Source organism: Alosa sapidissima, chromosome 12 (genome assembly GCF_018492685.1).
Source record: "Alosa sapidissima isolate fAloSap1 chromosome 12, fAloSap1.pri, whole genome shotgun sequence".
NCBI lineage: Eukaryota > Metazoa > Chordata > Actinopteri > Clupeiformes > Clupeidae > Alosa > Alosa sapidissima.
Window position 1 is genome coordinate 7,069,925 of NC_055968.1, and position 70,660 is coordinate 7,140,584.

General features: G+C 41.5%; 5 protein-coding genes and 1 long non-coding RNA gene across 11 annotated transcripts; 2 read left to right on the forward strand and 4 right to left on the reverse strand.

Moving 5' to 3' along the window:
• Positions 1–2,422: 2,422 nt before the first annotated feature.
• On the reverse strand, positions 2,423–13,465 carry LOC121724909 (flavin-containing monooxygenase 5-like). Of its 3 annotated transcripts, XM_042111839.1 has the most exons (10): positions 13,128–13,465; positions 12,474–12,550; positions 12,239–12,382; positions 11,932–12,120; positions 11,657–11,822; positions 10,499–10,641; positions 8,776–8,972; positions 7,856–8,211; positions 7,564–7,636; positions 2,423–6,166 (listed from the first exon to the last, which is right to left on the reverse strand). In XM_042111839.1, the coding sequence occupies exons 1-10, from the start codon at positions 13,177–13,179 to the stop codon at positions 5,752–5,754; spliced, it is 1,812 nt and encodes a 603-aa protein (XP_041967773.1). In that variant the 5' UTR covers positions 13,180–13,465; the 3' UTR covers positions 2,423–5,751. The 3 variants fall into 3 exon arrangements, with proteins under 3 accessions (XP_041967773.1, XP_041967774.1, XP_041967775.1); XM_042111840.1 differs by lacking the exon at positions 12,474–12,550; XM_042111841.1 differs by lacking the exon at positions 13,128–13,465 and having other exon boundaries at positions 12,474–12,564.
• Positions 13,466–16,465: 3,000 nt separating this feature from the next.
• On the reverse strand, positions 16,466–23,116 carry LOC121724916 (flavin-containing monooxygenase 5-like). Its single transcript, XM_042111855.1, is given in 9 exon segments — positions 16,466–17,407; positions 17,513–17,585; positions 18,015–18,234; positions 18,323–18,458; positions 18,644–18,765; positions 18,768–18,842; positions 19,713–19,828; positions 21,110–21,317; positions 21,939–23,116. Coding segments are annotated over 8 exon segments (1,194 nt in total). The 5' UTR covers positions 21,192–21,317; positions 21,939–23,116; the 3' UTR covers positions 16,466–17,037.
• Positions 23,117–23,261: 145 nt separating this feature from the next.
• Positions 23,262–26,623, forward strand: LOC121677877. The gene is made up of 4 exons (XM_042056960.1): positions 23,262–24,498; positions 25,695–25,825; positions 26,290–26,397; positions 26,540–26,623. Exons 1-4 carry the CDS (start codon positions 23,820–23,822, stop codon positions 26,621–26,623), a joined length of 1,002 nt encoding a protein of 333 aa, XP_041912894.1. The 5' UTR covers positions 23,262–23,819.
• An 850-nt stretch (positions 26,624–27,473) lies between these two features.
• On the reverse strand, positions 27,474–41,740 carry LOC121724910 (dimethylaniline monooxygenase [N-oxide-forming] 2-like). Of its 3 annotated transcripts, none has more exons than XM_042111842.1 (10): positions 41,529–41,740; positions 41,010–41,133; positions 40,360–40,500; positions 39,823–40,011; positions 39,493–39,658; positions 39,031–39,173; positions 32,802–33,001; positions 32,214–32,569; positions 28,643–28,715; positions 27,474–28,378 (listed from the first exon to the last, which is right to left on the reverse strand). In XM_042111842.1, exons 3-10 carry the CDS (start codon positions 40,489–40,491, stop codon positions 27,949–27,951), a joined length of 1,689 nt encoding a protein of 562 aa, XP_041967776.1. In that variant the 5' UTR covers positions 40,492–40,500; positions 41,010–41,133; positions 41,529–41,740; the 3' UTR covers positions 27,474–27,948. The 3 variants fall into 3 exon arrangements, 2 of the variants coding, with proteins under 2 accessions (XP_041967776.1, XP_041967777.1); XM_042111843.1 differs by having other exon boundaries at positions 41,010–41,191; XR_006035329.1 differs by having other exon boundaries at positions 28,240–28,378; positions 32,214–32,369.
• LOC121724929 lies at positions 33,507–35,639 on the forward strand. The gene is made up of 3 exons (XR_006035331.1): positions 33,507–33,599; positions 34,751–34,810; positions 35,367–35,639. It is a non-coding gene; the product is annotated as an uncharacterized LOC121724929 (long non-coding RNA).
• Positions 41,741–44,381: 2,641 nt separating the features above from the next.
• Positions 44,382–54,331, reverse strand: LOC121724912 (flavin-containing monooxygenase 5-like). Of its 2 annotated transcripts, none has more exons than XM_042111845.1 (10): positions 54,193–54,331; positions 51,798–51,934; positions 48,056–48,244; positions 47,702–47,867; positions 47,242–47,384; positions 46,734–46,933; positions 46,203–46,338; positions 45,685–45,904; positions 45,073–45,145; positions 44,382–44,960 (listed from the first exon to the last, which is right to left on the reverse strand). In XM_042111845.1, exons 2-10 carry the CDS (start codon positions 51,927–51,929, stop codon positions 44,555–44,557), a joined length of 1,665 nt encoding a protein of 554 aa, XP_041967779.1. In that variant the 5' UTR covers positions 51,930–51,934; positions 54,193–54,331; the 3' UTR covers positions 44,382–44,554. The 2 variants fall into 2 exon arrangements, with proteins under 2 accessions (XP_041967779.1, XP_041967778.1); XM_042111844.1 differs by lacking the exon at positions 54,193–54,331 and adding an exon at positions 53,605–53,625.
• Positions 54,332–70,660: the final 16,329 nt, after the last annotated feature.

The window sequence follows — 70,660 nt, forward strand, 5'->3', positions numbered from 1 at the left end:
GGATATGCGCTAACAATACTTTGGATTTTCGCACCGGCAGCAATGAATCAACATAATCAGTCGAAAGGAGAGGACAGCACATCATGGGGAAGTGTTGTTTTAATTGTCATTATGGATTTGATCTGGTGTTTTACAACCGCATAATGGGTGTGATGTAGGTCTTAATTTTCATGTAAGTGGTCTTAAAAAAGTCTTATTTGGGGTGGTCAAACCTGGGGAAACCCTGTAATGGAAAGAAGATACCGAAGGCTTTTTTGCCATATTGAGTCAGCTTTACTTTCTTGTCCATAACTTGTCTAGGTTATGACACATTTTATTGTTCTTTGTCCTTTGGACAGTGCCTGGTGAGCTCGAACAACAAGGCTTTGAATCAGTTTACACCAGATTTGCCCTTCAATGAGACTGTGTGACATGTTCCAGCAATACTCATCACTTAAACCTCACTGATCACAGGAGAAATGTTCCTGTTGAAACCCACTATCAGAACTAAACAAGGCAACGCTGCATTTAGTTGTTATGCGTTCTGACTATGGAGCCAGCTCCCAGATGACAAAAAAAATTGCCCAAATTACTTTTTTGACATCAGGACTCTAAACTATTTTCAGATGCCCATTTTTTTTACACTGAATAGGCTTAGTCCAACCAAAACAAGGTTTTGCCTAGTGGTAAGCTGGATAGGGGTTAATCCTAGCCTGACAATACAGTTTACTCACTAGATGAGGTGAGGGAATTCAACAAACTTGTTTAAGCTTGACAAATATATCAATACAATCTGTTTTTCAATTGGGCAACATATAGCAAATGTGAGTGGTAGCTATCACATCCCCCATTCTGTCTTTAAGTGATTAATAAGGTGTGTCTGATCTTTGTGCTGTATCAAAATTCCCACAGTTATGAAAGCAGACGGTCAAACAAATGTCTTACTTTGTATTTTTGAGTGGCTCACAAACTAACAATGTTCTATTTTCTGCTCTTCTCTCCCTCCTCCCTTTGGTTGGTTCCACCACCAGGATAAAAGACGCAGATTGACCAGCCCACGCTTTCATCCACCATTGTACACAGTATGGCACGCTTTGGCACAAGTTTAGTTTGTTTATGTTATTGTTTATTAGTTCATTTCTCCATGTTGTATGATTTATAGATAGACTTAAATTGTCATTGTGCAGTTGGTCCGTACAATGCAATTTGCTTGTGCAGCTTTTAAAAATAATACTCACATACACACTCACACACACACAAAAAAAAAATAAGAATACACAATTTTTAAAAAGAACATATCAAGGCATTAACATGCTTCCATTGCTTGAAGTCCATTTTAAAGTGCAACTGTGCAAGCTCCCATTGCTTAAAGTCCATTTTTAAAGTACAACTGTTTTGCTTTGTTTTATAAAATAAAAGTTTGAAATGCTATGGAGTGCCCTATTTTTTGAGCCTCAAACTGATATCTCAATTGTAACTCCTACTTCTCAACAGTTTCTCATTGCAATGTCTCCTCATTTGCTCTATTATTTCTCCTAAGGAGAAACAAGTTGTAAATGAGACTACACTCAAACATATAAGAGATCTCCCGTATTTCTCCTGCTTCTCAAACTAATATCTCTTATGTGACTCCATCTGCTCTATTATTTCTCCTAAGGAGAAACAAGTTGTAAGTGAGACTACACTCAAACATATAAGAGATCTCCTGTACTTCTCCTGCTTCTCAAACTAATATCTCTTATGTGACTCCATCTGCTCTATTATTTCTCCTAAGGAGAAACAAGTTGTAAGTGAGACTACACTCAAACATATAAGAGATCTCCTGTACTTCTCCTGCTTCTCAAACTAATATCTCTTATGTGACTCCTACTTGTCTTATTGCTATGTGTCTCATATTTTGCTTGTTTTATTTCTCCTAAGGCAAAATTAGGAGAAATAATTGTGACAAAAGTAATACTTAAATTATCCTTAAAAGAGAATCACCATTTTGCCTCCTTAGCAACAGAAGGGATACAAATGAGAAGCAAAAGTTTCCTCTGGGAAATTATATGTTAGGACATCATGATATTAGGTTATATCTTCCAAGCTCTTTATCTTTATCCTTATCAAAGTTCGTATAGACTACTTACTCAATATAAGGGCTTGATGAACTGGTCTTGAGGTCAAAGTTCAAGGTCACAGTCACATGAGGTCATACTCAAAATATTGGCGTGATATCTTCCAACTAGACTGAAGGATCTTCATGAAACCAATACAGTTGATAAAGCCTACATGCACTGGTTAAGTACTAAAGGTTATGGGATCAAAGGTAAAGTTCAAATTCTTTCGAAGTTATATGAGGCTATAGCAGGCAGTCAAACAAATGACAATTTACATATTACGTTGTGTCATTAGTGATTACACAACGTTTGCATTACAAAGTTTTCTCAAGTCAATAAAATTATTAAAGCAAATTTTATTTTCTGTATAACAAGATCATTATCAGTCTCAAAAGGTGTAGTCTTTTTCTCCAAGGGGAGTAAACAGGGGAAATGAAAACAATTGTATTACTCCATGAGCCAGAGGCCCATTTTGAGCCGATTGGTGCCAACTGAATTGTTATTTTCTGATAGCTATACTGTATGTGTCTAAAACACAAACATGCATCATGAACATCTGGGACTCACAGCTGAAGCTTAGTTGAGCACTACTACAGGTAGCCATACACCTGATTGACCTATACCCAATGATGCATGGGCAGCAAAATCATGAGGAAGGTGGGAAATGTCAAAGCCCATGTTAGTTTACATCATATAGTTTAGGTGGCTTAATAAGTTTTCCCTTCAAGGTACAGCCCAACATATATCACTTGATTTATTAATACCCACTGTGTTATGCATGGGCTGCAAAGTAAAGAGGAGGGTGGGACATGTCCAAACCCATGTTAGATCTCATCTTGAGGGTATATGCTTTCTGAAAATATATCGTTTAGGTGGGTGAATCAGTTTTCCCGAAACGGCACAACCCAAAAGGTATTAGCCATACACCCGATTTACCTATACCCAATATATTATGCAGGCAAGGAAGCATTCTCGGACCGTCCTTATTTTTTACATACATTAATAATATGGCAGACTCCTGTTCATGTGAATTATTTCTGTATGCTGATGACTTGCCACTTTTAATGTCGCATAAACACCAATCTACTCTAGAGAGCACCCTGAGTTCTGAGCTATCCTCTGTAAACAACTGGCTGACTGACAATATGCTGTTCTTACATCTTTGTAAGACAGAGGCCATCTTGTTCAGCTCAAAATACAGACTAAGTAGATGCTCTAAATTTAGGGTCATTCTGAATAATGTCTGTTTTTAGATAGGTTAACAATGATCATTTTAGCTAACTCCTTAATTTGAAATTATTTTGAATTTGCATGTACTTCCTGGTTTGAAGGCCTAACAAACCGACTAAAAGGGAGGCTGCAAACAGCACAGAATAAACGAATAAGGGTCATTCTGAATTTGGGCCGTAGGTCTGATCACAATTTGCTGAGCTCAACTGGCTCCCTGTTGAGTCTCGTGTTGTTATGTCAAGGCTGACCTTGATCCATAAAATATTGGTTGGTAGTGTCCCAATTTTTTGCACTGGTGGCAGAATATCAGATCTGTGTCCTTATAAATTTAAGACATTGTTAGGGAAAGGAACCTTTGCCTATATAGGTGCAGTTCAGTGGAACAAGTTAGACAGGCAAATTAAAGTCATTTCCAGCATTTCCAACTCTTTTAAAAAGAGAATCAAGGCCTGGTTACTAGCGAGGGTAGCATTTTTATTTATTTAAGAAAAATGTGTTTATGTTATGTCATTGATTATCACACACTCTGTGAGTGTCTTGTCCTGGTGTTATGCGTTTAGGACCACAATGTAAATAAGTCCTGGACTTTATTGTGTTTTTATCCTCAATTGTATCTGATGTCATTGCATATGTAAGGCATTCTTTAAACACCATGTTCTTTTCTCTACACCTAACTAACTTATTCATTTATCATGTAAAAAGACCTTAGTGTTTTGTACTGACCCTAGGCAGATGGGTCAGGCTATTGAGTCGTGGATCTGCTGGAGGTTTCTTCCTACATGTATCTGGAGTTTTTTCTCGCCCCTGTTACTCATGGGCCTTCTCTGATTGTTTAACACTCTGTAAAGCGCCATGAGACATGTGCAATGTTTTGGCACTCTATAAGTGATATTAAATTGAAATTGAAAAATTCCAAGTCATAGCCGAAGCCCTGTCTGAACATACTCCCACACAAAAAGATCAGTCAAGTCCATTTGCCTCAATGTACTTGTCCAAAAATTGAAAAACTATCTTTCCCTTCGGCTCTACTTTCAAAAAGGTGTCCATTTTACCAGAACTAACCAGCTAGCTAAATAGCAGAAGCACTCGTGGATGTCATGGACCAGTTCTCAAACTTTTTCTGTCAATCCCCACTTTGTATGTGAGGAATATTTAAGCCCCACCTGACCCAATCACCCTGGCAAAATGGGAATGTTAAAATATTATCGCATTTCCACATTACATGTCCTGTTTTGGTCCGCTGGATCTGATGTTGTTTTAATTCACTAGTACGGTGCCCATTCAAACATGCTACTCCTCTAGAAAACCTGTATAGTAGCCTAATTAATTACATTACATGCCCGCAGGTGCCTGCTGTAAAAATAGGATGATAGGGAAAACATAATTTCAGCTAAGCATTCAACAATGAATACTGAATATTATATTATAATAAATTTAGCCTATAATACATTGCAATGAGCAGAATTTAGGCATGGCTGCATGTGACATTTTTTACAGATCAAAATGACATAAGCCGAACAGTTTTTTTATGTTAAGGCTATATGCTTATTGTTAAGCCTCTTGAATAACTTAATGATATAGAAGACAACATTTTGTAGAAAGATGCATCATGAGATTTGCAACAATGTGACTCAAAAACAGTCTTTGGTAGCATAAGTGACATGTCCCTCTGTCTGCCACTAGTTGTCTGTAGCTGTATGGCATTCTAAAACGTCCTTAAATTCGGGACCATCAGACTATCTCTCGTTTCAATTTGGGACCTTGCAGTCGGAATTGTTGTGTGAGAGGGGGAGTGGCTACAGTAGTGCGGAGAAAGCCAATTTGTGCTTCTTGTAATGATATATTTAACAATATCTTTTGAATTTCTTATCCAAACAACGTCAAACTTGGCACTGCACTTACTCGTGCCCGTAGGAAGACACCTGTCAAGTTTGAAATCAATCGGATGAACGGTTCGACAGATATGAGGTTAACACACACACACAAACACACACAGACAGACAGACGTTCCTGCAATTTATAGATAGATATGTAGATATGATAGATATGTTTGTTTTGAATCTATGATCTTCCTTGTTAAAAAGAAAGGCATTATTAAAGACAAAAAAATCCTCATGCTCATCGTGCCCCATCTGTCATGTCTCTATTCTCCACTAGTGGGGCCCACCACACACTTTGAGAACCACTGGCATAGGAAAATATTTTCCTTAATAACAGAATAACATAACCAATTAAAACAATAATTTACCACATTATAAAACGATATATTCTGAAATATGTTTGGACCTTTTATAAGCTTTATGCATCTTATTAGTATAATCCAGACATAAAAAAAGACTTAAGTACACTTACACTTATCACAAGCATTAAGACAAATGCAAGAAAAACATCACAGACCAATCAATTAGTCATACTGCATGATACATCCAACACTGACATCTTACTAAGCAGGTAGATATGTCTTCAGCTTGTCCAGTATCATCATGGGATACTGAAGATACTCCTGGTAGTTGTCTCTCTTATAGATTACCGCCACCACCAATGTGGCAGCTGACAGAAAGAACAGGTGGGTGCTAAAGGTACGCTTGGTCTCCCTGGCAGGAATGGGTCGCGTCTTCATGGGCTGAGCCACTCGCTCCCACTGAGTGTAGATTGCCTGGCGGGCCCCCTCCCATTGACCTGGTCCAAACAGCCGGTACTGATATGGTGTGCAGGGTCCAAACACAGTTCTAAGCCACAAGCCAGGGTCTCGTAGGAGCAAAGACAGGAACCTGGGCTGCACTCCCACCTGTTCAGCCAGCTCGTCCATGTAGGGGACGTAGTCCACCTGGATGGTGTGCCTACTGGACGTTACGTACCTGGAGGAGAAATGAGATCATTAAAAGAACATACACCTATATGAAAGGAAAGAGTTAATCCCAAATGAACACAGCAGTTTGCTTATTCGGTAACACTTTACTTGACAGTATCGACATAAGAGTGACATGACACTGTCATGAACACATGACACTGTCATGACACATAAAACCTAACCCTAACCTCTACCCCTAATCCTAACCATAACTCTAAACCTAACCCTAACTTGTTATGACAAAAACCGAATGTCACTTAATAACAGAAGCGTTATGTCATAAACGTTTATGACTTGCTTATGACACGTTCATGACAGTGTCATGTCATTCTTATGTCGACACTGTCAAGTAAAGTGTAACCGCTTATTCTTATTATTTTTTTAAAGGAGCGATTTGTAGGATTGTTACCGAATGTTCTGTAGGCCAAAATCAAAACACTGGTGAATGTTCTTAAGACTACCAGACGCGAGCCTCTTCTGGGTTGCCAGATGTAATGCAGACTTAGTTGACTTGCAGCTGCTTTAACGTTTCTCCAACCATGACCCAGCTACACATTACGGAAACAGTGAAAACAAAAAATACCTCTCTAACCAACGTAACATTAGCTGAAGTTAGCAATGCAGATTTTAGTTTAGCCTAGGCTAAAGTTTAGCCTAGGCTAAAGGCTACCTGTCGTGGAGAAATATGGCCAGTTCTGCGTCAGACTTGATATTCTTCGTTTGACAAAGACGTCGCCATCTCAGGAAGCTTCTCCGATGTCCACTTAATTTGTTTCTTGTTTTAATTTTGGAAATTTGACTGCCTCTCGTAGGCTACTCGTTTATGACTACAACTGACAGCTTTTGACAGTTGGCCTTTGCTAATTTGGCAACCCAAATAGGACGTGCCAGCCCATTATTAATACGCTATTCTAGAACTAATCGTTCAAAACATAAACGAAAATTCCAAGAGATTCCGCCCCGTAACTCTTTTTTTCCCCACGGGTTTTACGGGGTTTTATGGGTTATAGTAATGTCAAATAAGCCATTACTTCAATTCATCATGTTTCCTTACTCTCTGACGACATATGGTGATGATTTTTGGAATGGTTACAATTTATTTTCCATTATTTCCTACATACTGGTCCTTTAAGTTTAGAACTGTACCCTTCTGTAAGCTTTTTTTTTTTTTTATGAATCGTCACAATATGTTCTGATCAATTGTCAGCTGAATTTGATACTGTTGGTTCTGTAAGTTGCCATACTCATTTTTAACTTCAGTATTCAATTATGGTCATTTTACCTCTTTCATTTCCTTTTGACTTTCATTGACTTCTGCTCATGTCTCCTAATTTCAAAAGAGCTTTCAAGCCTATAATAAGTACATTTGAGGAAAGACTTTGAGGATATTTGAGGAGAGGATACCTGTTGGCCATTGCCTCTTCTTTGCACTTGATATCCTTCATCATGACACTCATCGAAGGAAGCTTATTCAACCCTTTGATACAGAAAACATGATCAACCCCAGACTCAGATTCATTATGATTTACAAAGGTAGGGGTCAAGAACTTGTAGTAACATTTGTTTTCGCAATCGTTGGACTGTTTCTAGCATACGGTGTGCAGCACGGAGAAATAACTATTGACTTGCCAGTTCTGTTACTGAATTGGAAAACAACACATTCTCATTCTCATGAAGGAAATGTTGTCATCAGTACCTTTAAAGACCCTTGTGGCCCATCGAGCCTGCATCTCTGAGATGGGCATGATGGCACCGAGAGGCTGAATCAATCCAATTACGGCCAGAGTTGGGTGCTCTAATCCTGGTGGGTAGATGTGCTTGTACAGGGTGGTCTGGTTCTCAGAGACAGAGAGCACATGAGCGGGAAGGAAGGGGAATGAGAAACTGTAGCCGGTGGCAAACACCACCAGGTCGATGTCGTGCTCCACGGAGCCATCCTCGAACACCACGCTAGAGCTTCGGAACTCCTTTATGTTGGGCTTCACCTGCACCGTGCCAGAGAGGATGCGGTTGGGTAGGTCGTCATTGACAGTGGGGTGCTGATTGAAGAACCTTTGGAAACACAAAATGGCAACAGCGTTATCAGTGAGTAATCAGTGAACATTAGTGTTCTTGCTGAATTCATTGGCTTCCTATGGCAGCCAGAGTTAAATTCAAATCCCTCACTTTGGCCTGCAGGACACTGTCTGGATCTGCTCCTTGCTATTCCATGATCCAGCTCTACACCATACCCATACACCCTAATGTTCTATGTTCTTGTGATAGTGTTGGAACTTTCAAGAAATGTTTAAAGACTCATCTATTCACTTTGCACAATGCACACTACACAATAATGAATTGCCTTATAGTTATGATTTGTGTGTGTATGTTTTTTGTTAATATGAAAACTCATTATTTTCCTTGTTGATATTTGATAGTTATTATTGTTGATGTTTGATAGTTATTATTGTTAATACTGTTGTTATTATTAGTATTATTATTATGTTTTTAGTAGGTATATGATGTAGTGTTTATATACTGTAAGTCACTTTGGAAGCATGAAAAGTGTCTGTGAAATACCATAAACATAAATATGCATGTAAGTGGCGTGTGGAGACTTGAGAGAAACTGTAATACCTGTGTTTGGGCTGCAGCCCATACATAGCATGGTCAAACCGATAGTTGAGCCGATTTTCCACAATACCACAGATGAAGTCACGTGGCAGTATCTTCTGGATCAGCAATGACACTCTGTTTAAGACCAGGTCCACAGGAAGGCCGTTGTCAGCCACTCGATTCATAACCCAGGCACCACGACGAGTACTCAGGAACAACTGTACAGTGTGTGTGTGTGTTAGTGTGTGAGAAAGAGAGAGAGAGAGACTATTGCATTTTCTCTTGTAGTGGTTTCTCACCACATACAGTACGTACATTTATATGGTAAGACCAAACTGATCTGTGCATATCTTAATGGAGGTGCAAAACTATGAAAGCGATGTTCAGTGTTCACTAGGGTTGTGCGGACGATATCATCGTCAACCATCACAATGGAAAGCAACCATCGTGATGCCACGCCCCCACATGCCAGTCACTAATTCCTGCTGTAACAGGCTAAAACATAAAAAAAACCTTTCCCTGAAAATGAAATTGAGCCTACTTTAAAGGCTGTCAACCAAACAGTTATCACGTATTAGTCTACCGTCTTGTAAAATAAAAGACTTTAGTCTACCCTCTTATTCAAATAATTCCTGACTGTGACGTGAATGTGTAGCCTAATTGTCCTTTAGTAGCCTACATGTCTCGCAGGCCTATAGCCTACATTGGACGTAATATGTAGCCTAATGTTTTAGCAGAAAATATAGATTTATTATTGTTAGGCTACGACTAGGACATTCTAGCGCTCAAATATTTTTGCGAGGCTACAGCGAGCGCCAAATGCGTCCTTCTTCTCTGTGTTAAAATAAACCATTTCTTTCGTTAATTATAGAATCAGAAGGTAGCCTATCCGTCTTTCACTTTAAGGCTTGTATTTCATGCATTTAGCAGAAGTCCCAGACAGCAGCGGAGTGGTAATCGGGATTTGTTATTTGTAAAAGAGTTTTTACTTCACCCTCCTATAGCCTGGACTGCGCGATTGCATCCCTTTACTTTCACTTCCCGCCGCCCTCATAGTCAGCATAGACGGTATACCGTGGGATACCGTAACGTGGGATGCTGCATACTAATATTTTATGAGTGACCACGATTGTAGTCTTAAGTAGCTTTTTTGCTGGGTCCAGCGAAGGCTGGCAATGTGTAATATTCCGCTGGTTGGTGCACACGCAAGTGTTCAGATTGATTGTCTATTCGTCTTTCACAACAATTTTCTTGGATTAGATCTTCCACACAACTTCGGTAGCCTGGTCAGTATGTCTCTCTTAGCTGTCCACTTTCACCAGGCCGTTTGGCCTATATAATATACATTTTTTTTATGTAGAACATTATAAATGTATTTCTGTACAGACATACCTATAGGCTGTTTACTACACTACCCCCCCCCCCCCCCCCCACGATATCATCGTCCACCACGATGTTTTACTGTACACATCGTCAAATGCCAATTTAGGCGACATCGCCCAACCCTAGTGTTCACAGAACGATGTGTTCTGGTTCTAGGAAAATGTTTTGTTGTGATAGTGAAATAATGCTTCTGACTGAGAGTATTTACCATATAACTATTATTCAGCATTCAAAACTGTTCCAATTTAAACAAAACCCTGAAAACAAAAACAATTGTATTTTATGGGGATCAAAGCACCATAAAGCTTTGTATTGATGGACACCAGTCTTGGATATACTGTAATTTGCAGTGCATTGATACCTGCTTGGTCATTCTGCTGAGCTCCACGGTGATGTCCCCTCCAGAATTCCCGATGCCAACCACTACCACCCTTTTCCCGCGCCACTCCTCTGGTGCCTTGTAGTCCCGGCTGTGGAAGTACTTCCCCTTAAACGTGTCAATGCCTGGTAGAATATTCAAATCATAGTGAGTAAAGCAGACACATACATAGTGAGTAAAGCAGACAGGTAGAGGATGTCATCTGAAATAAAAAAAAATACTTGATTTCTGCTCCATTTCAACCTTCTTCTAGATATCCCTAGCAACATCCTGGATACCATCCTCACAAAATCCTGGATGTTGTTAGGATGCTATTAGAATCATAAGTTGGTGAAATTTCACCATGTGATGGGTTTTCCCAGATCCCATCACATATTTAGGCTAGGTCAGTGTTTGGTGCTGTCATCAACAATTTTGAACCACAAGTTATGAATGATAAAAATGACTTATCAGAAATACAGATAAATGCAAGAATATGGCAAAAAAGTCCTTTCAATAGACATTCCATGGCCTCACCTTACTGCACCCTTATCTTGACTATAAATAGCCACCGCAAACATCCGCACAGAGACTATGGGTGAACTAATAACTTGTGGAAGGCAAACACATCCCTGCATGCAGACTCATGCAGGGTTAATGATTGCCCTGCCTGAAAATAAACACATCTTTCTGCATTGACTTCCACTGCAGTACTTTGCTTTCTTGTCTCCTAAAGGTACATTTCATTTTTACACAGGTAGAGTTTTGGGCACAGCATTTTCATGTAATAGCAAACAGTTATATTTGTTTATACTGGACACACCATCCAAACATCTCGTATGCACGTTATGCAACAGTGGATATCACAACATTCAACAGTCAGTTCTGGTCTGGACGCGACTGGATGGGACATTTTTTGTGATTAATCAGGTGTGAAATACGCAGAGGGAAAAAATTGAGTCAAGGGGGTAATAAAGACCTTGGGAATAACTTTGAGCACAGTGTTGCTATGGTTTTGTCTATGACTGTAGCAGGGCCTTTTTAATGTGCTAAATGTGAGGATACTGCACACTAGTTGAGAGGATACTCACTCTCCCTCCCTGTGTGTGTGTGTGTGTGTCTTTAATTGTATATATTCATGTTTATGAGATCCCTGGTTACCTGGGAAATCAGACAGTGGCATGCGAGGGTGACAGTGATGTCCGACGCAAACCATAATTGCATCAAAGATGTGGCTTTCTCTCTTCCCATCCCTCGTCTCTGTTTCTACCTCCCATTGGCCGGAGCGGGAGAAATCAGGCCTCTGCTTGACTTGCAGCACCCGTGTCTGTGGCAAAGAAATTCACCATTCTTAGGTAAGAAGGACTTCTTAATGACTCCTGCATTCTGGACAGAGTTCCTGGGAAAAGTTAAATACATTTGTGCGAGTAGCCAACCTGGAATTGGATGTATTGCCGGAGCTGGAAGTGGTCTGTGTACATGTTGAAGTAGTCCATGATGAGAGAGTTGTGCATGTAATTTGGGAAGTGAGCTGGGATTGGGAAGTCACTGTAGGTCATCATCTCCTTGGAGGTGTTGATGATGACAGAGTGGTAGATACTGGCTCGGTCTGGCTCTGGGTTCTCCTGTGTGTGTGTTTGGGGGGGTGGGGGGGGGGGGGGGGGGGTAAACTGCAATAAGGGGTATTGTACTATGATGGTGTATAAAGGTCAGAAAATGGGAAATGAAATGCAAATAGCCTACCTTAAACCTCCACAATCCCCCAATGTCATCACTGCTTTCAAAGCACACTGGCTCCAATCCCTCATCCAAGCAGCTCTTTATGCATGTCAAGCCAGAGGCTCCAGCTCCGATCACTGCTACACGTTTGGCCATAGTGGATGATCTCTAAAGAAAAAAAAATACAATATTTATGTATGTTTGTGAAATCAGCTCGGAAAACAAATGCAGGAAACGCATACATAAGTTAACTGCTTACTATGGTTGAGCAAGAAGTCTCGGACGAGTGTTTTGAGAGTGAGATTCGCCTCTTGTGTAAGTTACAAGGGAGGCTGCCTTGGTTGGGGAATATGATAGTGACGTCGGTAGTTTACCTCGGGGCACAAGAGTTCCGCACGAGTCTCCGAGCATAAAATCCGAGCATAAGAGGCTGCCATGCCATAGCCTATCATCATGTAGTTCGATAACAATCAATTTACTTTTTTACCTTTTGGCCTTCATCTCTATTCTTACTGGACAACGCCACGTAAAGCTTTTTTGCCACGAACAATTTTTGCAATAGCAATACTAATGGGGATTAGGAAGTCCTTTTAAAGTTTCAAAATGTCCAGCGAAACGTCAAGCGAGTCTTGGTGAAGTCGTTTACTTATGGTACATGACATAACGTGTCCTCAAACGTGACGTTTTCATTTACAGGGATGTGGACATATTTAAAACAAGACAACATTGTTTACATTGTCTGCAGCAAAATGAATCACAAGTCCACTAAAACGAATTTTCACTGACCGCACCCACCCCAGTTGTTATTTACAAATTTCGTTACCAGAGTAGGCTAAAAGAGTTGTTGAGGCGCTGTTATGGTTTGAGCGCCTTTACATGCAATCCTTTAGGCTATATAAGTGCCTTAACTCACCTAGCAAGCAAGATCGGGGGGTTTTCAAAGTTCGGAGGCAAGTCAAATGCATTCGATTCAGCGACTATAGTGAGCTATATCATTGTGGGCGGAGTGGTTCTTACATGGACTTTGAGTTGCTTGATCTAAGCAAATTTGGGTTGAAGGTGGCAGTAAATAGAGCGAAAGCATATTTGGTATCATCAAGAATTCCAGGTGTCTATAATGCCAATCTTTGACTTGCCGGAAAAAAGAGGGCCTTCTTTTGTATCACAATGCAATGGATATTGGGCAAAAATGATATGTTAGGACATCATGATATTAGGTAATATCTCCAAAGCTGTTTATCATTATCCTTATCAAACTTGGTATAGGCCTACATAGGCCTACTTACTCATTAGCCTATAGGCTTGATGAACGAAGTTCAAAGTACATTTTGGTACAAGATATAGCCTATACAGCAGCAAGAATAACATAATTTGCCCCCCCCCCCCCCCATAAGTTATAAAGGAACGACGTTTAAAAAGAAAATCACAATATATCAAATGCATTACACGAATAATTAGTGAGGAAAAACAAAATTTCTAGAGTAGGCTAATTTCCTGCTGTTCCGCTGCACGCCATTTCACTAAATGTTTTAGGCCTACACTCAAATAAGGCCCGAAGTGCAGTGCCATGCCGCCATCTGGTGGCCATGAAATATTTAATATAGTCCATTATATTTTTATTAGAAAATAATCCTTTCTGGATTTATTATCAAAGTGAAATGGTTGCTGGCATAAGTCAGCAGCGTTAGTTTGAGCTGAACTGAGCTCATTATTGAAGTATTGTTATGTGTTGAATGGAAGTTAATGGGAGCTGTAAATTGGTAAACAGTGGTGATGAGAGAATATTTCTCTGGATAGCGTGACTGCGGTTAATCCTTGCCGGAAAAATAATAGAGGGCTTTCTTTTGTACCACAATACATGGATACTGGGCCAAAATTATATGTTATGACATCATGATATTCATATCTCCCAAGCTCTTTATCTTTATCAAACTTGTACTTACTCATTATAAGGGCTTGATGAACTGATTCGGTATTCAAGGTCTTGAGGTCAAAGTTCAAGGTCACGGTCACATGAGGTCATACTCGAAATATTGGCGTGATATCTCCCAACCAGATTAAAGGATCTTCATAAAACTAATACAAAGCATGCACTGATTAGGTACTAAAGGTCATGGGGTGAAAGGTAAAGTTCAAATTCTTTTGAAGTTATATGAGGTTATATGAAGCTATTGCAGGCAGAGTCAAACAAATGACAATTTACATAAGTAGCCTAGGCTATGTTGTCACTACTACATTATGTTGACTACACAACGTTTGCATTACAAAGTTTTCTCAAGTCAATAAAATAATTAAAGCACATTTTATTTTCTGTATAGCAAGATTATTATCAGCCTCAAAAGGTGTAGTCTTTTTCTCCAAGGGGAGTAAACAGGGGAAATGAAAACAATTGTATTACTCCATGAGCCAGAGGCCCATTTTGAGCCGATTGGTGCCAACTGAATTGTTATTTTCTGATAGCTATACTGTATGTGTCTAAAACACAAACATGCATCATGAACATCTGGGACTCACAGCTGAAGCTTAGTTGAGCACTACTACAGGTAGCCATACACCTGACTGACCTATACCCAATGATGCATGGGCAGCAAAATCATGAGGAAGGTGGGAAATGTCAAAGCCCATGTTAGATCTCATCTTGAGGGTATATGCTTTCTGAAAGTATATCGTTTAGGTGGTTGAATCAGTTTTCCCTAAATGGCACAGCCCAAAAGGTATTAGCCATATACCCGATTTACCTATACCCAATATATTATGCATGGGCTTCAAAATCGTGAGGAGGGTGGGAAATGTCAAAACTTATCCACACTGTCTGTCGAGTTCCATGAGGTGGCAAATAGAATACAAACAGTACCAACCAGATGAGATGCTGGTATGTTGCTTAAGTCAGGTGCTCTTTGGTGTCAAGGGGAAAAGTCAATCGAAAAAAGGGGAGGACAAATGTCTCCAATCCAAGGCACTCTTTAAGTTGTTCATTTTGTTGTCATGGCTTAACTGAACAGTTGGCAACACTGTTACTGGTCATGTCAAGGCAAGCTTTTTTGTGTATGTGTACTAGACTACTTCTACCAAATGTTGTTTCCGAGATATTCAAGTTAAATGGGAGCAACTGTTTTTGATTAAATGCTTTGCGACCTTTTTCCAATTAAGCATTCCCAAAGCTGGTGCATCACTCACCTTGACAAAGCTTACAATGGACTGCAAATGCTGGAGCTAGGGCTGACATACATTTAACAACCACTCTGAATTCAAGCATCTCATCCTACTGGTTGTATTATTCCTTCAGTTTTCAAATGGCCAACATGGAGAGAAATAATGTTTTATATCTTGTGAACCCTTTCGTAAAGTCTCTTTGAAATTTCCTGTTTTCTTCAAACTCAGCCTGCAGTCTCCCAGTACTCTAAGACACAGAACACTTTCAGGAATGTTTACAAGGATAAGGATTAGAACAAAACATTTTTTGCTCATTGTAGTCAAATGTAGATGTAATTTGAAGGTGTCACATATCACAACTTGTCATAATCATCTGGAAAGTGACCTTTAAAATAAAGTGATCAGTGGTCAATGTTGGCAAAATCCATCTGACGCATACCAAAATACTCGGCGCTTGTATGTAGATTAAGCCTAATCCAAGACTAAAGGCTTTGTTCAATGGATATCTCCATGAAGTTCTATGAGCTCTAGAGCTAGGCTTAATATAGAGCACCCAGCCCTTGATGTTTCTCCACAGCATAACTTGCTCTGAACCAGTTGTATTGCAGTTTGTTCTGAAGTAATGTTCTATTGTTATCTCTCTGAGGAAGAGTCCGCACCTGACTAAACTGAGGGAAAGCATTGATCTCTCAGGGGCACAGTATTATTGTGTTCCATAATAGTGCAATCTGAACGGAATAATCGAATAATCTGAAAGTAGCCTACAAAGTTCGTTCAGTAAAATAAAAATATATACCAGGTATGTACAAGACATGATCATGTATCTAATCTGAAAATATTTAATGTCATACGGTTTTGACCTGTATGGTATTACATTCAGGACTGAAAATATGACTTGCAGTCACCTGTTGAGATAGCCTAGACGCACCCTAGCGGCAGCAAATGTAATTTGCAGCCAGGGTAGTCTAGCATCTCTCCGTTGGCTTGCGAGCTGGAAAAATGAAACTTCAATCAGGCCAATCACATTGTGTATAGAGTCGCCGACGGTTCCGCGCAAGACAACCGTTTATCCCGCCCCTTGGATTGAGCAGTGCCAATGGTAAGTTCCCAGACCCTACATCTTGAGGTGGGTCTGGCTCGTCAGGCTACTGTTAAGGAGTATGGGTCACAAATATGAGATTAGAATGTTCGCAAACCGAGAATTCCGCACTATGATGCCACAATTACCATCAGAAATAATAAAAAAGAAACTCTGAAACTGATTGTTTGTGTAAAATTCTAGAATAGTAGGAACCAGGAAATTCACTACTCAACAGGTTAACATTCGGTAAACATCGCCAAATTGACGGGATCAAAGTAGCATATATATATACACGGGTGCAGTGAACCTTGCATCGAGTTTTTTTTACACCTTTTACAGTACTCATCACACATAATCACTCCAATATCATACCTCACACAACAAAAGTTAGTTTTGTTATACGTTTTCATTATTCTTACATATCCGCAAACTAATATGTCATTATTATCTGCACCATAAAATCTATGTAGCTAAAATCTTGATTAAAACTCACATGTTAAAATCATGTTTGGCCCTGTTAAGAAATCAAAGAGGGGAAAATTCAGTATTTGAAGTAGCAGTTATAAGAGAGCTTCCTGAAACTGCTCTGTTACTTATGTAACTGTAAACAATTTCTCATGTACATTACAGTAACCAGTAGGCTCACACTTGCAAATGTGAGATACACAGGGGAGCGTTGCTTCGTCTCAGGCTGGATCTCTGGTAGTTTCCGTGTGCCAAAGGGACGGATCACCCTCTCCCACTGCGTGTAGATTGCTTGGCGGGCCCCCGCCCACTGGCCCGGCCCACACAGGCGGTACTGGTATGGAGTGCAGGGCCCAAACAGAATCCTCAGACCTAGACCAGGGTCTCGGAGAAAAAGTGAAAAGAACTGTGGCTTTTCTCCCACTTCATGTGCAACATCATCCAGGTAGGGGATGTAGTCTACTTGTAAAGGATTGCGTTCAGAACAGGCAAACCTGCCATGCAAGCAACAGGTAAAAAAGTCAGACTTTCAGTCAGACTGTAACATAATAATACAGTGTTATTTAAATAAAAATAAAGAGAATGAACTGTTCCACTACCTCTGATGCATTCTCTTGGTGGTTCCTTGAATGTCTTCAAGCATTATGCTTTCTGAGGGCAGCTTGGTGAGGCCTGAGGGGAAAACAACCAAAACGGTGAAGAGACAACTGGAAATAAGTGGGAAAGAGAGATGGGGAGTGGGTTCAGGAAATGACCTCAGGTTGGACTTGAACCTGGACTTGGTCCCAGAGGGCACCTAGAACAAGATGTGGTATTGGCGCTGCCTCTTGCTCCACAGCTCCCCCTGACATTCATAATGTGTATTTCTATAACTGTACCTGCTCCGTTCAGGGGTTCCCAAACTCCCCACAAAATACCACTAGATTCTGGCCAAGGCTCCCCTTTTGCAATATGTCTTATTAAACCCATTGTCAATACTACAACAACTTTTATTTTATTTATTTATTTATTGCTTTAATTTTTTTCTTCCAACTTGCTGCGGCCCCCTCCTCGCGGCCCCCACTTTGAAAACAACTGATGTAGTTGACTCTCTCCCTGTACCTTTGAAGACTCGGGAGGCCCAGCGAGCCTGCATCTCAGCCAGGGGGATAATCGCTCCGAGTCCATGGATGAAGCCTACCACAGCCAGTGATGGTTTCTCCAGGCTCGGGGGAAAGATGTGTTTGTACAAAGACAGGCGGTAGCCATCTTTAACCCTCAGGTCTTCAGGTAAGAAAGGGAAGTCATAGTTATAGCCTGTAGCAAACACCACCACATCCACCTGGTACAAATGTAAAAGGATATCAATGTTTCAAGGTATTCTAACCATTTTGTGGACATGAAAAGTGGTTTCAATAATAATGCCTCACCTCATCAACCACTGTTCCATCCTCAAAAATCACACTAGAGCCAATGAACTCCTTCACATTTGGCTTTATCATCACACGGCCAGAGATGATACGTCCAGGCAGATCATCATTCACCACTGGGATCTGAGTAAAGAATCTGAAAGGAAACAGACAAAGACAAAACATGGTGAATAAAAACGTCATGTCAAGGTAGTCATGTGTACATGTCTATAAATAATAAAACAGCCGGTAAAGCTCAATTTGCAGTGTTGTTTTATAAACATGAAAGTCTGCAAAATCAAAAACAAAATGATATAAAAATCAGCCTTTTGCACTTCATACCCATGAGGGGGCTGTAGCCCATAAAGATGGTGGTCAAAGTGCTTATTGAGCTGCTTCTCCACTGCCCTTGTGGTCCAAGTTGGCATTAGTCTGTGCAAGAGCACAGCCAGACGGTCACTACACTCACCACATCAGCGGGCATCCCACCCTCTCCGATGCGCCCCACCATCCACGCGCCATGTCTGGTGCTCAGGTACACCTGAGGGGTTCACGCAGAGCAGTTTGTAGGAGTTACATTTACTGACGCTTTTATCAAAAGCCACTTACAACAATGAAGGTATAATATATTGAAGAGGTTCATTAGGCTTACTGCATTACTAATTCTTACTGTTTCTCTGTACAAGCCAATAAGGTAAAATTGTGTACCTGACAAGTTTCGGCTACCTTGCCTCTGTAGCCTTCATCAGAGGTGTCACGTGATGTTGGTGTGACGTCGTCTGAGCTGTGTTATATGGAGCCGTGTCCCCTGGGGTGCTCCCTCTGCTGTCTGGTGGTTTTTCATACAGCCGGGGGCCCGTGCAACAAGAATGAAAGCAACACAAGAAAATCTGAAATCTGCCATTTCAGACCACTGTAAGAGGGAAACCCATCTTATGAACTGGGACGCAGCCAAGGTCATCAGAACGGAAAGCAACAAATTCCATCGATGGATCAAAGAGGCGGTTGAAATCAGGAAGCGGGCCCCAAAGACTGTGAACCGGGATGAAGGAGCCTACCAGCTATCCCACACCTGGGACACAGTCCTGCAGGGCCGCCCCCGGCTGTATGAAAAACCACCAGACAGCAGAGGGCGCCCCCCCCCCCCCCTCCATATAACACAGCTCAGACGACGTCACACCAACATCACGTGACACCTCTGATGAAGGCTACAGAGGCAAGGTAGCCGAAACTTGTCAGGTACACAATTTTACCTTATTGGCTTGTACAGAGAAACAGTAAGAAAATGAAGGTATAATCAAGGTACAATGTGACTACAACATTGTTAGAGCAGCAATAAGTACTACTTGCAAAGAATAAAGCTTTGCTCCTTTTATTCTTTATCTAATAACTTATAACTGATTCCACTAACTTGCTTTGCCACTCTGCTGGCATCTACAGCGATCACCATGACAGTCTTCCCCTGCATTCCATCTGCACTGCAGTATTCCCAGCTATGGAAATGTCTCCCCTGAAATGTCGATATTCCTAGAATGACAAAAGCAGAACTCTTTTTTTTAATTATTTTTTCAGCTCTTCTTAGTATTGAACTAAACCAAAATATGTACATTTGAAAGCACAAGTTGTAATTGAGTTTTGTTGTGGGAAAGTTTTTGGAATACCAATTAAAAAATGTCACATGCAAACCTCCATATGCATTTCAACCCACAGATCAGTATCAGCCTGGGTAAAGAGGAATATTACTCCTAAGTATGACAAGTGACCCACTGAAGGTGAATCAAATCAGGTGTCTTAAAATGACAGGCAGGGGCCCTCAAAAAAATAAATTTAGTCACCCATAAATACTAGGGTGGTCCGGAGGCATATGTTTAGTTTATATCACGTTTTGTCCTGAGTTGAATGTGTCCCTCTGATCAAACCACTGGCCCATGCAGTAAAATTGGTCCAGAACCGCTACTGAATCCTGTTATCGGTCAGTAACGGAGTACAGTACTTGAGTACAGTTTTGAGGGATCTTAACTTTACTCGAGTATCATTTTTGGGGAGTACTCATGACTTTAATCAAGTACATTTGAGAGGCAAATATTATACTCTTTACTCCACTACATTTCTATCCATAACCGTGAGTACCAGTTACTTCTTCTAAAAAAAAGGAAAAAAGAAAAATCTCGAAAACCCTCAATTTGTTGTTTCCCTCTCAAACGTGATTGGATTGTGCAGGCGCCACTGATTGGGACAGCCTATCAGCAATCACCTTCAGTTTTCCGCCAAAGTCAACTCCATGGTTAGATTTAGATAAGAGACGAAACCATGGACAAATCAATGGATGAAGACACAGCAGGTCCATCCCGGGAATGTGCCAACCTGTGGCCCCACCTCGCTATTATTTCAATTTTCTATTTCTATTTCTATTTTCTTCTATTTTAATTTTCTGAACAAGTTAATGATAGTTTTAGCTTCAAATGTTTCCATTACAAAATAGTATTTTGTATTTGAAATACGTATTTTAAATACATGTATTAGAAATACTGCCCATCCCTGGCATGGTAAAAACATGGTAAAAATATGAAAATGACTTGATTTTACTTTCAATTCCTTTTACATTCTCCAAGGTATTAACATTAAATTGTTTTTATAACTCCATGTAGGTTGTTTCTGTACATAAATGTAAGCACTGTGGCAGTATTAATGCAATATGTACTCTTGTACTCTTGATACTCAAGTACTTTAGTACTTTTATTTAAGTAGACATCTGACTGTTGTACTTTTACTTGTACTTGAGTAAAATTTAGCAAAGGGTATCTGTACTTTTACTCAAGTAATGAAGCTGTGTACTCTGTCCGCCTCTGCCTGTTATGTACTTTGAACCTCCAAAGTCCTCCAATGTCATCACTGCTCTCGAAACACACAGCCTCCAGCCCCTCGTCCAGGCAACACTTGATGCAAGCCAGGCCGGAACAACCTGCTCCAATCACAACTACACGCTTGGCGTGCCAGCCGTCGTTGGAGAGGAATCCTGTCATACAAACAAAGCACTTTTAAGTCCTTTAATAGGCTTTTTGCACGTACGGCTTGTTTGTTTCCAGTGGAGCCAGGTGTGTTTGAACCTGCTGCTATTGTTAATGTAATTAGTATCTACAAATGGTGACACTCTGCTGATATACTCTTTACAGCAATACTCAAAGCATAAATGTGTTGCTGCTGATCAATGGGCTCAAAATAATCAGTATGTTACAATAAAGAAGGATTTATGTGAGTTAAAGTTTTTATTATTGGGCAAACAAGATATTCAGTGTCGGAGTGAAGATGTTAGGAGCAGGATATAACAGAAGATGTTGTTACAACACAGTTAACGCTCCACTGGAAACGAAGCGGCCACAATGAGAGCCTTTCGTGCGAAGAGCCCACTGATCAACAGCAGCTTGTTGACCATTCACTGGATGGTTCATTAATCAAGTGAATTCGGCTGCCACAAGTAAATGATTGCTATTTCTTGCTTTAAAAACAAACAATTCTTTACCTCTGCAACAACAGTGTTACCTGGCTAAAATATTTATGCAAGTACAAAACTCTTTCAGCAAAATGTGAATATGGCAATACAATGGTTAGAAATTAGACAGTATCACAACAAACTTACCCCTCTTCCTCCTTGGACAGAATGTGGTGAAATAAGCCCAAGGTTTAAGACTAGTGATCCTTCACATTGCCTGTCGCCTGATGCCACCAGAACCATCAAACCCCTAGAAATTGCCCTATAAAACCCCAGGCAACCAGAAAGCGACAAATGCCCCAAGCTCATGCCAATCACATTGAGAAACCCTGTGACAGGTGATCATGGGAATCACCTGTGGCTCATTCTTGATGGCCTTCTTAAAGTGTTGTGGAGACCGCCGCCAACATGAGTGTGGCACATGCCGCTTTCGCCGGTGAGCGAGGTTGTATTGAGAATAATTGGGTCTAAGTAATTAAATGTTGAAAGCGGACATATCCTGATTTAAGCCTGTGTTGCTGAAGTTTAAGTTTGCTGTGAAATAAACCCTGTTGAAACCTTACTCCTGTGGTCTCCTGCAATTGTGCTCAACCAGAATTATAACAGCAGGACTGAGCCACAAGAGAGAACAGCGGAGACTACGGATGTGAAAACCATTGTAAGCAGAATGGGAGTAGCTTTTAGTGAACAACAAAGACGTATCGTCAAGCTTTGGCAATCCTTGGACAAGCTCAATGCCTCCTTCCAGACTTTCTCCCAGTCGGTGTCCAGGATTACTACAGCACCCCCACCGGCGACACCAGCCCTTGTAGCTCCAGTCCCTTGCTCTGACCGCCATCTCCAGTCACCTCAGTGGTTTGATAGAAGCCCACAGCCCCATGACTTTCCTACAGAAGAGTTCCACCATATTGGAATACCTTATAACAACCCTGCTGTCAGGCAAAGCCTTGGAGTAGGCTATGGCGGTCTGGGAGAAGGATCTGCCAATCTGCCACCAGGCCGATTTCATGACCCAGCTCCAAACTATCTTTGGGCATTCTAACAACCAACGTGAGTCAGCAAAGCATCTCCTTCACCTTAAGCAGGACAGATGATCTGTGGCAGAGTATGCAATTCAGTTTCGCACTTTAAGCCATCCTTAGGGGGATCACTGCAATGAAGTCAGTCACACTGGAGTGGGAAGGGGTCCGGCAGTAGTGCGGCAGATTAGTGAAACAATCGTTCACTTTGTGATACAAGCATAAAACTTCGTAAAACAAAGAAGGTGGATGTTGCTGTTGGCAAACGGCGTGACACGAGTTAAGCTTTTTTAAGTTGCCAAAAGTTTGAATTAGCCAACTAGCTCCGCTGGTGGGAAAACGCATGGGACTCATGAGTTGTAGCGCTATCCTATTGTGTGCAGAGGGAATTTGAAAGACAACCGATTATCCTGCCCCTCGGACTGAGCACTGTGAGTGGTGAGTCCCCAGATCCTACATTTTAATGTGGGTCTGGCTCGTCAGGCTAGGATTCCAGGGGAAGAGAAGAATCTCATGGATGTCAATTTGGCAAAGCAACTCAGGGGTGAGCCCATCTCCTTTCTCGGTTCAGGCCTTAGATGGTCGGCCTCTAGGTTCAGGGGATGCCGTGTCGTCCATTATCCCTTACATAAACAATGGCTGATGATGATGATGAAATCAGTGTCATCATTACACAACAGAGAACAAAACATAGTTTTTAATATGAGGAAGTTCAGCCTTATTTTTTGCTCTGTGCCATCTCTTTATACTTTATAAAGGTATTGAATAAAAAGACAAAAAAACATATCACAGCATGAATTGTATTGTATCAATTCCTCCAAAGATGTAAATGGAAGCGTCAGCGTTAAATTCTGTCAGGAAGACTCAATGCTACGTCACTCATTCATTCATTACTCCTAACCAATCAGCGGCGTACAACCGTCTTTAAAACTTCTTCACTCACGTACCTGTTTGCTGTCTCCAGGTATCGGCTTTCGATAGTCAGTCGTATTCCGCTTCACAGCTCACTATGTCCTCCTACAACTTGCTCGACTTTCAAGTATCTGACTCCGACGATGATGACCCTGTTCCACCCGCCAATGTGCGCCGGAGCTCTCGCGTCCTCGCACGGGACTCCCCATGGTTAAACCATCCGTCTGAGCAGATTCTGGAGCTACTGGAGAAACAAGGGATCCTCGTCAAAAGCGGGACTCCGAGAGAAGACCTGCTCTCTATGGCCCTGAGTATTCTGGGTACTCCCTCCATATCCGACCAGGAGGATATCGCTTCCCCGGAGGCCCCAGCTCAGCCGAAAAAGGCAAGCCGAAAGCGCCCGGCTAAGCCTCCTCCATCTCAGCCAGGAAAAAGGGTGTACAAAGCTCCGACGCGCTCCCAGCCTTCGGCCTCCCAAATCCAAACTTCGCCGGTGTCCGATCAATCCATCGTGGAAGCTATCCTGTCTCTCACATCGACAGTGAAAGGCCTCGAAGCAAGAATGGAAGCCTTCGAGAGACCATCAACTTCCACACCGGCAGCCTCTCTCAACATCTCAGCGTTTTCCCACGCGCCGCTCCCCTCCACTTCCTCCTTCTTGCCAGCGGCGTTTCGCCCTCCCGCTCACTCCGCGGGCGCACCGCTTACAAAAGCCTCCGCCCTAGCAGGTCTACATACCTTCAACCTCGCTTCAGCACTCCCAGCTCAAGATCCGGGTAGGAGGTTTGTTTCTCGCGTAGCCAGCGTTAATGAGTGTATCCCCCTTTACCCCTTTTCCCTCTACTATGCTTCTGTCGACAATGCTGCCCACTTAATCAAGATAGCAGGCCAAGGTGCATGGCTTTCGAAGGCCGATATCACAGACGCTTTCAAAGTCATGCCCATTCATCCCTCTGAATGGCCCCTTTTCGGGGTTAAGTGGGAGTCAAAATTTTCCTTCGCGGTTAGGCTGACATTTGGCTGTAGGAGTAGTCCACACATTTTCAACTGCTTGTCAGAAGCATTGTGTTGGATCCTGCTTAACGTTTACAAATTACCATTCGTTCTCCATCTCCTCGATGATTTTTTGCTCATCGACTTCCCGTCCGCCAAGACTTCCGTGCTAGACACGCTTAGACAAACTTTCAGCACCATAGGCGTCCCGCTCTCTGAGGAGAAAACCGTGGGTCCTCTTACGTCACTCGAATTTCTAGGCATTATGCTGGACTCCGTCAAAATGCAAGCTTCTCTTCCAGAAGAGAAACTCCTCAGAATAAGGGCCATTACCGCTTCATTTGTGTCTTCTAGTGCGGTTTCTAAACGTGAACTTCTTTCGCTACAAGGCCATCTAAATTTCGCCATGAGGATAATCCCTCAGGGCCGCTCATTTATTTCTCGTCTCCTAAATCTGGCTCATTCCGTCGAGAAGCTGTCTGATCTAGTCCAGGTCGACGAAGGTAGCAGGTCCGACCTCAGGTTCTGGTCCCAGCTCCTTAACAATTGGAACGGCATTTCGTTTTTCTACAACGAAGTCCCTGAATCTTCCGCTTCCCTCGATTTGTTTACGGACGCGGCTCCTTCAGTGGGCTTTGGGGGGGTCTTCCAAGGGCAATGGTTCGCAGAGAAATGGCCAGCCGAGTTCTCTGCCTTTGCCCTTGGATCTGCCTCTTCTGCTCTTCATGAGCTCTACCCCGTCGTGGTTGCGAGTGTTTTATGGGGTGGCTCTTGGTCTCGCAAACGCATAACTCTTCATTGCGATAACGCGGCAGTCGTCGGCATGATAAATAAAGGAAGGTCTTCATCTGCCATTATCATGCCACTACTTAGACGTCTAACATGGCAATCTGTGATGCATAATTTCATCATTAACGCAGAACATATTCCTGGTTATTGCAATGTACTTGCTGATGCGCTGTCTCGTTCTCGTTTTCAGGAGTTCAGGCGGCGATGCCCAACAGCCAACCCGGAGCCGACACCATGCCCAGCGTTCACAGACCTAATTCTGGACTGAACGTCGATTTGGATTCTCTCCTAGCGTCAGCTAGAGTTTACATGGAAAAAGGGGTAGCCCCAAATACACTAAAAGCTTATAAATTGGCATGGTCTTGGGTCACTATTTTCTGCGGCTCACTCCAATTACCCTTGTTTCCTGTTCTTATTACTACTATTTGCGCTTTCATCGTTTACAGTTCCGAATCACGTCACTTAAAATTCCTACAATTAGAAGAATGTTAGCAGGGATACAATTCTATGCCAAATGTCATGACCCTAACTTTTCTAGCTTATTTTCTGTACCTTCCGTTCGCTGGCTTCTCAAAGGTCTCGCTAAATCCACTCTCTCAGTCCCTGATAAACGCCTGCCTTTAACCCCTCACTTATTACGTCTTTTGGTGTCTAAATTACGGGAAGGCTCTCTTTTCACTCCCTATATCAATTCACTCCTCGAAGCCGCGTTCCTCATGGCTTTCTATGGGTTCATGCGCCCCGGGGAATTTTGCTCTGACAGCCAGGTTTTTAACCCTTCTCAGGATCTGGCTTTCTCAGCCATCCTCTTCTCCTCCCACTTCTATAACGTATTTCTGAAACATTCTAAAACGGACACCTCAGGTTCTGGTGTCAGTTTAAGAGTTTCTAAAGTAAATTACTCTTTCTGTCCCTATACTTCCATGTCCTACTATCTTAAACTTCGCCCTCACACTTCTCCCAATTCACCACTCTTTCTTCTACCTTCTGGGTCATCTATGTCTAAGCAATGGTTCAGGATCCACTTGTCTACAGTGGTCGGTAGCTGCGGGCTCTCAACCTCCCAATATACCGGCCACTCCTTTCGCATCGGCGCTGCAACGTCAGCAGCCGCTCTAGGATTACCTGCATCCTCTATCAAGTTGCTCGGAAGATGGTCTTCGTCGGCTTACGAGTCCTATATAAGACCTCAGGATCAAGCCCTTCTAGATGCGCAAATAGCTCTCGCAAGTGTCAAATAAGGTAAGCTTCCTTGCAAAGGTCTGGTGGTGGTTATTCGGCTCGGCTAAAGCATTATATTAATTACGATGGACCCGAGCCACTCTTCTTCAGTCACTACGCACAGCCGGCACTTTAGGCACAGAATAAAGCGTTAATACATTCTAGTCACTACGCACCGCCGCCCTTGGTCTAGCTTCTGCAAGCAAAACTTTGGGTAATCACGTCACAACAGTTAATTTCTTTTATCCTTCCATCACCCCACTTCACTCATATACATACGCAACTCGACAGTCGACTCGAATCGCATCATCAAATCGCAATCATCAATCATTATCGAACCGAACGATCATTAAGCACTTTCCACGGGGATTTGCACCACATTGCATTCATCTTACCGTGCAAGAACCGAGCTTCCGAAAGCTCTGAGCTCGTGCAGCTCCCCGACTCGCTGCAATCGCTGCAGACCATGCTGGTTATGTCTACCCGCAAGAGAGTACACTTTTTCTATCATCTGTTCTCAGTTTCATTTCCTTTCATGAATCACTTTACTATTAACGAAGGATTTGTCTCATATTAATGTTCTCTTTGATTATGCTTTATTCCAGGAAGTGTCCCAGCCTCACGTCTACCCTCGGGTAGGCCTTTCCCATCTCTCTCTTTGGGGGTAGGCTCCTCCCCTGCCATATTCACCCGGCAGGATCCGCGAGGGTCTCCACGCTTCAGGTCCTGGACTGAGGACGGGGCCTACGCCAAAGACTCTTAATAATTCCATTTATTATCTCTAAGTTATCTATTCCTTTAAGGATATAACATTGTTAACTTCAATTAAATATTGTAAACCTCATGTCATGCTTCCCGAGTCTTTCTGATAGAATTGTCATTGACATGTGAGACCCATAGTAAGCAACTAGACAAGACACATTCAAACATTACACTACTTCTCAATTTTCACTGAAATAGACGTAGAGTAAGCAGCTGGACTTTCCACACCATCCTTTATAAGAACACCATTTGATCATTTGTGAAGTTTGTGAACTTGGGCAACATCATAAAATGTAGGTCTTCATTCTTTGTGTCAGACAATAACTGATATTTAATGTGATGATTGCATATTATTGTTACTCTTTCAAGAATAATTCAGGAGATAACAAAAGTGAAAGTGTGGAATTGAATGAACGTTATGAACAGTGTGAACAGAGTCTTGTCTCTAATAAATCTTTGCTCTAAACTACGGGTGCTATCCCATCCTTCCACAGATCATCAAGCACCCCACCAAAGGCTTCTGACAGGTTATCAAAGAGGTCTGGGAGTTTGATCTGAAATGCCAGGATGGCAAGCACCACCGTGAGTCCACTAGAGAGGGCCAACCACCAGCCCGGCATTGAAGAAGGGTTTAGTCTGGGCACCGGCCTTGTCCTCATGGGTTGGGTCACCCGGTCCCACTGGGTACAGATGGCCTGCCGGGCCCCTTTCCACTGACCCGGCCCAAACAGCCGGAACTGGTATGGTGTGCATGGACCCAGCAGAACTTTCAGAGAAAGACTGGGATCCCGGAAGAGCAGGGAGAGGAAGTTGGGTCTCGCGCCTACTTCCTGTGCTAGATCATCCAGGTAAGGAATGTACTGCACCTGGACAGTAGCATGGCTGGGATAACTATAGAAGAGAGTTAAACAAGAATCAAAATATTATTATGAGTATTATTTCAGGGGCGGTGGTTAAGGAGCTGGACTAGCATGCAGTAGCCAGAAGAGTTTTGGGCTTTAGCAAGGCACTTAACCCCAAGTTGCTCCAAGGACAATGGCCTTTGTAGTACAATGAACATATGTCCATAAGTCGCTTTGGATAAAAGTGTCTGCTAAATGAATAAATGTAAAAATGTATTTCTGACATTCATATTCTTATATATCTGTTATCTACCTTTCAGTGTATCTCTGCATCTCAGCATCAATGACCTCATTCATTTTCTTCTCAGAAGGAAGTTGGCTTAACCCTTGAAAACAATTGAAATGTGAAGTCACAAAGCATACTCACAGACACATAAAGTACACCTTTTCTCTCTCTTGTTCCTATCATGGCAAGGCAGGGGCGGAGCCAGAGGGGTGGCTCCGGGTGGCACAGGCCACCCTTGAGATTCGATTGGCCACCCCAGGTGCCACCCCCAAATCCTACGATTGGCCATTAACATGGTCTAAGGCGGGACCTTTCTTGATGCACTTGCAGCAGTTTGAAGTGTCAGACGTCAGAAATGCAAGTGGCAAACACGATTGCCACGATTGACGTTTGTCATGTGTTATGTCATTAAGTGTTAACTGTAGGCTATAGGCCCATACTTTTGTAAAAGCATTTAATGACAATGTCCTAATGTAATGTTAAGAAAACTTTTCATTTATGGTTCATCAAGCTTACTCATAAACACTCGTTGCATCTAGGCTACAGGTAGCGATATTCTGATGACATAAATGACCATTCAACCAGTCAAGCATTTGTTATAAAATATTGAAATTATGGGAAGTTTACATAGCTTAGGCTAAACTGTATGTTTCTTTCGTCCCCCATGCCTGTTTTATTCGTCTCGATCAGGAGGGATAAATGAAACATTGCGCACATTCCACTTTTGCTTTAAAGGCTGGCTATCTGGCATACTTTTTTCTTTTTTTTTCTTTATAAAGTTAATTTTCCATAGTAGCGTGTGACAACAAAATCATTCCTGCGTTCTGTTCCCAGAGCTTTCTCTGTCTATGATCTGCAGCGTTTCTGAAAAGATGAACCTCCTCGACAAGTAGATTGCTGGTCTCAGGGACAGATCATGGCTTCTGCCAAGTGTGCACGTGCACAGGGGCCCTGAGCCAATGGGGGCCCTCTGATTTATATAAAATAATAAAAAAAAACGGAACCGGATAACTGCACAATCTTACCAAATGCTATAGTTTTGCTAACATCTCCACTGTTAACGTGAAATATGTCTCCATGCAAGGTAGTGTCAAGCAGCAGTAAAGTGAAAACCTTATCATGCAGGTAGCCAACGTTCACGTCACCTGAGTCAGACAGAAAACAGGCCCTGCTTGCTCTGTTAAAGTTTGTATGCCCCTTCCAAACTGCGTTAAAAGGGTGTATTTAACAGCCAGAATTTCAATATTTTCCCGGGGGAACCCGTAATATGATCAGCACCACCTCTCACAAAATACTATCAACGTTCCTGCTACCGGTCCGTCAGAAATATGACAACTGTTGTCCGGTCCGTTTAATGAAAAATGTTGGGAACCCCTGCTGTAGTTTGGAGAGTAGTTTGGCAGCAAAGGGATATTACAGCCTAATAATAAAAACAGCTGCTGCTTTCTGTGTGGGCCTGAGTTATAATATATGACATAATGTACTACATTGTCATTGTGTGAAATTGTGCACCATGCAGCCTGCACAGCGACAGCAAATAGAGACGCGCTGGCTGCACGTGCAAACGCGCATGCGCGCATTGCGGTCAGGGGGAGGGGGGGCCTTTTTTGATATTGTGCACAGGGGGCCATATCTGTTTAATCCGTCCCTGGCTGGTCTATAGAGCCATATATTTAAAATACAAAATAGTATATTGTCATTTGTATTTTATTTAGTTGCCATCATAAAAATGCCATCATATTTTGTATCAAAATACTTTATAGGTTTGTAGTTTAAAAATACTGGCAAATATTTTTGGTAAAACCAATAACCTACTTTTGGTGATGTGATTATAAAAGTGCAAAACAATGAATGCAGCACTGGTGCTGACTTGCAATTTGCCCAGAGTTGTTGTGATCAAAATATTGAGATTTTGGCAGATAAGTAACATGTAGGTTGCTCACACACACAATACACTCCCTCATACCAACCTCAAGTTTCTTGAGAACTTAAGTCATCCAATTCGAACACATGGAACAATGTGGTTGCACTGCAACAAATTGCCCCAAGTATTGCTTAAAGCAAAACGTTGAACATTTTATTTAATTAATAATTTGCCTAGACTTGCTCACACAAACAATACACTCCCTCATACCAGCCTCAAATTTCTTGAGAAATTGTTCAATCAATCAAGCATTTCTTTCAACATTGTTCAATCTGGGCATGCATTGACGATGTCAGAGGCTTGTCTCCACTTTGTACCGCTTGACAAATTCAGTTGTGACTTTTTGAGTGCATACAGTGTTTAGGCTATGAGATGTAACAGGTAGGTCAGCATAGTTGATCTGTTGACTGTTTGCAGGTGATGGCATGTCTCGTAGGCAGAGAAAAACTGAAAAACTCAAACACTGTCCACTTCAACAGAGTTAATGTACTGATGAAGGAATAGATTAGATAGATATGGAAGGTTTGCAAAGTGATATCATGCTCCTTTTAAAGAGTATTTTGGTACTTTCAAAATAGAAAACTACAGTTGATTTTGATACATGGTGTGGCTATGTATTTTAAAGTTTATTTTGATAAATTTAAAATTAGGGTATATTTGATATTTTATTTTAAAATACATTGATGTATTTTTGCCCATCCCTGCCAACAGCTAGAGCGTTTTCATGAGTTTTCGATCGTCATATATTTCATTTCCATTCATCACAGAGTTCCCAAAATCACATATAAGGTGTGTTAGAGTGTCTAGTTTCGTAATTTAGAAAAAAAGAGCTAAAAATGTAATATTACGTTTTTGGCACTCAACGCATGGGAAGGAAAAACATAATATTACATTTTTGGCACTCAATGAATTAAGGTATTTCTGTCCCTCCCAAACTGCATTAAAATGGTATGTTTAACAGCACCCCTGGACCCTCATAGGCCAATATGATCCTCAATATTAATCAAAATAGTAATAATTTAATAATATATCAATAGAATATTAAATATCAATAATAAGAAATAAACAAATAGACAAAAAAAACAGGTCAAATTATTTTAACAGCTACAAAAATAGATGGTCATATACGTTATTGTGGGGGGAAATGTCTTGGATGAGTATATTTGTTTCATTTAATAGAATAGAATAGAATAGAATACATTTTAATATCCCCATGATGTAATATGTTTTAGCATAGCATAGCCCAGTGACAGACAACTTAGATAATTAACTTAAGTATGTTTGGTTATATGTATTTGCATTTTATTCAAATACAAAGAAATTTTATGTGAAAGTAAGGTATTTGTGTTTTTTTTTTGTCCTTCAATTTATGAGTATGGTGTTTGGTGCTGGTTTCCCTAATGTATTTGTGCTAATTTCACATCTTGAGCCTGTTTCTGTTTATCTGGATGTTTTGCCTCATGCCACCCTTGAATTAATCAGTGCCTCACTAGTGCCACCCTTGTTAAAAATGTCTAGATTCGCCACTGTGGCAAGGTCATATTTTCAATGCAAATCTGTTGCAAACAAGCTGATGTCAATGTCAATATATTTATATAGCACAATATATTGATAATCACCGACAGTTTACCAAAGTACTGTACAAACAAACAAACAAACGCTTTGGGTGTGTACCTGCGATGGCTCTGGTGGCCCACCGAGCCTGTAGCTCCATGCATGGCATGATTGGCCCGGACGTCTGAATAAGACCCAACAAAGCCAGCGTAGGGCGCTCTAGCGAAGGGGGAAACATGTGCTTGTATAGGCGGATCTCTCCCTGGCGACCGGTAACTAGAGACGAGGGCAGAAAGGAAAACGTTGGGCTGTATCCAGTGCAGAAAACAACCGCGTCAATGTTCTCCTCTACTGACTGGTCCTCGAACACCACGGATGACCCTCGGAACTCAAGCATGTTGGACTTCATGGCCAGGGCTCCGTAAAGAATCCGCCCTGGTAGATCATCGTTTACTATGGGGCGCCTGTCAAAGAACCTGCAGTGGTGTAAAGGGGGTGTTTTTGTAAAAGCCAGCAGGATGTATGTTTGTGTCTTGACTGACGTTCTTTAGTATTAGATCTAATTGTGCAGCCTCTTTTGAGTTTTAGATCAGAAAATGATGCCATTTTCATACTGTACTAACTAAATTGTGTACAGTAACTTTCCCCATATTAAATTAGTTCCGATACTGTAAGCACTATTGCAGATGGGCTGGTCTTCTATGTTACCTGTGCTTTGGCTGCAGACTGTACAGCCTATGGTCATATTTGTTGTTGAGCCTTCTCTCAGTAACCCAGTTTAGCAGCGCCTTTGGCAGTAGCCGTTGCATCAGGAGGCTCCTGCGGTTGATCATCAGCATGTCCAGTGGGAGGCCTTTATCCGACATCCGTCCCAAAATCCACCCACCTTTTCTCGTACTTAGGAAAGTCTGTGAAAACAGTTAGTAGATGGTAAAGATTTTGTGTGGATTTACAGGCAACCATCCAGGTAAAAAAGCAGTATACTTTAGTGTGTTAGAAATATGATTAAAGTATATTAAGTATAAAGCAAGTATGCTTACACTTTTTGTACTTTATGTAAAGTATGTTTAATGTGTACTTTTAGAAAGTATACTTCAAAGTAGATATTATTAAGTTCAACTTCAGTGTACTAAAATCAAATATACTAATTGTGCAATATTCAAAGTTAAATTTATAAGCAGTCCAGTTGATCAATAACATGGCTGTTCGAATTTGAAATGGAGTGGGGGGATCTGTGCACCTTTCGAGCAAAACGTGGTGTGAGCAAACATTAACGTTATATACAGTCTATGCTTGTAACTTTATTTGCAAGACAGATGGACTGTAGAGACCAGAAAATGCATACGTTTACGGTCTGTATAAGGTTACAGCTTTGTCCAAATTAAAGATACCATAAATTCTAGTCATGCCAGAGACGTTGGTCCTACAGAGCCAGAAGGACTCGTCATGTGAGATAACAAGGGCTGAAGCCAGTTGGATCTAAAGTGCCAAGTTATTCGTTATCAGGTGAGTCCCAAAGCATATTGTTAAATGATTCTGATGTAGCTTACTCTTTATGACCTTCGGTAGTCTTTGGAGAAGTTAAATTGATGGCTTAGCAATCTTTCAAGAGTTTGTTTTTATCCTTGCTAGTACAAGCTAGCAATGCCAGATCACGTTAGCTAATTTAGCTAACGTTAACGTCATAAACGTCGACCCAGATCCCTATCAAGAAGAAAACTACATTAGCCTGCTTTGTGTTTGTGGGATTATTGACAAGTGTTGGCTAGCACTAACGTTAGACAAACTATGATGGAAGAAAGTGTGTTCTTTATTAAGCAACGTTTGCCTAAAGTTCACCAATGTTCTTTAATATTATGTGCGGTGTAGGCCAGTGGTTTTCAAAGTGGGGGCCGCGAGGGGGTGCCAGGGGGGCCTCAGCAAGTTGGAAGGAAAAATAAAATAAACAAATTAAATACATTTTAAAAATGTAAAATATACCTATTACTATGAGGGTTGTTATACAATGGCATTTTAATAATTTGTATATCTGAACATTATATTTTCCATGATAATGACTGGGAGTAATAGTAAAGTGATAGCTCTCTAGCAGAAAGCCCCAAATGCAATTTTTACACACTGCTCCATCGCAAAGTGCTTGTGGCTAAAATAATTATTAGGATTAGCTATGTATTTTTACATTTGCCGTAATATTGTCGATGGGTTTAATAACACATCAAGGGGGTCCTTGGCCAGAACCTGGTAGTATTTGGGGGCCTTGTCGTGGAAAAGATTGGGAACCCCTGGTGTAGGCTACCTCACAGAAAGGAGGATGGTGCTAGGCTAGTCACACTTCACATTCATTAGGCATGTTAATGACATTGTAGCTGTTTTTTTCTTTAATCGTGGAGACATCTTTTAAAATGAGTCTACAGGACAAATTACATGCATTTTATGAAGTAGAACGTTTTTTTCCACCATTGATATTTGAGGGGGAATTAAACCTGGTGTTCTGCTAAGTTAGTGCTATGAAGTAGGCTACATGATTGATATTTATGCCTTGGTTTATGCGATAGATTTAGATTTTTTTATTCGTGTTTGACAGAGCATTCAAGTTCATTTCATGGTAGTGTTTGTAATTTACCTAGTTTTAATCTGTTTAAACTATGTTTTTACAGGTGTTCCTGGACAGTTTTGAAACCGAGATGTCTGAACGCCTCAAATAATCAGCAGTAAAGGTAAATATTCTTCATCCAGGACCTTGCCCCATTACTATTAAAGCATAACTCAAGCCAAAATGCAACCTAGGGTCTTTTTGTGAATGTACCTGAGTCAAACTTTCATTTGAAAGCATAATTTAGCATAAAGCGCCACCATTAAGCTTGACTGTATTGTCGTTTCTGGGTCAAATGCCATTTTGAATGGGAGTCGTAGGGGCAGAACATCAAAATAGTAGGCTAGTGCCCCTACGACTCCCATTTAAAATGCCATTTGACCCGAAAACGATAATACGGTTTTATTGGAAACAAAGGAATCTAAGGTAATCAAATGCAGAAAACAGGGTGGTTGCACTCATATCGGTGCCAAGGTGCGCAACGCTTTAAGGAAAGACTACCTGGCCAGGTCTACCCATACCAGCATGGCAAACAGATGGTGTCAATACCAATTTGACCCATAAAAAGTAAATGTCAAATAGGTACAGATAATCTGTATTACTCTCATCATTGCCAATGGATTTCTGTGTAAAATATTGTTTATCTTGTAAAATGTTGTCCATCTTCTTTCTGTTCACAGACAACAGAGACAAATTCTCTAATACCAAGGTCAATGCATTTGACTGCTGTCCAGCCCTGGGTTGCCACCGAAAACTTTATGCATCTTGGACTGGAAGATGGTGTGCTAGTAAGGAAGCTAGCTACCACAGCTTTTGCCACCACATCTCAGTGTTGGGAGGGAAGTTCACTCAGTGCACAACTCTACCAGCTGTACCTTTCCTCCTCAGCCATGATCCGTAACCACCATGGTTTTCTTTCTGGGCCAGAAGACTTTGCAAACAAATAAGCAATAAATGACAGTGGTGGAATGTAACGAAGTACAAATACTTTGTTACTGTACTTAAGTAAAATTTCCACGTATTTGTACTTTACTTAAGTAAAATTTATAGTGCATACTTTTGACTTTTACTTCGTTACATTTTACAGCAATTATCTGTACTTTTACTCCGCTACATTTCTACAACACCATCGTTCCTTTTTACGATACATTTTATGATCAGTTTTTTTTTTTCTCTCTGGCAAACACGTTTGTTTTACCGGGGGGTTGCTACCAAAGATTCTGGAGCGCTACGTGCATTCTTAGAAACATAAGCTTCTAGTCTAGACCAGGCAAAGCGTGAGCTTGTAGCCATCTGCATTTGGTAGGCTATATTCACCAGACCCATGGCTACACTGTACATGCAACTGTGTTCTGTGCCTTTCTCTGTCTGTTATTTGCAGCGTTAGGGCCTCCTCTCCGATGAGATTGCTATCTGCGGATCGGCGAAGTTACAGGCTATGCCCATGCTTCTGTCACACGTCTGATCATTTGCGGCACAAATGAATGGTAGACTATTAATGAACCGGTGGCCGGAAAAAACGTAACATTTTCCAGATTAGGAAATATTCCTTAATTGTGTGTGATTAAATAAATATGCATAGCCTACAATTGGGGGGTAGTAACGTGAGCGCTCATTCAATGTCTATGCGTCTGCGCAAGTGAAACTGAACTTAGCCTAATCATAAAGACACCTTTCTCAGCAACTTTTCTGTTCAATCAGCATAATTGGCATTACGATCCACCCGACGTTTCCCTTGTCTACCCCGTTAAACTTCAGGCTCTCGTGTTTTGCCGAATGATATTACTCAGCAGATCACCCTAGATAACCAGAATTACAGTCTCTAGAATTGTAGGTCAGAATGTAAACTGGGCCACAGATGGTAAGCACAATTGCATTAACTTAAAACTATCTAGTCGAGTATAACCTAAAACTAGCTTAATTAAAATGCCACAGCCCATACTGATTTTTCCTTTTAGAATATAGATATTAAGAGAATAAATCATTATGCAAATACTTTTACTTTTAATACTTAAAGTACATTTAAAAGCAGGTACTTTTTACTTTTACTTAAGTAGGGTTGTCATTGTGGTACTTTTACTTTTACTAAAGTAAATATTTCTCTGTGTATTTGTACTTTTACTTAAGTACTGAGGTTCAGTACTTCCTCCACCACTGATAAATGATCATGCATTACAAATTTAGCCATGTTAGACTGTTAAGTTGTTGGCTTGTAGGCTGGGTGTCCAGTAAACAATTTCAAGCTTAGAGGGCCAATTCTCTCACCTAAGAGGGTAAACAACTTTTGTTTTTTCATGAAATCTGCATTTTGAATTGATGGTCTACCAATGAGGCTGTAGAGTATCGCGACACAATAGTGGCAAAAAGGACTTGCGCGATCGGGTGTATTATATTATATATATTTTTTCACACACGTAGATATTAAATGCGTGCGCGCAAATTCTCTCAGAGGAAACTGCTCCCCTAGCATGGAAAAAAATGCTGCGAGCGAGGAGGAATCTGACCAGCGATCCAAACAGCCACTCGAAAAATCTATGCATGTGAAATAATATAATACGCCCAAATGCATGTTTTATCGCGTTACCACATTCAACTTAAAAAGATATGCTCAAGAGATCCATAACTTTCAGAAAAATGTTTTACTTTTGTTATGGATGAATATTATGTTTTGTTTTCATTCTTGTCAATAAAATGTTTTTCTCATAATTAAAGTGTAATTTGTCATGTAACAGAATAGGTAGGAGAGTACTAATTTACTAATACTAATACAATTTTAAATCACACTAATATTATACTTAAATTGCATGCCTTTATAATGCTTAAAGTATCTTAAGACTATACTTTTATTAACATAACTGCAAACTTTCAAGGCACTTATTGTAGTCAGGAAGTACATTTGAAGTTAATTTATAATATTACAGAGGCGTGCTAAATGAATAGAAATGAGGATAAGAGTGTATTCAAAATACACTACTACACTATTATTAGTTATATTGTAATGCCTTTTAAATACATTTCCAATACACTTGGGATGTTACAAAATTGTACTGCAACTGTGTTCCGAATGCTCATAAAATCTCTTTGTATAATGTATTTAAGAACACTTAAAGTTTGAAAAAAGTTGTTCCATTTTAGCATACAATTTACACTTGAAGTGTAGTCAAATAGATTTTAAGTTGAACTTAATACATAATTGAATACTTTTAACTACACATGGATTTGACGAAAAAAGTACGCACTGTTAGCCTGACGTAGTCATACTCAATTCTAGTCAGAACTTCCCGACCTCAAACGTTGTGGGCGGGACTAAGTTCGGAATGGCACCCAGGCTAACGCGCTGTACTTTAAAAAGTATATTTTTAATAGATTTTTTTTTTTTTCACCTGGGCAGTAATTCCTTGGATCTACATTGTGTGTTCTATATCCATAAATCAATCAATCAAAAAATACTTTAAGGATACAAAGTGAGCGGTTTATTTCCATTAATTCGCCCATGTCTCACTTTAACGTTCTGAAGCGAAAACGAGGCTAAGGTTGTAGCACTACATTCTGTTACACTGTACCGCGCACTGTACAGTAACATTAATGGTAACAATTTGTCAAGGACAAGAAGAATGGCTTGGACAACAAGCCTTGACTCCGTATCAACATTCACGATGATGAAAAGTGGGCTGATGAGGGGGATGTTGAAAAGTGGGCTGATGAGGGGAATCGGATCCCAAGACCAGTGCTTTTAAGAGGATATAGCAATTGGATACTACATCATGGAGGGCTACATCACCGATATCCAAGGTAAGATGATTGGTGTGCTATCTCAGCTAACGTCAACCGTTTAGCAACGTGAACGCTAACATTAACTTTGTAATTGATGTTATTTTGTTTTTCTATGTTTTAGGCTACATTACATGTATGCCTTACTAAATTATTGTAAAGACACTAAATATTGTTTTATATAAGGCAACATGACATTCTGCGTTGAAGTATTTGTGACAAGGTTACCCTAGCTAAGCCAAGCTTTTTTTTCAGTCAGGAGAGACGAGGCAGGCAGTGTTGTGAGAGCCAAGTCGTTTCGGTCAATGAGATTTATATGAGTTTATGTATAACGTGTGACATTATGAGTTTATGTATAATGTGTGACATTTATGAGATAACTGTTATAATGGTATAATGTGTGACATTTGAGATTATGTATAATATGACATTTATGATTTTGTGTAATGTGTGACATTTATGAGTTTGTGTAATGTGTGACATTTATGATTTTATGTGTAATGTGTGACATTTTAAGGACAGGTGTGGGCAGGGTGGAGGAGGTGAGGAGAGGAGTGTTTCAGGGCATCATGCCTTCTCTGCGGTTCTGCTAATTTCCACAGCAATGTCACATCCAGAATTCCCAATTCCAACAATCACGACTCTTTTCCCACGGAATGGTTCTGGGTCCTTGTATTCCCAACTGTGATAATATTTTCCTGGGAATGTCTTTGCTCCTGAAAAACATGGGATAACCTTTCAGCATTAGTTGATAATCATTAACAGTTTAAATGTTTTCATTTAACTGTATGACAACTGCATATTCCACGATTGCACATTCAATGTATCTAATCAATTTACATCATGCTTGTTAACTTTTGATAAATAGACAAAATATTTATCCTCTTTTTATCCTGTCAGATTTTTATTTCATTTTAAACTGTTCCTCCATCTCTGAGGCTCCTGCATTACTGATCTTAGACAGACAGCTCCTTTGAAGAGGTTCAGATGTAAAAACACTCACTGTTACAGTGTGTTTTGAAATGCCGTCCGTACCTTTGATATTATCCATTGGGGTCACTGGGTGTGTGTAGTGCCCTGAACTCACAAGCACTCCATCAAAGACATGGCTCTCCTCCAGACCGTCCCTGTTCTCAGTAACAACCTCCCATTGGCCTGAATAGGAGAGGTCAGGCCTCTGTCTCACACTGCGTACTGTGGTCTGCACACACACACACCCACACACACACCACAGATAAACTTTGTTTTTGTACTGCCATTCAAACATTTGAAGTCATCAAATAAATATATGAATTAATACCAAATAGGTATTAATTATACATAATTTAAACCTATTTTAAAAACAGATGGAGGGATGGTTGGCACCTGGAACTGAATATATTTCAGGAGATCAAAGTGTTGTGCATAGAGCTGGTAGTATTGGAGCAGCTGGGCATTGTGCAGGTAGTTGGGGTAGTCAGCAGGCATGGGAAAGTCACTGAAGCACATCATCTCCTTAGAGGTGTTGGACACCAGAGAACGGTAGATGCTGGAGTGCTCCGGCTCAGGCCTCTCCTGCAAGCCCATGAGATTGTCATTAGCCAGTGATGAACTGTAATGCAAAATGTTTAGCATTTGACCTGGAATTTGAAATGGAGAGTCCAGAACTGGGGGAAATAGTGCTAAGCTTTGCTTCCACACAGTCTCACAGAACCTCATGTGAGATGCTACTGTATGCCAAAAATTAACAAACCTGGGTCAGAATGAAGGGTTCCCCCTGGTTCTACTGTATACATTTGTGTATGAGATTATCTGATTCCTGCTATACTGTACTTAGCCCTGTGTACTCTTAGTTCATCCACCCAGTTAGGAAGTTTCCCAATGACAATTATCTTACAATGACCCTCCAAGCATCCCCCTTACCTTAAACCTCCACAGTCCTCCGATGTCATCGCTGCTCTCGAAGCACACAGGCTCTTGCCCCTCATCCAGGCAGCACTTGATGGACACAAGGCCCCCACTTCCAGCACCAATCACAGCCACCCGTCGCACCATACTGAAGGTCTGTATAAGTATGATTATAAGCTACTAGTCGAAGTGGAGAAAGATAGAGTGCAGCTGATGTGGGTGGCAAAAGTGTCACTGTATTGCCATAAATCTTTATCTATACACAGATACTTTCTAATGAGGAGACACAGAACTCATAGCACCTCCCATAGAAATGTATGGGGTTAGTTTGTAACACAAACATGGCAGTTGTGAATACATTGTGCCAACCATGTGTTGTGTGTTGTGATCTTGCAGCTAGAGCCAGGTTGGTGGTACTAGGAGAATTTTTTTTTTTTTTGGGGGGGGGGGGGGGGGGGTGCTGGACTTCATTCATTCATGGGGATTTTGCCTAGTGCAGATATGATGGGATTTCATTCATTTCAAAATAAAACATTGACATATAGTATTTGCATGCTAGATGTAATACATATCTTAAGTGTTATATAAGTCCTTGTTAGTGAATTTACTTGGCCTCAACAAATTCTAATCAAGACTTTACTATGTGTAAGGTGCCTGCTTGTCACCTGTCAGTTCTGACGTCCGTGTTGAGAGCAGGTTGGTTCCTGATTGAGGCTGTTTCCTTGTGGAGTCTGACGGCTGTTGTTCTGCAGGTGTGTTGCAGGCCTTCCTGTAGGGACTGGAGTGAACCTGTTGCATAAAACACTGCTGGTGATCAGATCCAGGTAAACTTTGAACTCTGTGCTGTCTGGGGTGGATCAAACAGGATGAGAGGGACTTGGTAAAGTAGGTCAGGTGTTGTTGATGTGTAGATAAAGAGATTAATACTTTACTTATATGTGTGTACAGCTTTCTCAGCATGCACACATGTATCAAGGGGAAGGTGTTAGTATATCGTTAAGCTTTCCAAAACATGGCAAGACATTACTGAGTATGTTAAACAGTCACTCATACAGAAAAATGTGATCATGCAAAAATATCTAAATAAAGTGGTGCACCACATATTTAACCTGAAAAGAACTCTGCTCCTTTTTTCTTGGTGTATTCACTGTGTATGCATGCTCTGTGTCCACATGTTCACTTACACTGAGCTGAAGCCAGCAGGGATGGTCCTAGGAGAAGTTGTGGTTAGTCTCTTACAAAACAGGAAGGGATCCTCCCCTGGATCACATGAAGATGTTGTGTACTGACATGTTGATTTTACAGTGGCGGATTCAGACCCAGTTTTTGTTTTTATAAGTCTGTAAGTAACTGCTAACAGTTTTTGATTTGTTTTTGTAAGTAACCGCTAACAGGGCTGAGCCAAAACCAGTGGACTAAGGTGGGGCAAAAAAGGCAATATGTGACAGTGGGTGGAGTAAAAAACAAAGGGGCTGAAACTATCTATGGCCATGTTAACCCCTGAGTTTCTCAATGGGTTATATAACCAATGCTGTTAAATATTATAGACCTTAACAAAATGTTCAGTGCAATGTTGATGACATTGCCAAGGATTGCTCAATGTAAGACCAGAGCCAAAGGATTACAGCCAAATATCATGACAGCGAATAATCACAGGCACATTCTGAAAGTCTCTCTAAATCATGAAAATATTTCCTCGGCCTACTCTTGATAAGACCAGAGTAGCTGCATCAATTTTGATTTCTTTAAATAAAAAAAAGAAAACACCATGGAAGAATTGATATCAATATTCAACACCTTTTAGCGCTAAAATGGTATGCTATAGACAAAAACCAACTAAAGGGGTCATGATCTGATTAACATTACATAGTGCATATCAAGCGTTCCAGAGACTTTATTCTCCAAATTATATGTTAGCATCAGAATGAGTTTAAAGTCATTATTTTAAGAACTGCTTTGTGTTATGTTACACACACACAGACACACACAAACATACAAACACACACACAAACACTTGGATAGCCTTTTAAGTGTTTTGTACTCAACTCAGAATTATTATTTTAAGGGCAGTGAGAACAATAACCCATCAGCACTAAAGGTAAAAGAAATAGTCTGGCAAGATCAGATGTCAGGGCTTGGATGTAATAGATTGTAAGAAAGTTTTGGCACCATGGGCTTACACAATCAATAATCTTATTAAGTTGCAATCTTAAAGGGGTGTTTGGACAAAGAACTGGGTTTGTAATCACCAAAGAAACAAAGAATAAATTATTTGGTAACACTTTACTTGACGGGTGAGTTCATAACACATTCATAGCAGCTGTCATAAACTGCACATAAAGCATTCATGACTGTTTCATGAGACATGACTCTGACTCAACATTCATACCAAACCTTTCATGAATGTGGAAGACAGAAAAACGACAACTTGTCAAAATAAAAGTCCAACATCGTATTTGTGTAACCTGGATACCATTAATTCAGTCTCTCCAGCCTTTGTAAATATTTCATGAATATCTTATGAAGTCTAAATCGAATGTCACTTTACTATACAAGTTGTGAAGTATTTGTAATCACTGAGTTTAACACTGGAAGGTAAACTAGCCTACATTCAACTGACCCGTATTTGTGTAACCTGGAACGGTTAGACATTCCCAGTAGTAAAAGATGATAAATCATCTGCAAAGGTTACATCATAAAACAAATACATTTTTATGAAACAAAAATTATTTGCTTGACCATGTTCTGTCTTTTTGGCACTGGAGTAGCCCATTGACTCAGATGTGACGTGATCAGGTAAGAGGTTTGGACCAAAAACGGCAATGCTGCTTTGCGACTTTGGACTTTTATTTTGACAAGTTCTCGTCGTTCTGTCTTCCACATTCATGAAAGGTTTGGTATGAATGCGAGTCATGTCTCATGAAACAGTCATGAATTCTTTATGTGCAGTTTATGACAGCTGCTATGAATGTGTTATGAACTCACCCGTCAAGTAAAGTGTTACCAATTAATTATTTTTTTGATTAGATTTCTCTTAGCAAAAAGAAGTTCATGAAGTGTACTGTTGGTCTACTTATTTTGAACTAAGTATAGGTACTACGTATAGATTACTTTTTGTGTACTGATCAGAGATACATTATACCTCACTTATACTGATAAGTATACTTAAAGGTTTAAGTATATCTAGCGTATACTTGGTACTTATACTTATACTGATGGAAAAGTCTAAGTATATATACTTGTACTTAGCCAGAGACTGTTCTCAACTGGCCACACCCCCTCTGAACTCTCCTTCCACTCACATTTACTGCTCCAATTCCCCCGATTACTGATCATGTTACCTGTGCCTCCTGATCACTGTCACCTGTGCCTCCTGATCACTGTCACCTGTGCCTCCTGATCACTGTCACCTGTGCCCCCGGGCCCCTTTCCGCTCATTCTCTGTCTGGCCTCACCTCACCAGTACGGACTCGGAACTCTTGTGTCTCCAGTATTTTTCCCTTGCTTCGGTTAAGTGCTGATCTTTTGAGTTTTGACCTTTTGGATTTTGATGAACTGTTTTTGAATATTTGTCTTCTGTGTTTTTTGGATTTCCTGTTCCCGACAGCGTTTTTGTATCTTTTTGTCCTGGTGATCCTCCTGCATTTTTGTATACTTTGTTTTTTTCTACCATCTCCTGTTTGCCATTTTCCGTGAATCAAGATTAAAGCAAAGTCTCTTGATTCTAACTCACCCTTTGTCTGAGTCCTTTCATCATTTAATTTCAGTCATTTCATTCATTCACTTAACTGATTCTAATATTACCCTTCCGGTAAACTTATATTTTTACTAAGGATATACTGTACATGGTTAACATGGTTCACAAAAAATAATCAGTTCAAATGACACTTACTTCCTAAAGTAAACTTGGGAGTTACTTCAACTGCACTTCAGTTAACTTGATAAAATTAACTTTAAGTATACTGTACATGGTTAACATGGTTCACAAAAAATAATCAGTTCAAATTGCACATGAACTGGGGAGGTTTTGCCAAACATACCTAAACAATTACTTTATTCTTCCAAATGCATACATTTCACATTGCATCAGAGGCCTCTTACGTAAGTAATGGAAATCTGCAAGGCAATATTATGCCTCAAACTAAATTGGTTATTGTTTTAGGCTAGCAGTGTTGTGTTGTTCATTTTTGTTTCATTCATGGCTGTAGGCTCAGATCTTCTGAGGAGTGACCATTGAGATGAGGTTGTTGAACATTGCAGGAGGGTGCTTGTGAAGGTAGTAAGCTGCTGAGGCTCCAGCCACGCTGACCAGGCTAAGTTTGAACACACGGGCAGCCAGGGACGTCTTGTTGGAGTCATCCACCGGCCGGGTCTTCAGTGGCTGGAACATGCGGTCGAACTGGGTGAAGATGGCCTGGCGGGCCCCGGACCACTTCCCTGGGCCCATGATGCGGTACTGGTATGAGCTGACTGGACCCCACAGGACCTTCTTGAACAGCGGGTAGTCGCTGAAGAAGAGCCAGAGCAGACTAGGTCTCACGCCGATCTCTCCAGCAATGTCATCCATGTAGGACACAAAGTCTACCTGAAGTGGGGACTGCTTGGAGCAGATGTAGCTGTAGTGGATGACAGAATTAAAACGTGAGTGTGAGTAGTTGTTTTTATATACTAATACTAAAACTTGTTATTCTGTATTTGAATAGAATAGGCAGGTATGAGTGCTCCTACTTTTTGTCTATGTCCTTGGTGTCATTTTCAACAGCTTTTATCATCACCTCAGGACTGGGAAGCTTCTTTAGCCCTTTAGAAAAAATATAGGAAAATTATAAAGTGAACCCCAGTGAACCCTCAGAAGCACTGAGCAAAGTAATAGCTGCATTGTTTAACAAGAGTGCAGCTCTCAAGATCACAAGATGGCGCTGAAGGGAAAATGCATCACAGGGCAGCAGCCATGCCAAAGACCACTGCCAAAGTCCTTTTAGTTTAGTTCCTCCACTCGGTGGCCTTATTGCAACGCACTTTGGGCACTTATCGGGCATCTATTTCGGGCAGAACTTTGCGTGCGCAAGGCTTCACAACACCAACCTCACTCCAGCGGCGAGATCACAATCACAACACATACTGTTATTGGAACAGTGTATTCACATGTCGACTTTTGGCCGCATAAGGGGCAGGATATGTGTAGACAACTGCCATATTGGCATTACGAACTAACCCCATGCATTTCTATAGGGGATTTTTTAGAGTGCTGTGTCTTCTCATTAGAAAGTCTCTGCCTCTGCCCACTGTCATGTAAGGAGCGTCATGATCAAAGCCAGACAGAGCTCCCTTCAGCCGTACCTTTAAAGACCCGTGTGACCCAGCGAGACTGCATCTCAGCCTGGGCCATGATGGCTCCCAGGGCATGGATGAAGCCAACCACGGCCAGGGTTGGGTGCTCCAGGCTGGGAGGGAACACGTGCTTGTACAGGCCTATCCTGTGGCCGGACTTCTTCTTGATTGATGCCGGCAGGAAGGGGAAGTCGTAGCTGTAGCCTGTGGCAAACACGATCACATCCACCTGGTTGACCGAGAGAGGCAAGGGACCAGAATATAAATATCACATTCATATGCATTTGCATTCATATGCCGGTACATTCATTAGATTCATGTTTTTATTGGTAACATGGCATAGTGCAGCTGCATCAAGACACATTTTTTTAAAAACGCTGCAAGCAACCTGAATTTCATTGAACAAGACAATAAATTAATATCATTGCAGAAGCATGAAATTATAAAAAGTTTATTTAAAAACATTCATTTATATTCATATATATTATTTTTAACAATAAAACAACAATAAAATAAGACATGCTCACCTTCTCGACCTCAGTGCCATCCTCAAACACCAGTGTGGAACCACGGACCTCCCTCACATTGGGTTTGACCACCACGGACCCGGCCAGTATCCTTAAGGGCAGGTCGTCATTGATAACAGGGATCTGGCTGAACAGTCTGATGGAATGACAAAGTGAAATTATGACCGGATTCATATTCTTCGCCCTGTTTGTGTTACACTGGTGCTTATTGTCTTGTATACATTTTGCATGCCCATTTCAGTAGTGGGTGTTTAAAAATGTAGCTTCTTGGTGTGAAGGCATTAAGGCAATTAATTTTCTTTGCAATGTTACTTCACAGTGCAATCAGAGTATATTTTGTATCAGCGTTTTGACATACAAGGAAGTATAATGAAGTACACTCATGGACACAACAAGGTTACAGCAGCAGTGTCATTCAGTGAGAAGACTCCAGTCAGTCTATCATATCATATAAGCCCTCCACCTACAGTACAGAGTGCTGATTACTCATCCTGGCCATTGTGCTCGTTCGTACCTGTGTTTTGTTCATACCTGTGTTTTGGCTTCAGAGCATACATGGTGTGGTCATACATGAAGTTCAGCTTCTTCTCGCCGAACCAGTTCAGGAACCTCATGGGCATGATCTGGAAGAGGATGTGGACGAAACGTGTGTTGTATTTCATGTCCACAGGCAGTCCGTTGTCGGACACCTGGCGGATCACCCAGGCCCCACGACGGGTGCTGATATACACCTGAGCACAAAAGGATGGAAAAGGCCGACAGTCATTAGAACCAAACTAGTGGTAGTTCATAGCAGAACCATCACAACGATCATCCTGTGTAAACAGCAAATCTTTATTTCTTAATGACTTAGCAGCAGATCATGTGCCATTGGTGGCAGCTCATACATGACATGATACAAAGATTACGATCATTTCATGTAAAGAATTCACACTGATTCCGGATCACCAGTAGTGTCAATATTCTTCCCTATGGTTGCATAATATATTTTACGAGTAATACTATTATTAAGAATTATTTAATAATGATCTAAGTTCACCTCTTCAGCCACTCGGCTAGATTCCACTGCGATGTCTCCCCCAGAATTCCCAATCCCGATCACCACAATCCTCTTCCCTGCAAGGTCCTCTGGACCTTTGTAGTCCCAGCTATGGAAGTACTTCCCTTCAAAGGACTCTATACCTGCAAAGCAAAGGAATGCATGTTGTTAGTAAAACATACTTACTCTCATACATAGAAGCTTAAAGATTATGATATCCAACAAATGATTCGAATCCAAGTGATTGGTATGCTATGAAAACCATGCTGAGATATACTCTGGCAGTGACTTGTTTTAATCAATTCTTTCCAGAAAGATCCATATAAACAGTGCACAATCAATTTCTTATCTACCGATTCACTCCAGCAAACCAAACAAGTCTGTCAAGGGCATCGATTACGGCCCATATGTGGGTCAGACAGTCAGGTGGGGTAGAAAGAAACAGCAGGCCTCTGCTCACCTGGGAAGTCATGTAGGGGGATGTGGGGGTAGGTGTAGTGGCCGGAGCAGACCATCACCGCATCAAAGACGTGTCTCTCCTCCTGACCGTCCCTGTTCTCAGTCACCAACTCCCACTGACCTGAAAGTGAGAAGTCAGGCCTCTGTATCACACTCTTTACTGAGGTCTAAACACACACACACACACACACACACACATTCACAAAGAGAGAGAGAGGTATTGGTTATTCTCTTATAAGGCTTCATTCAGTATTTAGTACTATTAAGCCAAGTTTGCAGTTAACTATTTTAAATTAAGTGACCTTCTCACAGGTCCCCTCAAATGCTTTGTAGCAAAACGGTAACCTTTGCTTACCTGGAAGCGAATGCGCTGGAGGAGCTTGAAGTGCTCGGCATAGAGGCGGAAGTATTTCAGGATTTTGGAATGGTGCATGTAGTTGGGGTAGTCAGCGGGGATGGGGAAGTCGCTGTAGCACATCATCTCCTTGGAGATATTAATGGTCAGGGAGCGGTAGATGCTCGCTCTGTTAGGCTCAGACACTTCCTGTGGGGACCAGTTGTGTGTTAATTTAGTACAACAGCCAAAAGTCCCTCATGTTGAAGTATTTTAAAACAATTAGAGATGCACCGATAGATCGGCTGGTGACCGGAATCGGCCGATTTTCACGTGATCGGCCATGACCGGCGACCTGCCGGTCAGTCTGAGACATGCCGATTTTATGCCAGTCAAATACACTCGTGCGCCGCAATTGTAACAACACCCAGCTGAGTTTGCAAAGTTTGAAGAAGCTAGCAACCAGGCCAACACTCAGCGCTGGATGTAGATCTACAAAGTAATAGGCTACTGAGTTTTTCTATGCAGCAAACGCTGTGCTTTACCATTGGCCTACTGCGTGGAATTTACTAAGCTGTCACTTCATTAGGCTACGTAAACATCGCTCATCACCGCCCGTCACTGCCGCTAATTGCGTGCCCACAGCTGAACCACAAGCCTGCTGAACGGAGATAAACGATTGCGACATTAAAAATAATCAAAGTTTAGCGATCATAGGCTAGGCTACATAATAAGATGTCAACAAGCAGCGACATACAGTAGCCCTAGTAGTTCTACTCCACTTTAAAAAAATACTCTTAACAATTTACTGCACGTAGACTAGGGCTATGCCTTAAAATATCCTAGTCTAGCAGATTGAGAAGTGGATGTCGTGAAAGTGAACAAATGATAGCCTATTAGAAAGGCAAACAAACGTTAAAGTTGCTTTTGACATAGTAGCCTGCAATGAAGAAAACTGATGCTCTGAATACTGAATCAGCCGTCTCTGAAAGTTTCTATAGCCTAATTGATGCATTTAACTGGAATTTGGATTTAATTTTTTCACCGCAAAACAGACGTGCACTGTTTTCATATGGTGGAGCACCTAATTGCTATTAGCACTTCTCCCCTGTTTTTGCGTGATAGCCTATGCTGCTACCACTTTTCCCTCCCATAAATTCATCAATGCATATGAAAATATGTTACATGGTAGTATGTTCAAATGTATCATGAAAATTGTTCTTAAATCTTTAGTTGGATATTGGATGTGAGAAGCATAAAATGGGTGTTCCATAACTTAACTTAATCCATAATTTGATACTGCATCTGAAGTTAGACTTGAAAAAGAATCTGTCTGCTCACCGGTTCCATTTTTTTTAACAGACATTTCATCATTGATAAGTTGATTACACATCTATATTAACATGTTCTATCAAAGAAAAGATAGAAAATAACTATTTGTGTGTGTGCTGTAAAATGGTTAGAAGAAATGAAATCGGAATCGGCTAAAATCGGTATCGGCAGGTCAAACTCTATGAAAAATCGGAAATCGGTATCGGCCCAGAAAATTGCAATCGGTGCATCTCTAAAAACAATCACATATGCAAGAATTTGCCACTTTTTGACATGTTTTTTTTGTATCAGGCAGCTAGTTTTGGTTTCATCTTAAAATGTAAAATGAATTTTCAAGGTATATGGTCATGTGTGAGATAAATGTGTGTAGTTCCCACCAGCCTTTTTGGATAAGCACTATGTAGTACTGTGTTTGGAACACAATGCAAAAAGAAAGCCTTTCACTATACTGAATTTATTGCCAAAAAACATCAATGAGCATGTCAGCAAGCTATATAAGCAACGCCAAGAAGGCTCTGGGTGCATTCATTTTCAAGGTTTTGCTGACATTTTAGGTATCTACTAGCTCTTTAATTTTAGACATTATTACACAATTAATCTCATAAATCAAGAAGAATAAGGGACCGTTCGTTATTTATAAAAGGGATCACCGGAGGGATTTTGAGTGCTTCGATCAAGAGTTGCATGACCCTCCCCTGCCTGCGCTATAATTTTCAACGACCCTCCAGCAGCATTTTCAAAACTGACATGATCTTCCGCCCACGCTCTCTACGCGCTATGAAAACACATCTTCATATACTACCGCCCTATAACCAACCTCTGCTTTCTGATCTTACACATCACACTTCACCAAGATGGTGGCCATTTCAGTAGATTTACTCATTAACATTGTTGTGGAAACACAATAAGCATGGAAACTAAATGCACACTTCCTGCAACTGCAATAGCCTACTTGAAAAGTTACTCCTCTAGTAAGTATTCACATGAAATAAAACAATAAAGCATTGAGACCATTCAACAAAGCACACTGGGTAATAACAAATTCAACACATGAAGTTGTTGCTATGGACTCGTCTCTAGGCTTCCTCAGTCATTGTAAAGCTGCCGAAGCGGAACATTATCCAAAACTCATTTTTTTAGACGAGCGTCAATTTGGGAGCTTGCTACACTCCTTCCTTCTCAAATGGCTTTAAAAGGCCGTTTGCACAATTTCAGAAATAATCACAGGGACCGAAGAATAACTAACATGCCATTTTTTTCCGGGTTTATCATTTTAACGTTTCCCCGCTGTCTTGCCGTTTTAATATTTTCCCGTAGAATATCCCATATTACTGTAATACTCTCATAACATTAGTCCTGCATTCTGGCCTGTCTCTGTGTTGTCCTGTTGTTACCCCTAGCCCTTCCAGTGAAACAGATGTATTCAAATCATCGTTTTGCTTGCTTGAATGCGAACTCAGAGTGATGTTAACCTAGGCCTATTTAAGTTAACAACGTGGTTGTCTTGAGAGCACGATTCATTAGCGCTTGCAGTGTTCGGCCGTAGGCTATGCCTACGTGCGCACCTGCCAGGCTACTCAGCTAGACAAAGAATTCCCCCTGTATATTCACTCCAAGTTGGCCTACCATAACTTACCAACTACACTGTAGACCATAAACTGGCTATTTATATGACCAAATGTATTTGTTCAACTTTATGAAGCAGAATTACGCACTGCTATTTGGAACGTAACACATTTTTGTTGGCAGGAGAGAGAATGACAGCGATTAACAAATTGCACTTGTTGCTGGTTACCAATAAATACTATATATATTTTTTTGCAAACAACAAAAACAGAAAGGATGGAGACAGCAAAGCTAGAGATGGGCAGGAACGAGGTCAATTGGTAGAAATGCTTGTCAAAACGTTAGGAGCTGGATGTGTGGATGAATGAAGCACAAGTGTGTTTTATGTTAAGCATGCACACTGTTTAAAGTTAGGCTACACGGTAAACTACAAGTAAACCAAAGTTAAATGTAACTTTTTTAGGGCTGGATAAAGTTGACCAAATGGATATAGGCTGTTAGGCGTGAATAAAGTAGGCTACTTTGTTGCTCCAACCCTTCCAAAGTTAATGGAGACGAATGTTGACATTTTCCGTATTTTGCGTGAGAAACCCAGGAAATCTCCCTTATTTTCATTGTTCAATGTTGACAGAGCTATGGAACGAAAGAGAACGTTATATGGCGACAGAAATCAACAATCAAACAAGCCACTTTGACTTTTTGCTGTTTTCATTAATACAAAAGATGGGTGATGGCTGCCTCCTAGACAAAAAAAAGTTAGGTGACCCTCCCCTCAACAAAGAATAAAAAGACATGACCCTCCCCTATTTTCCTCCGGTGGCCCCGTTTATAAATAACGAACGCTCCCTAAACATATTTTACTTGCCTTGAACTTCCACAGTCCCCCCATGTCATCGCTGCTCTCGAAGCAGGTGGGCTCCAGACCTTCATCCAGGCAGCTCTTGATGCAGGCCAGCCCAGAGGGACCTGCCCCGATCACGGCTACTCTGCGCACCATGCTGTCTGTAAGGAGAGGAACCACTAGTCAGTCAGATGGTCTCTGGCACTAGCCAACACATAGGAAATGTAAGCTTTAAAATTGTTGAATAGACAAGTAAGACGTGGCACAGGAGAAAGAAGAGTAAAAATTAACAGATACCTGATTTAACCCTTAGAACCCTAAGCTGTTTTTAGGGCATTTTCACTACCTTTATTCATAAGGATTTATTCTGGTCATTGTAAGTGCCACACACACATATTATATATTGTGTTTGTATTATATATATAATTTTTATAATATGATTTTTATATTTTAATTCTTTAAAAATCAAAATAAAATCAATGCTAGTACTAATACTATATATATATATATATATATATATATATATATATATATATATATATATATATATATATATATATATATATATATATATATATATAGTATTAGTACTAGCATTGATTTTATTTTGATTTTTAAAGAATTAAAATATAAAAATCATATTATAAAAATTCTTATATTTTGACCTGTATCTCACCACAGCAAGCTCATAGCTCTACATGCATTTCATGTGTGTGTAGGGCTGACTGTCCTGAAACGGGCAATATAATTGCCATGTTGGAGTGATACTCTGGGGCTGAGCAATTTACAGAAATATGTGGTGTGTGATTTACGGAAATAAATGCCATTTTTTATTTAGCGATGAAAAATGACCATTCTGCGCTCCATATATTGTGACACAAACTGATCTGACCTGACTTGACCCAAGTTTGCCTGTTAGCATGTGTGACTATGGTGTATGCACTCATGATGATTCTCAACTTTTTGTAAGTAAAGTAACAAAGTAACAAAGTAAAGGCAAAAAAAGGTGTTTCTTTGTTGAACAAATTGGGATGCAATGTGAGCCTTGAATTGGATGCCATGCAGGAATTTGCTAGGATCTCAAAACCGGATTATGAACATGTTTTGCCATATTTTGCAGTCACTTTGTCTGTTTTTATAAGCCAGAAAGATCGATATCCATGGTACCAATGGATAGCCCTGTTTCTCCTCTTTCATCTGATATGCTTGCCATATCTATGCGATCACGGGTTCGCGAGTAATTCTAACGAGAGTAATGGGTGCGCAGGTGAACGCAGAGAAGTATAGACTGTAAATATGATGCAATTTGATTTAATTTCATGATTTTTTAAAATTTTCATACTTGATCGCACAGACAAGTGCGTAGTCTCTTTGGAAAGCCCCACTTCTTCTCTGTCATGCAATAAAGGTTTTATCTCGTTGCGATGAACAGTCGCGGAGCAATGTAACAGAGAAGAAAGGGTGTGTTTTTTGACGCACTTTGCGTCAATCGGGTTCTAAGGGTTAATTGATACCAGATATAACAGATTAGAATATGGGTTATAGCCTACTGATAATTTAGCTGCTCTGTTAGTGGAAGTCTGATTGAACGTTTAAGGGATCCAGTCATACAGTATATGGGAGCTGATTTCATTACCTAGCCAAGATGAAGCCAAGACATGTTTTGCACACGTGTATATCAGCTGAAGGACAAAATTTCAATATTGCTGGACTATGCTGTGGTCACTTCTGGTCAAATGATTGTTTTTCTGCATGACTTGCTTTTATCTATTATCCTTAGCCAAAGACACGTTTTGCACAAATGTATATTTTGCACCTTGAAAGTACCTACCAAGTATCTACTTGCAAGTACATTTCTGACATTAACTGCTACACCTTGGTTAAAGCAACACCAAAGAACTTTCCCTCTGTCGCACGCACGCTATTTGTTTATCCAGCACCGGCTTTGCAAATAACGATGTCCACAGACAAGGTAGAATATATTTTGCATGACTTATAAAAGTACGATGTATTGTGACATCAGATGCAAGTCAAATTTGTAGTTTCTTATGTCTCATTCCATCGAACTACAGATAGCGGATCTCCGAAAGCAAATTTGTAATTTTGTAAAACATAAAGATGTCTGTGTTGTAAAAAGGCATGTTTGATATATTTAATATGAGTCATATTAAATATATCAAACATGCCTTTTTACAACACAGACATCTTTATGTTTTACAAAATTACAAATTTGCTTATTACAATTTAATTTGAGAAAGATAAATCTGTCATATTTCAGTTAAGTGCATCATGATCACTTAAATAGGCTATGCAAATATGTTTCCCAGAATATAGGCTACTGTAAAACAATTACATTCAATAGAAAATCTGCCAACATTGAATATGTCTCCTATCCAAGTTAGTTTGATAACTGACATACCTTCCAGTTAGGGGTAGTGTTCGTCTCGACCAGAGAGGAAGAGCTCCCCTTCAGCTGGGTTTTATACCATGCCAGGCTGCAACATATTTTTAATCATTTCCAAAGAAGGCATGTATCAAACCCTCTAGTGCAGGGGTCCCCAACCTTTTATGTACCATGGACCGATTTCTTTTTCACGGACCGGCGGGGTGGGTTGGGGGTTCCATGTTCCATATGTTTACTTGAAAAGAACTAGCTCCAGTTATGTATGAACAGTGAAGGTAACGATCTCTTGTGAAAAACGTGAACTTGAAGAAGTGAAAATTGAACAATATGAACTATGAATATTGAACAACTTGAAGCTACATCTATAAGTGTGAACATGCTTAACAAAATATGGGAACAAAACATGGGAACTAAACGTGCATTACGAATATATTCAGTGGGAGCCCTGTTTGTTTCCCTGCAACAAGAAGCTTCCATCTGGGGGTGATGGAAGACAGTGACACCCTCAGTGTGTTTGAAATGTCCAGTCGATTGCGCAATTTGTCTAGTTGCAGTCATTGCCGAAAACCCGGCCTCGCATACATAGGCCTACGTGGTGGGAAACGTTTTCAGCGCTCGGGATCTCGGGATATTCTGCTTTGGTTTTGATCCAAAAACCCGCCAGAGAGGTTTCCTTATACACACTCTTAAGACCACCGTCATTTGCAATTTCGATCAACTGCTCTTCCTCCTGCGCTGACAAGTTAGGACTATTTGGGATATTGACAAATGGGTTGCGGACCCACTCATTGGTTTGCCGTGAATCTTTGAAGGATGGGAAGTAACGCTCAAACTCATTTGAGAGCGCAACAAGGTGATCGCGCACCAGCTGCGAGAGAAAGGGCCCTGCCTCACTCTCTCCCAAAACCCCCACTACTTTTTGGAACATATCAAATACACCCCGGTCCACTCGTCGTCCCTACAAATCAAGCTTGGCTTTAAATCCAGCGACATTATCTGCCAGTTTAAAGACAGTCGTCATTCTCCCCTGGAGTGACAGGTTGAGGTCATTAAGCAACCCGAATATGTCACACTGGTAAGCGAGTTTTGACACCGCCCAGTCCTCATCACTAAAATCTGCAGCTAACGGTGACTTTTTTTCTGCTCTCGCAACTCAAACACTCTGGCCAGTGACCTGCTAAAGAGGCTTATTTTTTGTTGCTCATTCTAGCAGTTTAGCTAACTTCGTGTGACACTACCGTTCGCCAAGAACTGATCAAGTGAAGTGAGCTGACCTGAGGCTGCGCAGCGCTGAAGGCAATATGTAAAAGTGTTGAAGGCGGGACAGACAGACGTAAGAATATAGACCTTGCAAAATGCAAACATGCGTGCAATCAAACAACTGCATATAGGCCTATGGCATGTAAAAACGTGACATTATTGCGAATTAAATTTAGTTTAGTTTGCATGCATTTTATTTTTAAACTCATGTCGTAGGCTACGGCCCGGTAAGGAATGTCCTGCGGCCCGGTACCGGGCCTCGGCCCGGTGGTTGGCGACCGCTGCTCTAGTGTCTACCAAGATCACATGGTTTAGGAGGCTGAAGTTAGCACCACTTTCAGATCGCGGGGGAGTTAAGTTTCGATTCCACCTTAAATATTGCAATTTTCTACCACAAGGGGGCAGGGTTGACCGCAAATCCGCCATAACACAGGCATGTACCTGTTGCAGATGAACAGGCATTGTTCACAGACGTTTAAAAGCCTGTATGTCGTTTTTCTGTTGACTCCATTGCCAAATGTTTTGATAAATGTTGTATTTTGTGTTCTATTAAATAATTTGGTAATTTAGAGGGGGGGTTCTGTGCTGGATCTTTTTTGGGGGGGGGGGGATCTTTTGATACATGTTGTGTTATGTTTTCTATTAAATAAGTTTGTTCATTTTGCACTGGGAGGGTTATGTAGTTCGTGGCAGTTCGGGGGCGGGGGGGGGGGTTCTTTTGATACATGTTGTGTTATGTTTTCTATTAAATAAGTTTGTTCATTTTGTACTGGGGGGGGGGGGGGGGTTATGTAGTTCGTGGCAGATTTTGAAGTTTTTCTACAGTAAATGTATTCCCTACGGCTTACATGTCATTTTGCATCGGATTTTTCAACACATTCTGAAACTACACTCTCTCCTCTTTCCAATGACACCCCACTTGTGAAATTCTATCGTGGAAAATTGCGTTTTTAGCCCTTTGAAAATATAGTATGTATTTGTGAAATTGCAGAATTTCAGCACTAGAACAGCCACACTCATCTCAGAAAGGATTTTGCAAGGGATCTTTCACCACATTCTGAAACTACACTCTCTCCTCTTTCCAATGACACCCCACTTGTGAAATTCTATCGTGGAAAATGGCATATTTAGCCCCTTTGAATTTATAGTATGTATTTGGGAAATTGCAGAATTTCAGTACTTGAACAGCGACAGATATCCCATAATGCATTTTGCAAGGGATCTGTCACCACAATCTGAAACTACACTCTCTCCCCTTTCCAATGACACCCCACCTGTGAAATTCTATCGTGGAAAATGGCCTTTTTTGCCCTTTGAAATATATTATGTATTTGTGAATTTGCAGAATTTCAGCACTTGAACAGCCACACTCATCTCAGGAAGGATTTTGCAAGGGATCTCTCACCACATTCTCAAACTACACTCTCTCCTCTTTCCAATGACACCCCACTTGTGACATTCTATAATGGAAAATGGCCTTTTTTGCCCTTTGAATATATAGTATGTATTTGTGAAATTGCAAAATTTCAGCACTTGAACAGCGACAGACATCCCATAATGACACCTCGATTGTGAAATTCTTTCGTGGAAATGTGACCTTTCCACCTCTTAGAACATATAATATGTATTTGTGAAATTGCAGAATTTCAGCACTTGAACAGCTACACACATTCCAATGACAACCCCCATGTGAAACCCCCATCGCATAAAATGTCTTTTTTTTTCGATTAGAACTCCCATGGCCTATTTCTCTCATTGCAGTTTATATACACTAAAATTGGTCCCTATTGGTCAAGACTGATTTGTTGCATACAATTCCACCCTATATGAATAGTTGAGTGTGTCCTCTTCCAATGACATCCCCCATGAGTAATTCCATCCAAGAAAATAGGCTTTTTTAATTTCAAAATCCACAAGCTATTATTCTGATGGGGGGCCAAGCAGTGAAGCTGCGAAGCATTATTACTGTTTCTACCTTTTCTTATTTGGGCCAGTAGCAAAGCCCAATTGTATATTTACGCTTTCCTATTATTCAAGCAGTGTAGGCACCCATTGTGTTTGTACATTTTCCTATTATTGGGGGCCAAGCATCGAAGCTGCAGGCACCCACTGTGTTTATATGTTTTCCCATTCTAAGAACACACAATAAATGTGGAGTCTTTTTACCACTGTGGGGGCGCTATAATCACAGGATGTAGGCTCATATATCAGCAATGCTTTCGCGTACCGAAACCAAACTTGGTATATGGACTTAGGACCCCATCCCGAGGACACAATATTTGGTGACCTTGGACCACTAGGAGGTACTAAAGTTACAGGAAATGAGCTCATATCTTGGAAATGCTTTCTCGTACCAAAACCAGACTTGGTTCATGGATTCGCCACACAATAATGTTGTTGATGTTTGGTCACTAGGGATAGATTAGATTAGACTCAACTTTATTGTCATTGTGCAGAGTACAAAGTCAACTAAATTCAGACACTGCTCTTGCTTGCTTGCCTGCCGGTTCACACCTCACCCCTCACTCTCAGTGCAACGTGCACCTCCACCATCAAAGGCTGATGCACCCCTCCCCCACAATGTGATCATGAACAATGCGACTACACTAACGCTGTTCACCAGCCACCAGTCTACAGCCACCAAATACCCCTCACCCCCCTCACCTGGACAAGGGGAAGAGTGCTGTGAGTATCATGTTCCTTGACTTTTCCAGTGCTTTTAACACCATTCAACCCCTCAGACTGGGTGAAAATCTCCTGCAGATGATTGTGGATGCTCACCTGGTATCCTGGATTGCAGATGTGGAAGAATTTTTAGCTTAAAGGTCTGTAAAAACTGAGTCTGAAATAAGGTTTGTCTTTCTTGTTAGTAGTTTATTAATCTCTGCGCAGAGGTCTCATAAGCATCAGGCTATCAGGATACAGAGACAAAGTCTGTGCACCCAAGAGACAATCAGTTGTTTTCTCACACACACATTTATACCTCACACAGTATCATAATCTCATTGTATCATTACACCCTCTCTGCACATACACATGACTTGGTCAATACAATGGGTTATTTAAGAATCAAGGACATTAAGAACATTTCTAACGTCATACAACACATGATTTGCCATCGGACCATTAGGTATTAAAACAGAAGTATCAAATAATAAGAACTAATAAGAACTTTAAGAACTAGATTAGCGTCAAACAGAAAGAGTGAATTCACACTGCATTAGAAGTATCAATTATACGGAACATCACGAGCTAGGCTAAACACAGGCGTCCATTCAAAAGTGTGAAATCATACAGAAACACAAGTATCAAATCAAAGGTTAAGGTCCCTCTTTGTCATTTTCCCCTCACATTCCCCCCTTTTTATTATTTTTAATAACCATCACATCAGACACAATCCGTCTTATACACATAAGCTTTAGGCTTGAGTTGTCATATCTTTAAAGGGTGGTAGCCATTCTTCATCCTCCTTGTCATATATTGCTAAAGCAGTATGACCATTTGCAGTCCCACAGAGCGTTCAACCAGGCGCATAATCAAAGCTCTAACACATGACACAACAAACCACAAACGCCAACAGAATAAACACTATCAACACAGGGGCTAAAAGTCTTATTACCCAGCCTTTGAATCCTGGAAACAACTCAGCAAGCCAATCCTCCCCATCTGTCCTTTGCCGCTCTAGTAGATTGTGTGCCAGTCTTTTCATGTCCTCTATAGCCTGATCAATCGCTCCCCCATCAGCATCGTTCTCAGGTATATAAGTACAACAGGTATCACCAATCATAGTGCACACACCTCCATTCGTGTCTGGATCACGGTCAGTCTGATTGCTTGAAGTTCTTCTCTGGTGGCTTTGTTAACAGTGACTGTGTCGTTGATGAATGCCATCAGTGTGTATCGGTTGACTTCTACCTCTTTAGCAACTTCCCCAATGCCCACCCAAGGAAAAATGCCCTGGGCCATTCTCCCTTAGTCCAAATGCGGTTCTCCGGGTCCGGTCGTTTGGAGCGAATGTCCCTTTTAGATCTATAGTGTGGGTGATCAGACAGGTCACGGATGATGAACGTGGGTTCCCTTAGCTCAACTAGAGTACAAACACCTCCCCATCCCTTTGGAAGATGACTGTAAGCCCATCCACAAAGCCAGAAAAAATCTTTCAAAAGACGAGTCCCATTGCCTCCAGGGACTACTCTGCTACAGTTACTGAGTTGGGAATTATTCCAAGGGAGGTGCACTGCATGTGAGCTGATCATGTCGCTCCTGAGCCCACCATCACTAGTCATGCAAAATGACCAGGTGTAGTTGCATTGATCTGACTTGAGCTGTCCTAATTGTGTAGTGCCATTAGCCACCAACAAGTGTTGAATCGCTGTCCAAGGGGAACCACCAATTCTGTTACAAGCTGCACACGGTCTCCAGGGGGCCAGGCAAACACGTTTATGTCGGCCGAGCATCCCTTTCCTACTCTTTTCAGAGGTTGGGAGTCAAAGCTTGCATTCCAGTAATTCCGATTGTATCCAGGATGAATGGCCAATGCTATTAAACAGCGCTTCTTACCGTCACTCACATCTTGGATTCGGAGGGGGTTGCCATGGGTCGAGTGTGGCATGTGGGAACATACATAGCAACTGGTCTCGTTTACAGCTTTTGCCTTGTATCTAGTGTATCTCCACCATAAATTCAGTTCATAATGATGTTTAGGGTCCTCTCGCAGGTCCAGAGCTGAAATATCGGCCTCCCGTTCTGCAACTTTCACAGAGGCACACAGCTCTTGACCTCTCAAACAGGTGCAATTCACTCTTCCGCACAGAAGAGCTACTGCCAGTACCAAACAGATAAGTAACAATAGTCCTAGTTCCCACAGTTTCACACTTTTCTCCCCTCGCACAACCCTTCTCTCTAAATCAAACAGCTGTATCCTCTTCATGATGTCTTCAAGGGCCTCACCACCCAGATATCAGCTCTGTCTTGACTGTTGCGAGCTTGGAGTGTGGCACACCCGATCACTCCTCCCCCGACTCAGAGAGCTTTCAACCTGTGGTAGATTTTGATCCCTCTAATCCAAAATGTCCGGTGTTGGTGCACGTTTGCAATGTGTGGCATGCACCCACGTGGCTCTTTCTGCTACCTTGACAGCTGTTTGAGTGGTAAGAAGCACCAAGTATGGCCCGTTCCACCTTCTTGACTTCCAGTGTTTTCTTCTAAATTCTTTGATTAGCACATAATCACAAGGTTTGTAATTGTGTAATGGTCCTTGTGATGGTGTTGGGAACCTTGACTTGCCTAGATATCTGAGATAAAAACAGAAGACATGCTTGCAGAATGCTTGAGCATTTGATCATGACAATATCCAGTGGAAATGCTATCTTTCCCTATCTGTCCATACTCCATATTGACTGGTTATTTCAAACAAGCTGACCATTCAAATGGTCTACCATTATCAAGCAATATTTAGTTTTTTCCTTCACTGTGTTAATTCAATAAAATCCATCATTACATGATCAAAAGGTTTTTCAGGTGGTTGGTGGGCTGCCAGTGGTTGAGGTCATCCTTTCCCTACATTATGCATCATGCAAATCAGACATTTTTGACAGTATTCTTGGGCATATGCAGTAAAATCTTTTGTAAACCAATTTTTTATTTATTATCTCAAACATCCCTCCTTTTGACGCATGGTCCAACCCATGCGTTAATTTAGCAAAATGTGGAAAGAAGTGACATGGTAGGCAAGGCTTCCCATCAGCACTCTGCCAAACCCCATTTGAAAGGATACAGCCATTACGGCGCCAGGCGTCTCGTTCACCTTGAGAGGCAAACGTTTGCAAAGCAAGTAAGTCTTGTGGGAGAGAAGAGGTTAAAACAGGACAAGTTTCAGTCACATTGAGGGTCAGGGCAGCTGCGGCCTTGGCAGCAGCGCCAGCCCTCGCATTACCCAAAGACGGGATCAGTGCCATTAGTGTGGGCCTGACATTTACACACAGCAATTGCTTTGGGGAGTAATATTGCTTCCAGTAACGCAGCCACTTTGTCATGATGCAGAATAGGCTTACCATCAGATTTTCAAAAATTTCTATGTCTCCAAATAGCCCCAAAATCATGCACAAACGCATATCGAGAATCTGTGTAAATAGTAACAGTTTTATCCTCAGCTAATTTACAAGCTTCGGTGAGTGCAACCAATTCCGCAGCCTGGGCAGAATAGTGCTGTGGCAAAGGGCCAGATTGGAGTGTGGCATGAGCCGACACTACCGCATAACCTACTGCATTTTTGCCTGTGGCTGGGTCCCTGGAAGCAGAGCCATCAACAAACAGTTCCAGTTCAGCATTTGGCAGTGGCATATCAGCAAGGTCAACTCTGGGGGAACACACATGATTAAGTTCGGCCACACAGTCATGTGGCTCACCATCATCAGCTGTGGGAAGAAGAGTAGCAGGGTTAAGAACTGTGCACCTCTGTATTGTGATATTAGGCATGTCTAACAACACTTAAGCAATATAGCACGAGTGAGAGTGGGGTTGGTCATGGATATTCCCACGGGTGTTGTTCGGCCGTAGCCACGAGGCCGGAGGCCGAGTGGCGCAGGCAACAACAGCCGTGGGAATATCCATGACCAATCCCACGATCACGAGTGCTATATTGCTTTTATACAACAATTCTACCACAAACTAAATAATCTGAAAACACCCCATTATTGTTTAAAAATGTTAATTTCGACATCGTTCTTACGCATCAAAAAATAGTTCCCTTTTCAATAGACAGCGTCTTGGTTGCTAGGTAACCAACATTCCAGACCCCTCGTTACGGGTCTTTTTGGTTTACATATCTTCTTGAAAGAAATGTGGAAATCACATTAATATCTAGGTTTGCTGCATGCATGTTACAAGGACACTGGGCCATGTCATGTAAGGGACATGGTACTGCAAAAAAACGGAAACAGTCTACATTGCAGAACCACTCAACTTTATTAATGTATAGTGAATTAATGTTACACTACTGTGCACAGCCTGACGTGACGATGCTAGCACGTTAGCAGCGGTTAGCTAATTATGCTAACGTTAGTTATCTACAAGTCTCCTAGTGACAATCATATTATACACAATGCTGGCAATGCTGAGAACAATTAGCATCCTCGTTTATCTTACTTACATTGAGTTGACTGTGTGGCTTAATCCACAGATGTGGTGAAGCACTGTTTCGTTATGGTTTGCTAAGGAGTAACCCATTGCTTGAAATAGTGGAGAGCTGGGTGTCAAATCTTCGCATTGTGTCGCGGAGTGATTTATTATTAGCTGTGCTGAGTCTGAGTTGAAATGTCCAGGGATATTCCAACTCATGGAACGTCTCTCGGCCAATCAGAAACAAATAAATAGTTCCATAGAACCCAATTGTTGTATAATGTGTGATAACGGAGATATTGTGCTGCAGAGAGGTGAGAGGTGCGTTGTTCAAGGAGTATGAGAGATACAGCATGAGGAACCAACAGTGTGAGAGGTGAATAAGCAACAATGTCTCTAGAGGCTAGCACAGCCTTTTCAGCTGCTTCCAGCGCTCTGAGACACAAGGGCAGCCCTGCCGCCACAGGATCAAGTTTAGCAGAAAAATAAGCAACAGGGCGCTGTCTCCCTCCATGGTCCTGTAAAAGAACAGAAGACATGTGTCCCCCCTTTTCAGCAATAGTAAAAGGCTTGTCAGGATTGGGAAGGTCCAAAGTTGGGGTGGTCTGAAGGGTTGGCACGGCCTACAGTCAGATTTGGGGGTGATCACCTCTGGTTTATCGTCTTTAATTAACCCAACGTCATACCGGTATCTGAGTTTTGCCCACAGAGTCATAGGGACCTCCTGTAGTGCTGGAATGGCTGCAGCCTCAGTCTCAGTCAACATGTGATAGTCAGTGTCAGTAGAAAGTGAAAACAGTCTCACAGTTCGCTGCGCATGTGTTACCACACCAAAACATGGTTTTACATTGTCAGACTCTTGCTAAATCACAAACTCTCTGAGATTTGTATCCAATCACTCACATGCTTACAGTCATCCGCCAAGCGCCCCAAGTCCTCCCACCTATCTGATTCCCTTTTTGCAAGCAAAATATGGGGAAGAGCATGGGAAACATCAAAGTAAGATAACTGATTTTCTGACAAAGTGACCAGAGCAAAACAGATATGAGTTGACCATATCAGAGCTGTTATGATCAATTCCTCTGGCTGGGTGACTTTGTCCCATCTCACTTCAAACTGTGAGTCTGGCTCCAAGGCCAAATGAGCGGTACAATGTAATTCATCTTCTGGCACAAAAACAACCCGGCCTTTAAGCATTCTATTTTTAGCCTCCTCAAGGAGGGACACACTCACAGGACTATGCTGTGGCAATAGCCATTGATAAACATATAGATTTGACTGCATGCTCAATTTGACTGCTGTTGTTGTTGTGCCGTCATCTGGTGTAGCACTAACTATCACCCCTGTAGGGGTGGAAGACAATGTAACGTTCAGTTTACACATCAAATCTCGCCCCAGTAGATTAATCGGGCAGCAGGAGGAAAGTAAAAAAGCATGTTGAAATTGTCTGTCATCGTAAACACAACATAAATCTTTTGTAAACCACTCTGTCACAGGGGCCCTTGATCCTCCTACCGAAATCACATGATTAGAGCTCAAATTAGGTGGAGTTAAAAATGCATTTTTTCTCAATACTGAATGTGTTGCACCTGAATCCACCAAAAATGAAATCAGTACCCCATTCACCACTAGATTAAGCAATGGCATTTTCTTAAAGGCATCGTAGTTATATTTAACATATGTGCCTATCTCTCCATGAGTGATATTTGTGTGTTGCGGTGATGCTAAGTGGTCATGGTGCAGTCATTTTTCTGTGTCAGCGTGTATGCATTGTGACAATGTTGCTTGTTTATGTCCCTGCGGTGTAAGCTGTTCTTCATTGCAAATGTGTTCATGTGCCTGCAATGTAAGCTGTTCTTCATTGCCAGTGTGCGTGCATTCTGTGTTCTTACCTAGTCCCATGTCAGTGGTTCCGGCTGGACTCCTCTCCCCCGACTGCTCCCCACCCGCTCTCTCAGCATTTGGTCCTTGATATTAGATGTTTGGTTGTCCGGGCAATTAAGGATCGCAGCCCTGTATGCAGTATTCATTTGTCCAGTACACATTTCCTCATTTGATGTCCTGACAAGAAAATCTTCCAGACAGATTCACCCGCTCTCCCACCCCCATCTTCAATCATTCTCCTCAGTTCTTGCAAAGTGGGCTACACTCCAGGCAAAAGGCCAAGAGCTCAGTGGAGAATTTGCTCCCAGAGTCCTTTGGGTGGGAGAGCCATAGCGTCCTTGATGTCTTTCTCAGTCCATGGCCGATACACAAGTAAACTTCCCTCTGGCCGCGCCACCTCAACCATAGGCATTGGGGCCTTGGGTGTGCTCTCAGATGCCCCCCCCTCTCCCCCTCTTACAAAAGGGTTGCGGGGACTCATTGATGAAGTAGGGTCATCCTCCTCAACGTCAGAGAACTAACCCCTTGAGTCATAGAACCAGTCATTGTCTTCAGGCTGCCATTGGACTGTTGATCTTCGGTTGTCAGTCGCACACGTGTGCGTTGTGGAATCAGGAGATAGTTGTCGTTGCTGTTGGCTGTATGATGATGATGGCTCAGTGCGCCCCTGAGTCTCCAGGGCCGTTGAGGATCCAGGGTTTGCTGGCAGGACTTGTGGTGGTTGTGGTGGTGGCGGAGGCGGGGGTAGAAGCAGTCGAGGTCAGGGTCCACCGTCACACACTGGGGAACTGTTGGACACAAAGTAGAATTTCTCTGAGCAGAAAAAAAAAACAATGTGTCACATACACTTTAAATTATAAATTATCAATGTAAATGTATCATGATTGTCTATTTTACCCAGGTTACCTGTTTTGTTGCTTGTATGGTGTGTGTGTGTGTGTGTGTTTATATTATTATTATTTTTTGTTAAGTGCTGCCTTTCTTGGCCAGGGCTCAATTGGAAACAAGGCTATCGTCTCAATATGTCTACCCTGGTGAAATAAAGGATAAATATATTTAAAGTAAATTAATTAATAATAAGTAAATAATATATTATATAATTAAATATATAATAACAAATAAAACCATCATAATGCATTGCAATGTCCTGCACCATTTTCACTGTTAACTTTTTTTTTTTTTTTTACAACCTTTTTCTCTCATTAAGTTTGTCTTCCAGTTGCTCTATCTGTCTCATACGTTGACTCCCCTTTGAGGGAAAGCCAAATCCCTGTACCCACATATCAAGTGGCGCTATGGCCCGTTGACCATACCTTTCTTTCATTTGTATTATGAGCGGACTGTGCCATTGCACTGGATCAGAGTTAGATTTTTGATTTTCACTTAATGTCCCACCCATGGCTATAACTCCAGCTATCCGTTTTCCCTATACGTGTGGTCGTCACTTGGACACCACTGTGGTAAAGCTGAGGCCGTCGCCACAACCCCGGAATGCCAACGGAGATAATAGGGACTACGCGGGAAAACAATACCTAAATGTCCCCTTCTTATATCTCCCAGTGAACCGAAGTCCAGTTCCCTCAACGTAGGGCTTTTACACCAGCGAAAAACCCGTTTACCTCAGATCTGGCGCTTCAGTCAAACAACGAAACTTAACTATTCCAGTTATACCTCAGATCTGGCGCTCCAACTCTACAGTTTAGCTAAACATTGAGGTGCTTCCAACCGAAGCAGCAATCCAGTACCTAATGGCCCACCCAAATTATAGCCATAGTGGTACAACCCCCAAAATTAGTAGACTATCTCAATTTGAAACACAAATTAAATTATATCGCTCAAAAGACAAGTTATATAATTTCAAACATTATATCAGACTCTTTCTCACCGTTTAAACAGGTTGAGGTGACCTTGTAGATCCTTGCCCTCTTCCTTCTTAGTTGAGATTCCTGTGGAGACGGTCCGGTCCTCAGGCTAGGTCCCCACTCTGATCTCAACTTGGAGACAATGGGGCTGGGGAATTTGTCCCAGGATGATCAGTCACCTTTGCCTTGAATTCCGGACGTTGTCAGCCAAGGAATCCCATCCTCGTCGCCATGTATGTGGAAGAATTTTTAGCTTAAAGGTCTGTAAAAACTGAGTCTGAAATAAGGTGTGTCTTTCTTGTTAGTAGTTTATTAATCTCTGCGCAGAGAGGTCTCATAAGCATCAGGCTATCAGGATACAGAGACAAAGTCTGTGCACCCAAGAGACAATCAGTTGTTTTCTCACACACCCATTTATACCTCACACAGTATCATAATCTCATTGTATCATTGTATCATTACACCCTCTCTGCACATACACATGACTTGGTCAATACAATGGGTTATTTAAGAATCAAGGACATTAAGAACATTTCTAACGTTATACAACACAGGATTCTTACAACAAGAGCCTCCCCCCTCTTGCCTGCAGCAAATAGGTAAGGGATGTGGCCCTGTTTCTAGAATGCTGGTGAAACCCTTGCTGGGATGACACAAACATGTGTCTCTCCTTCTTGTTCTTGTGCATCATTGAAAGAATAAAATATGAAACGTTTCCTGACCTCATACTCCAAATATCATATTATTACAGTGCATTTTCATGCACTGTTCTGTTATCCGAAGTCTTCTTCTTATTATTATTATTATAGTGCATGAAAATGCACTATATTGTTCTTCCAAGTCTTCTTATTAGAGTGCATGAAAATGCACTGTGTTATCCGATTTCTTATTATTATTACAGTGCATGAAAATGCACTGTTCTGTTATCCGAAGTCTTCTTCTTCTTCTTCTTCTTCTTCTTCTTCTTATTACAGTGCATGAAAATGCACTGTATTGTTCTTCCAAGTCTTCTTATTGTTACGATTATTAGAGTGCATGAAAATGCACTCTATTGTTATCCGATTTATTACAGTGCATGAAAATGCACTGTACTGTTCTTCCTAGGCTGCTTCTTCTTCTTCTTCTTATTATTATTTTTCTTCTTCTAACGCAGCTAGTGCAGCTTCAACCGTTTAACGTAGAAACTTCAGCTTTGTAACTTTTATACTTTTTAAACTATTAATTCAAAACTACTCAAAATGTCCCCATAGACTTAACATTGGGCTGTGACATCACAATAGAGCCATTAAGCAATTAGAATCCTATGGCAGCTGTTTAGGCCACCTGGATCAACTGCCAGTCTCAGGCTTTAAGCATACAAACTGGCCCTATTAAGACTACACATCCTGTTCAACTGCTTCCTCTGCCAAAAACTGTTTCAAAATGGTCAAAAACTGTTTCAAAAAAGTCCTCACTACAATATTTCACTGTTAAACAATTTAACCCTTTAAACTACTGAACTTTTTAACTGTTCAGCCATTGTAACTGTTACTTGTCATCAACTCTGACTCCTACCCACTGTAGCTAGTTAGCATAGTTAGCATGTTAACATTGTTAGCATGCTAGTTAGCATAGTTAGCATAACTGCTAAAAATGATTAGCTAGGTTAGCTAAGTAACATGGTTAGCATAGTTAGCATGCTAGTTAGCATAGTTACATTACATTACATTACATTACATTTGGCTGACGCTTTTTAACCAAAGCGACTAACAACATGGTAAACAGTAAGTTTTAGAACAATTCTCACAATTTTAGGACAGTTTAAAAAAAAACATTAGAGTACAGTAAGAATAAGTGCGTCGGTGAGTGCTGTTTTTAACATTTACTTGTCAGTTTAAAATGGCTGGTGAGTGCTAGGATCAGTAAGACTTGTTGTAAGTGTTGCTATGAGAGTAGATGTTCTCTAAAGAGCTGGGTCTTCAGGAGTTTTTTGAAAGTGGAAAAGGATGTCCCTGCCCTTGTAGGAACTGGCAGTGTGTTCCACCAACGAGGAACAACAGATGAGAAAAGTTTGGATTGGTTTGAGCGCACCGGTGGTAGAGCTAGACGTCGTTCGTCAGAGGAGCGCAGCGGTCTGGAGGTAGTGTAAGTCTGTATGAGGGCATTCAAGTAGGTGGGAGCAGAACCGGAGACTACTTTGTAGGCAAGCGTTAGAGACTTGAATTTGATGCGGGCCGCCATAGGTAGCCAGTGTAGCTGGATGAGCAGCGGGGTAACATGTGCCCTTTTGGGTTGGTTGTAGACCAGGCGCGCCGCCGCGTTCTGGATCATCTGAAGTGGTTTCACTGCGCAGGCTGGGAGACCTGTCAGGAGGGCATTGCAGTAGTCGAGTCGTGAGATGACTATTGCCTGAACCAGAAGTTGGGTAGCATCTTGAGTCAAGTAAGTCCTGATTTTCCGTATGTTGTAGAGTGCAAAACGGCATGACCGGGCGACTGAGGCAACATGATCCGAGAAGTTTAGTTGGTTGTCAAGAACAACTCCTAGATTTCTTGCAGTCCTGGTCGGTGAAACAGACAGGGAGTCAAATTTGATGTTGATGTCGTGGTGTATGGTAGGTTTAGCTGGGATGACCAGCAGTTCAGTCTTTGAGAGGTTCAGCTGGAGGTGGTGTGCCTTCATCCATGTAGCTATGTCTGAAAGGCAATCCGAGATCCGTGCTGAAACCAGGGGGTCGTCAGGTGGAAAGGACAGATAGAGCTGTGTGTCGTCTGCATAGCAGTGGTATGAGAAGCCGTGCGAGCGGATAATCTGTCCCAAGGAGGTGGTGTAGATAGCAAAGAGGAGGGGGCCCAGCACTGAGCCCTGGGGGACCCCTGTGGTGAGATGGTGAGGTGCGGATAGCTGACCAAGCCATGATACGTTAAACGAGCGTCCTGTGAGGTAGGATTCAAACCAGGAGAGAGCAGAACCGGAGATTCCCATGTCAGCGAGTATAGAGAGAAGGATACGGTGATTAACCGTGTCAAAGGCAGCCGATAAGTCAAGCAGAATGAGTACTGATGACCGAGCGGTCGCCCTGGCTTCTTTTAAGGCTTCTGTTACAGACAGCAGAGCCGTTTCGGTAGAGTGGCCGCTTTTGAACCCAGACTGATTTGGATCCAGAAGGTTGTTCTGTGAAAGGAAGTCAGAGACCTGTTTGGAGACTGCTCGTTCAATGCCTTTGGATAGGAAAGGCAGTAGTGAGACAGGGCGGTAGTTCTCGACTTGAGCAGGGTTGAGAGAAGCTTTCTTAAGTAACGGTGTTACCCGGGCCATTTTGAACGCTGTTGGAAATGTGCCGGAGGTTAGCGAGGCATTGATCACATGTGTGATAGCTGGAGCGATGGTCGGGCTGATGGACTGAAGTAGGCTCGTAGGTATAGGGTCCAGCGAGCATGTGGTAGGACGGCTGCATGTCAGGAGTCTGGACACTTCACTCTCGGAGAGAGGCGTGAATGCTGAAAAAGATGTTCCAGCAGTCCCTAGAGGTTGTAGGAGTGCGGTATCTGAGTCAGATGCGTTGAGTGGGCATGTAGAGAATTGACTGCTGATTGCCGCCACTTTGTTTGTAAAAAATGAGGCGAGGGTATCTGCAGTAAGGCTGGATGGAGGAGGAGGCAGCTGAGGGTTGAGTAGCGATTTGAAGGTTGAGAAAAGTTTTCGAGTGTCTGTAGCGCTGTTGATTTTGTCATGGTAGAAAGCAGTCTTAGCAGCAGTGATGCTGGCTGAGAAGGAGGTCAGGAGTGTCTGGTAGTTTTTGAGGTCGTCAGCTAGTTTGGATTTGTGCCATTTCCTCTCCGCGGCTCTGAGTTTGGTGCGCTGCGATCGGAGGGTATCATTTAGCCATGGATGAGAATGTTTGGATCGAGCTGGCCTTGTGGTAAGAGGGCACAGCTCGTCTAGACACGAGGTCAGTGTGGAGCAGAGCGAGTCAGTGGCTTCATTAACCTCCAGAGAGGAGAAGGTGTTGAATGGAGGTAGACCGGAGGCAACCACAGAGGAGAAGTGCGTTGGAGACAGGTTCCGGATGTTGCGGCGGAACGTGACCATCGGCTGAGGAGCCGGAGGCTTTAGCATAACTGCTAAAAATGATTAGCTAGGTTAGCTAAGTAACATGGTTAGCATAGTTAGCATGTTAGCATGCTGGTTAGCATAGTTAGCATAACTACTAAAAATGATTAGCTAGGTTAGCTAAGTCACATGGTTAGCAAAGTTAGCATTTTAACATTGTTAGCATGCTAGTTAGCATAGTAACTTGGTTAGCATTATTATCTTTGTTAACATAGTTTGCATAACTGCTAGCAAACATTGGAGCCATTCCAACTGTTAGTTATCGT

Excerpts from the sequence above, each read along its gene's own strand:
- LOC121724909 (XM_042111839.1), bottom strand. The coding sequence starts at position 13,179 with ATGCATTTGACTTGCCTCCGAACTTTGAAAACCCCCCGATCTTGCTTG. Across the intron at positions 10,642-11,656 it reads GCCACTGTCTGATTTCCCAG|GCATTGACACGTTTAAGGGG; the intron begins GTAACCAGGGAT and ends ATATTCTACCAG. Across the intron at positions 7,637-7,855 it reads GGCCACAAGGGTCTTTAAAG|GGTTGAATAAGCTTCCTTCG; the intron begins GTACTGATGACA and ends TCTGTATCAAAG.
- LOC121677877 (XM_042056960.1), top strand. The coding sequence starts at position 23,820 with ATGTCCTCCTACAACTTGCTCGACTTTCAAGTATCTGACTCCGACGAT. Across the intron at positions 25,826-26,289 it reads GAGTTTACATGGAAAAAGGG|GATCTGGCTTTCTCAGCCAT; the intron begins GTAGCCCCAAAT and ends AACCCTTCTCAG. Across the intron at positions 26,398-26,539 it reads TCAGTTTAAGAGTTTCTAAA|TGGTCGGTAGCTGCGGGCTC; the intron begins GTAAATTACTCT and ends ACTTGTCTACAG.
- LOC121724912 (XM_042111845.1), bottom strand. The coding sequence starts at position 51,929 with ATGGTGCGCAGAGTAGCCGTGATCGGGGCAGGTCCCTCTGGGCTGGCC. Across the intron at positions 46,339-46,733 it reads GCTCTGAAGCCAAAACACAG|ACTGTTCAGCCAGATCCCTG; the intron begins GTATGAACAAAA and ends TCATTCCATCAG. Across the intron at positions 45,905-46,202 it reads ATGGCACTGAGGTCGAGAAG|GTGGATGTGATCGTGTTTGC; the intron begins GTGAGCATGTCT and ends TCGGTCAACCAG.
- LOC121724910 (XM_042111842.1), bottom strand. The coding sequence starts at position 40,491 with ATGGTGCGACGGGTGGCTGTGATTGGTGCTGGAAGTGGGGGCCTTGTG. Across the intron at positions 39,174-39,492 it reads CCCAATGGATAATATCAAAG|GAGCAAAGACATTCCCAGGA; the intron begins GTACGGACGGCA and ends CATGTTTTTCAG. Across the intron at positions 33,002-39,030 it reads TTAGCAGAACCGCAGAGAAG|ACTTTCCTAAGTACGAGAAA; the intron begins GCATGATGCCCT and ends CTGTTTTCACAG.